At 39.2% G+C, this 61,535-nt stretch overlaps 3 protein-coding genes and 3 non-coding genes across 7 annotated transcripts in view; 4 read left to right on the forward strand and 2 right to left on the reverse strand.

Moving 5' to 3' along the window:
• Window positions 1–1,126, forward strand: part of LOC141911185 (N-acetyllactosaminide beta-1,6-N-acetylglucosaminyl-transferase-like) — a 4,217-nt gene extending 3,091 nt beyond the window's left edge. The window contains exons 2-3 of the mRNA XM_074802163.1: window positions 212–456; window positions 657–1,126. Coding sequence (XP_074658264.1) covers window positions 324–456; window positions 657–991 — 468 coding nt within the window. The 5' untranslated portion in view covers window positions 212–323 and the 3' untranslated portion in view covers window positions 992–1,126. The remainder of the gene's footprint in view (window positions 1–211; window positions 457–656) is intronic.
• A 384-nt stretch (window positions 1,127–1,510) lies between these two features.
• Window positions 1,511–1,582, forward strand: Trnac-gca (transfer RNA cysteine (anticodon GCA)). The gene has a single exon. It is a non-coding gene; the product is annotated as a tRNA-Cys (tRNA).
• A 1,587-nt stretch (window positions 1,583–3,169) lies between these two features.
• On the forward strand, window positions 3,170–3,241 carry Trnac-gca (transfer RNA cysteine (anticodon GCA)). Its single transcript has one exon. It is a non-coding gene; the product is annotated as a tRNA-Cys (tRNA).
• Window positions 3,242–8,696: 5,455 nt separating this feature from the next.
• On the reverse strand, window positions 8,697–8,768 carry Trnac-gca (transfer RNA cysteine (anticodon GCA)). Its single transcript has one exon. It is a non-coding gene; the product is annotated as a tRNA-Cys (tRNA).
• Window positions 8,769–15,119: 6,351 nt separating this feature from the next.
• LOC141911186 (uncharacterized) lies at window positions 15,120–17,070 on the forward strand. Of its 2 annotated transcripts, none has more exons than XM_074802165.1 (2): window positions 15,120–15,310; window positions 16,681–17,070. In XM_074802165.1, the coding sequence occupies exons 1-2, from the start codon at window positions 15,244–15,246 to the stop codon at window positions 17,049–17,051; spliced, it is 438 nt and encodes a 145-aa protein (XP_074658266.1). In that variant the 5' UTR covers window positions 15,120–15,243; the 3' UTR covers window positions 17,052–17,070. The 2 variants fall into 2 exon arrangements, with proteins under 2 accessions (XP_074658266.1, XP_074658265.1); XM_074802164.1 differs by lacking the exon at window positions 15,120–15,310 and adding an exon at window positions 16,500–16,610.
• A 4,862-nt stretch (window positions 17,071–21,932) lies between these two features.
• Window positions 21,933–45,111, reverse strand: LOC141911103 (protein timeless-like). Its single transcript, XM_074802062.1, has 15 exons — window positions 44,930–45,111; window positions 41,120–41,189; window positions 40,185–40,315; window positions 39,147–39,263; window positions 38,914–39,020; window positions 37,795–38,014; window positions 36,856–37,054; window positions 36,215–36,294; window positions 35,445–35,589; window positions 34,814–34,876; window positions 34,118–34,271; window positions 33,555–33,614; window positions 24,510–24,707; window positions 23,793–23,922; window positions 21,933–22,708 (listed from the first exon to the last, which is right to left on the reverse strand). Exons 1-15 carry the CDS (start codon window positions 45,106–45,108, stop codon window positions 22,600–22,602), a joined length of 1,962 nt encoding a protein of 653 aa, XP_074658163.1. The 5' UTR covers window positions 45,109–45,111; the 3' UTR covers window positions 21,933–22,599.
• Window positions 45,112–61,535: the final 16,424 nt, after the last annotated feature.

Here is a 61,535-nt window from a genome sequence, read left to right on the forward strand (position 1 = left end):
CTTAAAAAGTAACAATTTCACTTTAGTATATATTGGCGTTTAGAATATCTTTTAATCGATTGATTCTAATCAGGTTCATATTTTTTGCTTACTGAATTTACAAGTCCTATTATGAATATCAATGGCGTGAGTTGACGAGTACTACGTCATTGACATCGGGGCTAGACTGGTTGCCGGTCAGATTGTAAGTATATGTTTATATGTTCGATAGGAAATCACGATGGAAGATTCCAGTCAACAAAATCAATGAACGAAAAAAACCGGCTCCACGTAATATCACGACGAGGAAGGGCGAGGTTCACGTGACCGCTAGTCGAGAGTTCATGGAGTTCGCGTTGACTGACGATAAAGCGCGAGAGTTCTACTATTGGCTGCGCGATACGATGATGCCGGAAGAGCTGTTCTATACGACCTTGAACTTCGATAGCGCAATTTGCGCACCGGGTAGTTCCGCAGGTAGGCGCGCCGGGGATGGCAGTGGGACGAACTGGCAATGACATCGCTATATTGAGGTTTCGAAGAGGCGTTTAAGAGAAAAGTCGGTTTTAATTTGAAGGGTTAAAACGAATTCTCGAGTAACATAGCAAAGAAATTGGTTAAGGTATCATATTTTGTTCGTTAATATGGTTGAAAAGTCTTGAAAAATCATTTTTCAGGAAGTGTGAACGAATTGACTGATCATTACCAGGCCAGGTACAAGAACTGGGGACACGTGCAGCCTGAATATATGGGCGGCAAGGCCATTCGATGTCAAGGTCGATTCAGGAACGACATCTGCATTCCGGGAGTCGGCGACCTGTCGAAGTTGGCGCCGTCGACGAACAAGAAACTTTTTCTGAATAAACTCTATCAGGATTTCGAGTATTTGACTTACGATTGTTTGGAAGATGTTCAGCGGAATCTGACGATCCGGTCGAGTTCAGCCGACTTCGCGTTCGACGATTCTTTCTATCGCAATTTGATATTCGCGAAGAAGAAACGCGATTGTTAAACATCGATGAAACATTAGATCCGTGTTGTGACGATATCATATAGAATCCTGATACACTGTAATGATTTCATCAATTATTTATAAATTTTTCTTCAATGTATAGTTAAACTCAACACTTAATCTTAAGATACACAATATCCGTGTTCGATGAATATGTAAGACACTACGCCTGATGATGTATCAGTTTATAGCCGAAACATTGCTCGAAATATAAACTCATTTAAACTCAGGACCTTTCCTTCGTTGGCTGAAATTATTGTGGGATTTCATACACTAAACATGTCCTTCGAACCATTGTCTCCTTCATATTCACCTTGTTTAACCCCCTTCTCCTAGTCCTAGTTCGCTTTGCTTTAACCAGTTTCCGAACTACGGACACCCTGAGTGCGCCATCTGATCTGAACATCTGGCGACAATTTGCATGAATAGTTGAATGAATAGCTAACCATTTTAAATATCAGGATTATAATCGATTAAAACCGAGAATATTCGAACCGTTTATTCGAACCAGTTGTCAGAGGGGATATAGCTCAGTGGTAGAGCATTCGACTGCAGATCGAGAGGTCCCTGGTTCAAATCCGGGTGTCCCCTGAATTTTTTTGATACATTTCTTTATTTTAGCCGATGTTTCGCTAGGGCTGCTTCATCTAGAACTAGGTTTAGGTCAACAACACTTGAAGCCATTACTTGTGTGCCTTACACTCCCACTTCCCTGCTATGACCAAGAAACGAATCTTTGCGCACTTGAAGGAGTACTTAATCTAGTTCTTAAATTTAAGATTTAGATTTAGAAACGACCAAGCTGTTTTATTTCGAAAAGGACATATGATTAATTAAATACAAATCTTTATCTGCATGAAAGCAATGAGAGTTTTTAAAAATCTATTAACAGGGATTGACCCTGTTTTCTATTTGATTGCTAGATTTCGTTTGAACGTTCTGATTTGGTGTCCCTTACAAACCCACCGCACCTGCCGGAAACGAAACAGGGGTTCGATTTTGAAATCAGAAATCGAAGTTATACGGATTTAGTTGTGTGATCGGCGGTCGAGTTGACAGAATTTCTTGTTTTAATCGAAGAACATAATTCGGTTCCGGTTCATTCAAAAGAATGTTGGGAGTTCTAATGAAGGTACTACACACCAGTAACAAAATGTAGCTTTGTAGCACAACTTATAAAAAGGGCATTTTGAAACAAAAAGGGCATTTTGAATCAAAGGGCATTTTGAAATAAAAAGGGCATTTTGGTGCAAAAAGGGAATTTTGAAACAAAAAGGACATCTGAAATTTGGAGAATCTGCATTTTGCTGTTATTTCCAAGCAATTAAAGTCCTGCCGTGAAGTGCTTTCTAGCAAATTAACATTAATTTGCATTGAGATGTAGTTTCCAGGCAATAAAGACAAAATCTAGTGTTTTTTTGTTATAAAATCATCTACCTCGTTTTGTAAAAATGTTCCTTTTTCTACTTTGGGCATGAAAAGAAAAAAATTTAAAAAGCCACGAGATACTCACGACGTTTACCGTTGCTACGTTTGATAAGGTACACATAACACATGCTACGAGATAGAATGGTGTGAACATCCTCAGGGGCGGATCCAAGCTTTATTCCACTGTATTGCAGAATATAGTCGGGAAAATATGGATAACATATTTTCCAGAAGTACCTCATCTAATAGGTCCAGAATGCCTTTAAATATAAGGGAAAAGGGTCAAATTTCTCTAATGAGCTTCGCAGCTGGCGTATCATTGAGCAATAATTTATAAGAATATAGTCAATTTTACTGGCTGGATCCGCCCCAGATCCTTGTTGACTGGGTTGGCACGAGGCAGGGAAACACTCGCAAACAGGAGACAGAAACATCCGTACGTTTCCCTGTGTTGTGTGCGTTTAGATCAAACGGTTCGTCGAGATCAAACATGTCCGTGTTTCCCTGCGTCGTATATGCGTTTGCGAGAAACAATCTACAACTCTGGCTACCAATGGCTATTTTGACGGGCAGTATGAGCGACGCGTGAGAACAATGTACGTGACCCTGCATATAATGATCGTTTGCTATTCCTCTACCATGGACGCGTTGTAAACTAGTTTTAAACGCCTCGGAAATGTCTGTAGTGAGCGTACAAAAGACAGGACGGGAGTTATAGAAATTGTTGAACAAAATGGCCCGGTGTAAGAAGGGGATATAGCTCAGTGGTAGAGCATTCGACTGCAGATCGAGAGGTCCCTGGTTCAAACCCGGGTGTCCCCTTAACATTTTTTAACTGGTAAGAGTTATCGAGAGGTCCCTGGTTCAAACCCGGGTGTCCCCTTAACATTTTTTAACTGGTAAGAGTTATCAAAAATCCTACCCCTTAGTGATTTTTAACTACTAAGAGTTGAAAATCCCAACTACAACTACAACTCTTATGCGAGCCCCTGTGGGGACACTCAATCAAAAAATCAAACTAAATTGACCAACCAAATTAATAACAAGGACAATCCCTATTTTAAGATCAAAAGATTGCCTGATTTTTGCTTTGAAATATTTTATCGAATTCAAATCATTTTTGACGATGCAATAACGTAACCGATTTTGTATTCTGAGGTGATAATCAGACGATGTCGCGCTTTCCGCACATAGTCGGTAAATTCCGTCAAATCTCCGATATCCAGGAGGAGATTCTCGGCCACTATAATTATATTGAATATAAATGTCTATGGTTCAGATAATATCTGACCGGCATACACGAAATGGAGTATCATATTGATTAAATCAATCAATTTATATATCAGGGCAGATGTATATCGTGTTAGAATGTTTTAATTGACGCCGGGACCAGTTGGCAGCTGACATCTTGCAAACCAATAGCTTCCGAGGAGCTCAGCCGACATAACCTCATAAACGTATTCCCGTTCCCGCTAGATGGCGGCCGAGTCAATAATACCCTATCTTACAGCCGTCATCCTCCAATTCAATTCAATTCAATATTTATTTCACGGAAAAGCAGAACAATCGAATCATAAGAAAGCTAAACAAATTTTAAAAAAAGAACGAAAAAATAAAGAAAGCTCCCCGAGAGCTATGTCCCCTGGTGGCGATATAGAGTTCTTGCTATGACGGCGCTCCATAGTGATGGGCAGACATTTTTTTAATAGAGTAGATGTATTGCATTGGGCAGAAGTTGGCGGAGAGCTCTCCCCTTTTCTTCAAAAAATCCCTAATTCTTCAAAGTAGTTAAAAATCCCCCTCCTTTTGAATGGAGTGTGCGTAGATACAATCTTAAGGTCATTCAATTCATATTATTCATACATATACCCAATTTACTCACTGTGGAACACCGTGGTAAGCATATCATGAGCATACAAACTATAGTATAAACTATTTGCATTAAAACATACCTCAAATTAACAGTTCATTAATACTAAATTAGTACTTACAGTTATCGCAAAGCTTAATGAAAGGGTTCATCGCACATTTCAAATATATAACACTAGCGTGAATCTAAAAATCTTTCAAGTTCATTATTGTTTATAATTCATGGCATCGCACAGCTGAAATATGCCACAAGTTAACACGAGATCACAGTTCAAAAATATTCAAGTTCTTATTCTTATTAATTCTAACAGTTTATTTTATTCTAAGAGTTTACTTAAGAATCTATCGCAACGAAACATTTCATTGCACAGTTCAAATATATTTCAGTCTGAATGCAATATGAACGAAATTGGCGAATCATCTCACTTTGAAATGTTCTTGAAAATCACCGAGTGGGTATTTTACCTACTTTAGATATTTGGGGTTTTTTTACCAACAACCAGAGTCATCGTTAGTTTTCTGGTTTTATTTCGAAAAACAAGGGCATCTTTTTGCTCTGTATCGCCCGTATGACGTCACGCACAGCAGCGCCATACAATGATTCAATAAGTAGGCCTAAAATTAACCGTCGATATTTTTCACCAGTAATAAGTAAACTCATGAGATAATGAAAATCCCACAATGATAATGAAAGACTAAGTCCGAAAATATTTTCAAGAGCCAGTAGTTTATTCGATATTTCGACTTTATTCTAATAGTCATCTTCAAGAATACTGTATTCCTCGAGCTCATAGTTTATTCAACGTTTCGACTATATTCTAATAGTCATCTCCGGGGGATGAATGAGTTGCACCAGAAATTATGAAATATATATACAATCCAAGAATTATCAATATTATTATAACCATTATGAACGCTATTGTTATCATATTTGCGATTAGAATTATGATTATCTTGTTACTATTATGATTATTATTCATTACTATGAATTACTGCGTTCGTGTATTAATTAATCAATCATTTTTTTCTCATGGTTGTACGTAAAATACAAGCTCTGCTTCCTATGTTAACCAATCTGTGATATTGTAACATTTCATATCGTTTATAAATATTGAAATCACTCATTATGATGAATGATTTTCATATGTGTTTTGTTACAATTTTTCAGAAAAATAAAGCTATGTAATCTAAATTGATTTAAGATATACACAAGAAAGACGAAAAATGAAATTTACACAAGACACAAGAAGACGACGATAGTGTGGAAACGCCATCTTGAAATAAAAAATATCGACGTATTCTAAGTGGCCTTACTAAGCGCCGATTCACGTGTAAGCGCAAATCGCTTGTGTAAGCGCGGTATTCCGACAAATTCGGCATCGCACAAGTACAGTACTTCGTGTGAAAGCAACTATTTTCAATGGATATGATGCTTTTTCTAGTTAGAATGGTTCGAGAAATTTTGTAAATATATCATTCTAAATGAATCCTAAATTCTGAATTTTATCTGAAAAAAACTCGGAACGCTCTCGAATACCTAATCATTGACATATATTCTAAAATTTCGAATGACGATTTCTATTTCTATTTTGTAAGCCGCTTATTTTTTCACTCATAAGCGGTTTAACATGGTATTAAATCACATTCGAAAGTATCTAATAACCGTTAATTTCGGACTTTGACGTCAACTATTGGGAATCGCCTAAAACAGCCGAAAAAACCAGGCAAGTGACGTCATTTTCATAAAATCTTACTGAGTCTAGTTTTCTTGCTAAGTTCCTTACTACCTATAGTAATAATCAACTAAGTTAGACAAATTTTATGAATATGGCTGATGGGGAGAATTAACTCTATGCGGAGCTAGTTCATCGGCTGTTCGTTATTGAAATCGTCGATTCTGAATTCAAAGCCGATTGAAATTCGTTGTTTCAGAGCAACGTTTATGATACAAAATTCGTTTGATTCCAAGACAAATGCCGGAATTAATACATCGTTACACAGGTTATATACTTATAATATATCATTGTTCATTTGATTTAAAAGTTCTTTCTTTGATTTTCAGAATGTATAAAACACTGTTTATTGCCTTGGCCTTGTTTATGGCCATCGGAGCCATAGCCGCAGAAGGTAATTTCTAAACAAAAAATAATTCAGTTAACTCGACCGCCGATCACACAACTATATCTGTACTTCGATTTCCGATCTCCGATTTCAAAATCAAACTCCGTTTCCCGGCAGGTGTGGTGGGTTTGATAACAATTTTTGAGAGGATGTGCGCTACGTCATCAGTATATGCGGGTAAGACCGGTTGCCAGTCATTATACAATTATCGATATTCAAAATTAAAATAACTTTATTGATCTTTAAAATTTATATCAGATGATATATGAAATATCTATCATTTATCATTTTACTTCATTTCATTTGTGAAACTCTTTGTCTTAATACAAAGACAATTGGAGTGATATATACAGTACATAAAAATATACATTATATACGACGTATAGCAGGTACATACCTAATTAGATACTGGTTTACATGTGAGCTATCTTTAAGGAAAAGTGAAAAATCACACAATTTTGCCAATAAAAATACAAAGTTCGGCTCTGTCTTTGTCGACATCATTATGCAATGTGCTATCTTTCGAGGCGTCAATATATTTTCAAGTTATTTTCTTGTTTATCATCCGTTTTCAGGTTCGAATCGTCCGTAATAACGTCCGTTCGAATCGTCCGTAGCCCTGATAATTCAAAATTGTCTATGATGAAGGGGGCCCTTCCACAGCTGAGCCGTACTCAAAAACATACGTAAGTAGCACAGACATGTCTTTTGAGTAAAATAGCTGCGGAAGTTTATGAAGATTTGGGCTTTCTTGAAAATATTCTGAAATGCATAAAATAGTTTTCGGAGGTCTTCAAAGAAACTACGCTCTAAAACAATATGATACTCATCGCCGATTTTGTTTAGGCTACATTCGGTACAAATTCGTTCTTCTATATCGATGTATTTACGTATCTGCCTGTTTCTACCGGTAAACACTGGTTCGAGCATCGGAATTTCATCGTTTTTATATCTAGATCAGAGGTTATTGTCAATGTCTTTGATGATGAGTAAGAATGATAATTGCAACCGTCTTAAAAATTGCTAATAACGTCTAAAAAACCATTATGCAGTGTCATTATTGTAAATTATCATAACTGTTATTGCTGTAAATATTATGATGTGTATCATTATTATTTGCATAAATGATCTCATTTTACCTGATGTATTCACGAACTCGGAAATGGGCAACTCGGAATATAATAGCTAACATGAAAAAGATTTATCTATTATTTTGTTATCTTTTTCGATCCTGAACGCGGACTTTGCTTAACTCGACTAAACTTGCATGTTAAGGTTTAGGTCCAAAACGTTGTATACATTTTTCAATGATCCATAGGGAAGAGGTATTAACGAATAAAAACCCAAAGTTAGATCTGTAGGAAACTGTTTATTTCCACACGGTTTCGAGGTTAAAACTAAACCTAATCTTCAGAGGAACCAAAAATACAATAATAAGGGTTGAGGTGTGTTTATCAGTATAACTATAACGGACCCTCGATTGGCACAGTAGGATTACTTGATATTTCTCGTCGAATCTGAGAAATTGAAATTCATTCAAGCTCATCACCCGAATATATGTCACGCGAATTTTTTTGTCGTTTCTTTTTTCATCTTGTCTTTTAAAATCATGCTGTGAGTTGTTGAACGTTGAAACGACTGTAAGACGTCATCACATCGAGTGGGTTAAATCTGCAGGAAGAAGTTCCACGAGGTCGACGGCCAAAAATACATTGATCATTGGGTCCTGTCCCCGAAACAGGTGGTGCGACTGTTGCCATCAGTTGACTTCTTGCCTTCTAAATTGTATGTGCTGGTTATGATACTCGCATCTGAGGCGGAGAGACTAAACTGGTATCGTGCAATCAATTCAATTCAATTTTCAATTCAAATATATTTATCTGCATAAAATAGGCAAACATATATACAATCTACGCAGGCCTAGCAATGCCAGAAAGGCCGCTTAACGCTAGCACCCGTACGAAAAAACAAAACTAGGCACCGTAACAAATTATACAAATAGAATTAATAATATGACTCAGCAGGAATGTGGATGCGTAATTATTGCGTGATTTAATATTAATTACACAGTTTGGGGATTCAATAATCCTAAATGACAGTTACAACAGTTGATATTATCGCCTCATCCTCGTCTACGAAGTCGTAGACCGGGTACTTGCCCAGAAACAAAAACAGCATTGACCCTTAAAACTATACTACTCAGATGAACTCAGTTTATTCGTAAAGAAATAGTTCGCGCAACAGTTATAGAAATGAAACCGCTTAAATAAAATGAGGAACAAAATTTAGGGGACACCCGGACTTGAACCAGGGACCTCTCGATCTGCAGTCGAATGCTCTACCACTGAGATATATCCCCTTCGACACTGGTGAACCAACGGCTCGATTCTTCTGTGTTCTGATCTCAAATCGATTATAATCTAGATAATCAAATGGTAAAATTATAAGTAATATGGTATGTGTTGTTTCATACCAGAGGTCGAAAGGTCAAACTCGCAAAAAATGAAAATTAATTCTCGCACGCTCGAATTTATTTTTATTTTTCACTCACCCACCCCTTCAACTTCTGATTTGAAACAACACATACCCTATTACTATTCCATTCAACCATCAATTTAGAATGTCGCCAGATGTTCAGATCAGATGGCGCACTCGTGCAGTGCCCGTACTTCAGAAACTAATTAAGGTAAGGCAAACAAGAGGATTACAAATGAATGAAACGATAGATCGAAGGGAACGTGAAAGTGTAAGAAATCCCACAATAATTTCAGTCAAATATGGAAAGTTCTTGAGTTTAAATGAGTTTTTATATTTCAAGAAACGTTTCGGCTAAAAACTGATACCTATCATCAGGCGTAGCTAGCGTCTTACATATTCTTCAAACACGGATATTGTGTATCATCTCGACCTGACACAATAAATGCTGAGCTAAACGAAATTGTAGAGAAATTTAGAAATAATTGATGAAATCATCAGAGTGTATCAGGATTCTATATGATATCGTCACAACACGCATCTAATGTTTCATCGATGTTTAACAATCGCGTTTCTTCTTCGCGAATATCAAATTGCGATAACTAGAATCGTCGAACGCGAAGTCGGCTGAACTCGACCGGATCGTCAGATTCCGCTGAAGATATCTTCCAGACAATCGTAAGTTAAATACTCGAAATCCTGATAGAGTTTATTCAGAAAAAGTTTCTTGTTCGTCGACGGCACCAACTTCGACAGGTCACCGACTCCCGGAATGCAGATGTCGTTTCTGAATCGACCTTGACATTGAATGGCCTTCCCGCCCATATAATGACCGCCCATTAATATCTTAAATGAGTCAGCCAAATCGTTGATGATATATCATTTTCAAAGATAGATTTTGTTTCAGTTGTTTAATTCTGGATGGATTTACCGATCTTTACCGATTTACTTACTATTCAACTCGAGAATCCGTTTTAACCTTTTCAGTGCGTTTACACAACAGTTCGATAAATGAACAAGTGATGGGTTTTGCTAGTACACCGCACCGCGGTGTATTAGTATGATAAGTAATTAGTTTTTGTCCCTAATGAAAGATAGCAACACCTGCCAAACGCTTTTGGATATAAGTAACTAACGATACACCGTACCGCGGTGTAGACGCACTGAAGCGTTGTACGCACAACACTAGAGTAGAATATTTATAATTTTCGAACCTCCAGCACTTTAAGATTCAGCACCGAAAGAATGTTAACGTCACTTTAGAATCTATTTTTTGACGCCATGTTAAACCAACTTTTCGTTCTAACGCCATCGGATCGCTTGAAATATATTGCTAAGATTTGAACGTTCCATATTTTCCTAGTGGCGCTGCTATCGCTGACTTAGGCTTTAAATCCTGATAAGCAGGCCAGGTAGAATAGAAAAATGTCGTCATAGGAGGTTGACTGAAATTGTGTCTCCTCTCAGTAAAATTAAACAGACGAGACGAAAATGTGTGCGTTTTAGGATCTATGTTACATCTTTATTGTAACTACAATACTACGATTTTATTTTTTTCAAATTCAAAATTCCGACGAATAATCGCGAATTCGTCGTTAATTCCAGTTTCGAGTTGTTCTTTGTGCCATGTAAAAACCAACTTTCTGTTTCAACGCCACGATAGAACCACTTCAATACCTCATAGTCTAATCGTTAACCTGGTCTTATTCGTTCTTGAAAATAGGGATTAGCCCTGTTATATATCTTATTTGTCTTATTCGTTTTAGCGCCACGATATAACTATTTCATAACGCCTCGTCGAAACCAACCGTTACCTAATCAAAACGAAAACTAACTGTTTAAACGTGACAATAAAACGAAAACAGACTGTCGGAGATTATGTCTAATTTTTTTTCATATTGAATCAGCCACTTTTCGGAATTGTTTTGGAGTAATTTTGCGCAAACAACAATCTACTACTTTTACATTACGTTAAGTACGTTAAGTAATGAGTTTGGTGCTAACACATCGCAGGCGTGAGTGCAGGAAAACAGCGTTAGCGTGTTTACCATCGTCAGTAAACACCGTGATTACTTGATTAAGATGACCAGACGCAGGAAATTTCTGGTAATAGCTACATTAGCGGTACCTCATTATAGTAATGGCAAAAATTGTCATTGCCAGTTTATTCCACTACGAGAGCCGCCGCACCTACCTTCGGAACTACCCGGCATCGAAGTTCAAGGTCGTGTAGAACAACGCTTCCGGCATCATCGTATCGCGCAGCCAGTAGTAGAACTCTAATGTTATGGACTTTGACCGTATACTGTCCGATGTTCATTGTGCTATTTATTGTACTCTAGCCTCAGATTGTAATATTGAAAGGAATGAGTTTCTACCACCCAGAGAGAAGGGCAAAATCCGGTGGTCAAAAGATAAAGAGGGTCTCTTTAGGAATGCTATTGACCAACAGAAATTAAGTCAGTTAAATCTTGATCTAAACGATAACAAAATAAATTGTGAAACTGCGAATAATATTTCAACGGAGACATTGATTGGAGCTTCCGAACGTACAATGGGTAGAAAAAAGATTGTTTCAAAAAATAATCGTAAAAAGCCGTTTTTATCTGACCGTGAAGTTTTAAAACACCGAAAATGTTATAGGCGAGCAAGAAAGAGCTGTAAAAGACACCCAACACCACAACGAAGAACACACATGAATTTGGCTTATAGGAAATACAATTTGGCTATTAAAAAAGCGAAACAAAAATACCTTTTGGATCAAATAACCTTTTGAAAAAACTGTCGAAAACCGATCCAAGAGCTTATTGGAAGTTTTTTTCTAAAGCCAAACAAAATGTTTGTAAAGCCTCCCTATCTGACCTTTTTCATCATTTTTCAAAACTAAATCAAATACCAACAGACGACGACGATGATAGTAATTATTTTGATGTAAATAACTTTATCGATGTTGACAATGACGACGCCCTCAATCGAGTCATTACGGAATCGGAAATTTCTAAATGTATAAAGAAACTTAAGAATAACAAGGCACCTGGATGTGACGAGATACTGAACGAATTCCTTAAAACCTCTGAAGATATAATAATGCCCACTTTAGTCAATCTCTTTAATAAGGTCCTGGAAACTGGGATTATCCCTGAGAACTGGACAATTGGTAAAGTTACACCTATTTTTAAGAACAAAGGCGAGCCACGTGATCCGGACAATTATCGGGGAATCACATTACTGAGTTGTATTAGTAAGTTATTCACAAGTATATTAAACGATCGTCTCCATGAATTTCTTGAATCAAATGAACTCCTGAATAGAAATCAAGCCGGATTTCGAAAAAATCATAGCATTTTGGATCACATTTTCACCCTTCACTCAGTAATTGACACCCTTTTTAGTAAGAAGCGAAAGCTCTATTGTATTTTTATTGACTACCAAAAGGCATTTGATACAATATGGCGAAAGGCACTGTGGCACAAACTTATCTCAACAGGTATCACCGGAAATATCCTAAACGTAATTCATAATATGTATAAACATATCAAATCCATGGTTCACGTGCAGGGTCAATCCTCAGGTTGTTTTCTTAGTAACATAGGATTGAGACAAGGGGAAAATTTATCGCCAGTGCTTTTTTCTATATTTGTCAATGACCTTGAGGCTTCATTAATTGAAAGTGGTTGTCAAGGGATTTCATCTCCCTTCGAAAACGAAGATCTATGGGTTCAGCTACTAGTTCTGCTGTACGCAGATGATACGATCTTATTGGCCGATAGTGCAAGTGCACTTCAGAAAAACCTCGATATGTTGGTCGCTTATTGTAAAAGGTGGAAATTAGTAATCAATATTAGTAAAACTAAAGCCATTGTATTCGAAAAAAGGAAGTCTATTAGACAACCCGTATTTAATATCGATGGAGTATTAATCGAAACTGTATCTGAATTTAAATATTTAGGTGTGCTTTTTAATTATACAGGAAACTTTGCAAAATGTAAAAAGCTGATTTGTGAACACGCAAAGAAGGCGCTTATATTTGTTCTTAAGAAAGTTCAACATTTTTCTCTTGACTTTGATACTGCTTTCCAAGTCTTTGACTCAATGGTTGGATCGATTTTAACATTTGGTTGTGAGGTGTGGGGCTTTGGAAATTTTGATGTTATTGAAAAAATTCATTTAACATTTTGTAAATATCTGCTAAGCCTCAAGAGGTCAACACCAAATTTGATGATATACGGTGAGACAGGAAGGTTTCCATTTGAAATTCGTATCAAAGTTCGTATGGTAAAATTTTGGGGACACTTGATCCTGCATGAAGAGACATACTCTGGTAAAATGTACCGCATTCTTTATAATAGTCATTTAAATGGTTCGCAAAGTAAATGGATATCCTGTATCAAATCAATCTTACAGAATTGTGGTCTTGGTAATATATGGTTGGAACAAACTTTTCCGAATATTCCCTACCTTGGGGAACTCGTAAAACTTAGATTAGAAGATCAATTTAAACAGACATGGCATGGATCGATGGTACTATCCTCTAAATTAGATACGTATAGAATATTTAAAACTGATTGGGGACAAGAAAAATATCTTTCATCACTACCACGAAGTTTAAGAATCTCACTATGTAGATTTAGATGTTCCAACCATAAATTACCAATAGAGACTGGTAGATATGAAAACAAACCACGGAACGAACGAGTTTGTAATAAATGTAACGAGAATACTATTGGGGACGAATATCATTTCATACTGAAGTGCGAATTTTTCAACGCTTTTAGAATTTTGTATATACCTAACAGATATAGAATTGGCGCAAATCATTATAAATTCAAGCAATTGCTCAGTAATGAAAACCTGTATTACAGTCTATCTAAATACATTACGACTGCTACACGGTTGTTATAGCTAGGGCTATTAATATGTATAAATTTGCCAGCTTTTATATTTATACTATTCATACTATTTTGTTATGCTCGGAAAAATTGTATATCTTTTTTGGAGCAATAAACTAAACTAACTAAACTCTCGCGCTTTATCGTAAGTCAACGCGAACTCCATAAACTCTCGTCGTGATATTACGCGGAGCCGGGTTTTTCGTTCGTTGATTTTGTTGAAAGGAATCTCCCATCGTTATTTCCTATCGAACATATAAACATACTTACAACCTGACCGGCAACCAGTCTAGCCCCGAAATTAATGCCGTCAACTCATGCCACTGATATTCATCTATGACCAACGCCGATTTTGATCGACCTTCACTGGCTACCGGGATCGGGGTTTGTTCTAGCTCAGATATATGAAATAACTACAAACTAGTGCAGTACATGATATGATAGATCCAGATGAAAATAGAGAGTGAGAAAATGAGGACATGATTTAGACACTGATATGACAGTGGCCAGTCCGGCATTCAAAAAAGGTCAAGCACCTAATGCAGACTGTCCAGTATATATAGCATAACATATAGATAATATTCTTAATTTATCTCAAATATGTTTAGTAAGTTATCGAAATTAATTGCTAATAATACAATTGGCCGGTACGAATAAAATCAATCACTTAGGCAGAAAACCCGTTATCCATTACAATCCAATGTATACAGCATTACGGTTCATTCATTACTAAAGACAATGCTGGTTCAGCAAAGCCTAAAGGCTGCATAACGCTGGTGTCTTGCAGAAGGAAAATGCAAGAAAATGTAGTAGGCTACAGACGGAAGTACTTGAAAATTTCTGTATTGAGATTAGAAATCTATCAAAAGAAGAAAATTGAGATTAACCATCATCATTAAGTCATCTAAGGTGCTTTACCGAATCATAGCAACGGAATGCGTGTACAATTTAATACGATTAGAATGTAGTACGAGATAAAATTGGGCAGCAGTACAAAACAAGCAATATAGCTTAGGTAAGAAAAACCTTCTAAAAATATCAGTCGCCATGCTCAAGCGTTTCAATAAACTGGCCTGTTTACTTCAACAAAAAAATCAGTCTACTTTCGATATTCAAACTCAAACAGATAAATCAAACTCAAACTGTATAACTGGGAAACCGGTATGGTCGAATACTTCTGACAAAATGCCAGCTAGGCAAAAACCGGTTTTTCAATAATTAACGATGTTCCCGACAGCCTCGTTACTATTGAACGCTAAACTTAAGTCGCGTACAAGACTGTGACATTTCTAGAACGCAAGCCGTATTCAAATAGAAAATATATCATACCCACTAGCCTAGTTATATATCATTCTTACATATTGGACCTTTCCGGATTTCATATATACGAAATATACAAAATATTGCACACCGCATCGATAACCGCTTGGACTTTGTGTGAAGAAGGTGTCGTCTGGTTTTCAAATCAATATGACGCAATCGAACCATGGAACAATCAGATACATTAACCACAGAGAAATGGAACGGCGACTGATCGGTAAAAATTCCTATACTTTTTTTTGTAAACGTCATTCAGATCAAGGTATCTTCACGATTAATATCACGCAGTTCTGGAAGTTGTATTTCCACAGTGCCCAACCTTAGTGCGTGGTATAACTTCACTGACACTAAGGTTCTCGGTGAACGATTCATAGAAATTACGATGGTAAAGATAAGTTTAAATAGTTTAAGTATAATACCATTAAAGTAAATGATTAAAACGTTTGACAGGTTCGGAGTTAAGCTAAACTACATCCTAGGAGAAACAAAAATATAAAAATGATCATAAGATTACAAGATAAAAACCCACAATGTACAAATTAAAAGAAATTTAAAATCAAGAATTAGATCCACCCCTGAGCCATTATTTAAATTGGTACTAATATCTGAGTGACGAGTAATTAGGGCAGAATCAACTATGTGGCATTTAGTGATCATGATCATAAAGATATACGGTAAATTAACATTGAAAAATATGGGTTTTACTAAGGAATGTTAGGGACAGGAACTAATAAGAGATTTCTCGCCTAAAATACAGACACATTAGACAAAAGATTATGTAGCAGATGTTCATACCAGAAGATATGTATTTAGATACGAGTTTGTTATGGGAGAGAAGATTATTTAATATCCGTCTACCAGCTACATATTTCATATTCGTAATAAGCAAAAGGAGGAATTTAAAAAAAAGATTCGCAATTTTAGTTGTTAGTCCAAAAAACACACGAACGCGTCAATTACAAGCAAAGTAAATTGCCGATGACACGACTGAGGAATGCGACACTTCCGGCCCATCTTAGGGAAAGGGTTTTTTAAGGATGTGAAATGGTCGAATTAATCAGTCTGGAAATAAAGAAATAGACGTATCACTCTCGACGGAGGCCATGCATGTTGCACAGGGGGCTGATCCATAGTTCGATACTCAAGTCCAAAAATAATCTTTAGACTGGTTTTAAGTTGTTAGATTGGCCATACAACAAAGATGGCGATGGACTGGTTTTAAAACAACTCGACTGCGCAATCGGGGGTTAGTTAGATTCAAAGTTCGTTTACGACGTAAAGTAACTTGTTGGTGACATAAATCGCATTGTCATGTTGGCATTCATCCATGGTTAACGTTAAGCACCTCCTGGCTTCACCTACTTGAGCAAGTTCCGTAAAAATGATATCGATAGATGTAATATAGACATACCTTAGAAAGGCCTGCTCGTACATGTTAGGCAGTGAATTGACGAGGTGTCCCGACACAGCCACGGAGGCTGTACAATCACTGTGGACATTCAGACCCCATGAACCAGGTAAAAGTTTTATCTACTACTGAGTCATTGAATTAAGTTGATTCTATCGTTTCCTCTTCTCGAATTTCAGCGAGCGCGGCATCGACGATCGGTCAACAGGGGGCACCACGTTATCTCGATTCGTACCTACACGATTGGACAAGTTACCGCACGAATCTGAACCACGACGTCATAGACCAAATGTTCGGCCGTTACAAAGACGCTTCCGCGAGACTTCTCGAATTCATGCGCATGAATTTGACAGGTCGCGACGCCGTTTATTCGCCGTCTGCGTTCGACGACGACACGGGTATCGATTTACCGGACTGGTCGTCGTCGTCGTCACCGGAACTATCGATGACGCAGTCTCAGCAGCCGCGTTCCGGTTCGGAGGCGACGAACTTGTGGCGCGTTAGAGTCGAAATACCCAGAGTTTATCTCGACCGCGTTTGTTATAAATGAAAAGCGTAATGTGAACAAAAGCCATAAAATCTTGATCTAGATAATCAACCATATTTCTTCGCAGTTTTAGATTCTTTCCTGTTCATAACCACCTCTAATATATGTCGCCTTTTAGAACATTTTTGGTCCAGGTGCAACCACTTAAATCCGCCCTGCGAGCTTCAAGGGGCCTAATTCTTATTCTACGGCTTACTTTTGGGGAGTTCAGCCCGCTTGAGACCTGACGCCTTCGACCCCAAGTGGGCCGAGTTCTCTTCCAGGATCCTTCGTTGCAAAAAACATCGGTCAGGTCAGCAGCCACGTCATTTCCGCAAACTCCACTTCAAATCTATCAAACATCTGGACAACATCAACGAACAACGAAATATCTCCATATTTATTTCAATATTTATTATTTTATTTATCTCCATAAAATCTATCACAATATTACGATAAAAGTCCACAAAATTTATACACAATGATTGATAACAACAGCGAGATCACTATGAAACGGCGTATCAAACATAGATTTTCTGTATTAACTCGAGGAGTTTGATTATAACAAAAAACGAAAAAAACCAGTAACACCGTCTGACCAAGAGCTTATTGTCGCATCGACCAAAGAAATCGCCGAATTGAATGCAGAATTTGACCCATCAGACCAACAGAATGAAGGCATCTGTTGTTTAAGGCAGACTAGGGGTCCAGGGACACCATGCCCACTTGGGGAGTGGTTTCCAATGCTCAACAATCTAACAATTTCAATATTCAACGCCCCCTGGTGACCATATACAAAAACCAATGACCTTGAAACTCACTACAATCATAGAACATGTCAGCGGCTACGATTTTCTTATTTATTGTGATAACAAAATATGCCTCGTTACCAATTTCATATGGAAATACAAGGTAATTCTACTATTCAACGCCCCCTGGTGACCATATGCAATACCTATTGACCTTGAAACTCACCACAATAATAGAACATGTCATAAACTACAACTTTGCAATTGATCATGGTAACAAAATATGCCTAGGTTCCAATCTAATAAGGAAATACTAAGTTATTCTACTATTCAACACCCCCTGGTGACCATATAGAATAACTAATGTCCTTAAAACTCACCACAATCATAGACAATGTCATGAGCTACAACTTTGCAATTGATCGTGGTAACAAAATATGCTTAGGTATCAATATAATGTGGAAAACCTTTTTCCCACCTACGAATGAGTACTGATGATACCAAGATGGCCGCCAACTGCGTCATTATTGGCCGATCAAAAATACCTGGCTCAGGTATAAAACATGCTTTTCCAAAGAATACCCATCACAAATTGCAATGAGAAATGGCAAACCAATAGGAAGCTACAGGACTCGGAATTCGGGGCAAAATTGACAATTTTGGGCATTTAAAAGGTCATAGGACAGCCATCTTGAGTTCGATCACTCCAATTTATCTTATGGTGATGGGCCCTTGGGGGATTTAAATATATATGAAAGATCAAGGTAATTGATTTAAGCGTCTTCAAAATTTCCCCCAAAAAGCTCAAAAAGTGCTGATTTTGACAAACAACAATGGCTGCCAGTCGGCCATCTTGATTCTGGCAGGGCCAGTTTTTGGACTGAAAATGTGTCTAGGGTAGATACATGTATAAACCAAATATAAACCAAACGGACGACGGATGAAAAGTTAACGCAATAGCCCGCTGGGACTAAAGTCCCAAGTCGGCTAAAAACGCTGCCAGTCACTTCGCAAGATGATTGGAGCTTCATTCAGTGATCTGAATGGCCAAGATGTAATTTGAAAACCCTCTGTAATTTGATTGGTCTCGCAGATTTATTCCAAATCTGATTGGTCAAAGAGCTAAATCCTGCAATGTGATTGGTTGAGGAGATTCATTCTGCAATGTGATTGGTGGAGATCTATCCAGCAATATGATTGGCGGAGGAGGTTCATTCTACTAATTGATTGGTAAGAACTTCATCCAGCAATCCGATTGGTCGAATTGATCATACCAGCAATCCGATTGGTCGAGGACAATTCCCTCAGAGATAATACATGTATCACAAATTACTTACCACCTCTCAGGGTACGATTTTAATATAAAGAGTATTTTCAGATAACACGTGGCGGGCAGGTATCACTTTTGTGCTTCAGTGAATATAATTTCAAAACTGTTCCTCTTTTTCAAACAGATCGTGACATATTGAGCATTTTACAGATCGAAGATTGTGCCACCGTTAAGCAGCTATCAACCTGCTGACTGTACACATCCCTTGATATGTTCGACAAACATTCACCATTTTCCCAAAACACTTCCGTCCAGGTGACGCCGACCCAGTAACAGTACCGCAGAGACTTTTCTTTGAAATGAACTAGGATATCATGTCTGAACCATCAGTTTTAGACAGAGACATTCACTATATTCGAAAAATGGCGTCCCTTCAGAATTTTCCATTCAAAGGCGATCGTCTGAGGGGGTTGGGTACATATAGCAGATTGAAAGCTGCATGAATACATTAAAAACTTTACCCTGTTGTTGGGATTCACGAATATGATAAAAAAGGCGAACACATTTCCCTGATCAACAAAACTGTAACACCAGCTATCCCGCCAGATGGCATGACGAGCGCTTAGGCTAAAATATAATGTGATACACCTTGCTTCTTCTTATCGGCTGACCCATTTTGTAAATCGAAATTATAATTTAACTTCATAATTAGTTCATTTCTATACTGCCGGGTCTGTTATGGTTATCACGATCGTGATTTTTCAAAAAGAAAAGAAAATATTCAACAAGGTAGGGTAGGCCTAGTGGGTCGTCTTACGAGCACAGCAGAAATGAGAAACGAGGTATCAATTTCTTTAGCCTTGTTTTCATAATCTGCTCATTATGTGGGACGGATCCAGGGGCCAGTCGCACGGTCGTGACCTAAGTCCAAAAGTGGTCTTAAATCTCAAGACTGGTCTTAAGTTGGTAGATTGGCTATGTAGAACTAAGTTGGTCTCAGACTGGTCTTAAGTCTAAGTCATGACTATGCAACCGACCCGGGAGGCCTAAGTAGCCTGGGTTACTCGATACTTACAAATTGGCATAAGCAGTTCCACATACTGCAGAACCTCGTTAGAACCACCTCTAATACACCGATTTATCGATTATTACGAACCTAGAATTTCGTCCAAAAACGGACAATATGAACTACCTTGGTACTTTCATACCGAATATAACGAACTATCGGTTATAACGAACGGATTTTCTGGTCCGAGTGAAGTTCGCTGTAACGAGGTTCCGCTGTTATAACTTTCATGACATTCAACAAAATACAAAACGACGTATTCGGAAAATTCCCGAATGGACGAAATCAACTGCGTATTAGAAAACCAGTTGGACGGATAGACAAAAAATTTTGCGACAGGGTTTTTAATGGGAATCGAAGAAGAAAAAGAAGCCTTTGTTCTCCTTCGTCTAGAATACACGGATATAGTTCAACCGCTGAATTGCTGTTTTGTCAGCAATGTACATCATTAATACGGAATGAAACCAGCATGATTTTATTCGACGACGTAAAATAACTATGATATTGAAATGTAACGAATTGACAAGTTTCGCCTGCATAAAATAACATTATCGGTAGCTCGGCGCGGTAAGATGAGATGCCGAGCCATGCTGGCAGCAATTCGAACCTGATGGACTCGAGACTCGCCACGGTACAAAGCCCCTCCACACTAGACCGAGTGCATGGGTTTAAGCGCAGTTTAGACGCTGTCATTATTAGCCAATCAGAAATCCTATTTCATTCCAGCTCGGGTTTTTCCATTTGTAGTTCTTCCGTGAAATACGCCTCAGCATACAACGAGCAATCTGATTGGAGCCGCAAGTTTTTGTGCGGTTTAACCTGCACGTCTGGGGTTTCGTGCCGGGGTTTCGTGCCGTGGCTGAATGCAGCAATCAGGTTCGAATTCTGCCGGGAGGATGACTGCGTACGGACAGCACTTCAAAGGCGATGGTCCCGTCGTGAGACCAAATAGGGTTAGTCGGCCACGATCGGGAAAATTTCGCCCGGGTCAAGGCGGCCCCGACCAAATACAAATCGCATTTTGCCCGTGCTTAACTAGAGAGCGAGGTCACACGTAAATCACTGACTCGACACTAGATATAATTTCAAAATGACGCAGTGGCAAGTTAGGCAAGTCACTCCCCAAACCAGTAAGCATTCACGCGCAACATTTCGAGGTGCGCTTTGGCATCGGCCCGGCCCGATATTACCTTTGACCCGCGTCAAAAAAACTCGAGTCGAGATCCAAACCAGGTGAGAGCAAGATAAACAAACAAATAAATACGAGAACCGTACATCAATCGGTTAATAACATTAGACGAAACAGAAATTTGCCATTTCTTAATTGCTTTTTGCATACGTTTTCTCGACTACCTTTCTTTATAGCTTTTCGCACACCAGAAAATGGCTTGATCTGCGATATCACATACACTGCACCTTCAGACAGCACACGACACTGATGATAACAACAGAATTTATGTAAAACTTGAAGTCGACTTACAAAGTCAACTCGGAAAGTGAAAAAAAAAATGTTTTTACATTTAAATGCATTATCATATGTCATTTTCAACGTTATAATCCTATCGTTATCAAACTCTTTCAACACTGACTAATCGATAAGCACTGGAGATAATTTTCAAAAGTTCAAAAAATTCCACCTCCGCGTGTTGAATGACAGGCACACTGCTTAAGTGCGTCTACACCGTGGTGCGGAGTATCGATAGTTACTAATATTTCACTATGTTTGACAGGTGCTGCCATCTTTTGACACGGATAACAACAAAATCACCAATGACCTCAATACGATTTACACCACGACGTGGTGGGCATCAATTCAGGGCATCTAAGTTTTTTCCTTACATAATTCAAAAATATTCTAAAGCCTTCGTGCAAAAAACAACAACATTGTATCACAGTAAGAGACATTACACAGGACGTGGATATTTCATTTCTTTCATTTGCTCGGAGGAGTGCTTTACTCACTCGTGCGGGGAATTTGCACCTGATGGCATTAGCAGCCTAAGTCACAGTGCGAACCCCGCCCCATTACCCCCGGTGCACAGCTTTTTAAAACCCCTTTAAGGTTTTTGGCGTTGATTTACGAATTGAATTGAAATGTTAAAGATATCGAAGGGCCATCTTCCAGTAACCACCAGCGAACCTGGCGGATCGACAAGGAATCCTCGCTCGCCACAGCAGCATTGCCCGGGTACCCCGTTGACGCTTGGAGTAGACGGGAGCAATTGAAATCAAATGTTACAAAAAGAAGAGGTAAACTTAGAGGTAGCAGAATATTTTGACTTGAACTATGACCTCAGAACTAGGTCGACAGCACGCCGGCTTTCATGTCGAACATAGAAAACATGAAAATCATTACGCTTAATCTAACGAAACGAATAACGTACGAGATGAAAAATGCGTATTTCATACAAACGCGACATTTCACTTTTTCTCCAGTTCGAACCCAACGCGTACGCAGACACACGGACACGCACGCGGGCGTGCGCGCTACGTAGACGCGACCGGCGATCGCTGTTGCGAGTTGGTCGTCTTTTGGCTGACAACATTGTTTATACGACCGATACTCATAGCCCACAAACTGGATGGCATCGCGGGTCTGAAAAATCAAAGGATAACGAGACATTAGGTTTAATTACGGGGACGAGTCAAATGGCAGCAAGGACAAGCTCTTAGTTTTTGACGCGATCTGATTGGTCCTTATACCAAGTACATCTAGGCCAAACCATCAATAGGAAGGATGAGTACTGAATTCATAGTTTTATAGTTCGTTTTTGAAGCGATGTGATAGGCTTATATATCGAAGTTACCGACTCAATTGACCAATGAAGAGGAAGAACATTAAAATGATAGAAAGTTTTAGAAACAATCCGAATGGCCCATATAATCTAAGTCAGTTGATGAGGAAGAACATTAGAGTTTTCAGTTATTGAAGCAATCTGATAGGCCCAAATGTTAAGTTATAGTGTCAAATGACCAATGAAGAAGAAGAACATTAAATCCATAGTTGTAGATGCAATCTGATTGGCCAATATTTTAAGTATCTAAGTCAATTGACCAATAAGGGAGAACATTTGAGTTCTTCAATTTTGATGCAATCTGATAGGCCAATACTAAATTGAATACCGTGCATGTTTCCAAGTCGACTGACCAAAACGATGTAGCAAAATTCAAATTAAATCTTAGCAGCAATTTCATTGGCCGATATACTAAGTATCTACATACGTCAATTGACCAATAGGAAGGAACAAGATTCTCATCAGAAGTTGTGAAAAAATCATCAGGGTAACAAATTTTGTGAACTTGTTTGAGTACTACGTATCTGTATGTCTGTAGCGATTGTTTAGACTAGGATCATGTTTCATGTGTTTACGTGTTTGGCAGTGGATAGATGACTTTTTTGTATATAAAATGTTGTTAGTGTGACTTTTTATCCAAGGCGGTAGTTTCTTATTTTATTTTAAGATATCAAAAAAAAACTCCAGGCGGGCGCTGATGAGAATCAAGTGATTTATTTTATATGGCCTTAGATCAATAAACCAACAAGTTTTCAATAAGTATTAAGCATCTGATTGGCCTGCCAGAGCCGGCTTCCAGCAAATAAAACAATAAGACCAGATAAATACTTGGATCGAATGAGGCAATCCTATAAAACATTTCGAAGATTTTTTCATTAAACTTACGGCGAATGTGGAGTTGACCTGTTGAAAGATTCAGCTGCATCGTGCATGATTTCGTCGAAATCTTTAGAATAGTTTGTAGATTTAGCAGATGACTCCGCCAGTAAATCATCCATCGTGAATTTCAAACGGCCTGAAAAATTTCGAGAAAAGATTTCCTGTTTATTATCGATTCGAAATATGAAAATCAAGAGACTGAACGGTACGAACCCCGGCCCTAGTAGACACAACCTCAGTTGGCAGGGATTCAAACCTGATGACATAAGACTCTGTCCTAGTAGACACATTCCCCTCAGCATGGATTCGAACCTGATGACATCGTGAGACCCTGTCCCAGTACAAACCCCTGCCCCTAATAGACACACCCTCAGTTGGCAAGGATTCAAACCTGATGACAAGACTCTGTCATGGTACTAACCCCTGTCCTAGTAGACACACCCTCCTTCAGCAGGGATTCGAACCTGATGACATCGTGAGACCCTGTCCCAGTACAAACCCCTGCCCCTAATAGACACACCCTCAGTTGGCAAGGATTCAAACCTGATGACAAGACTCTGTCATGGTACTAACCCCTGTCCTAGTACACACCCTCCCTTGGCAGGGATTCAAAATCGATGACATCATTAGACTGTCATGGTACAAACCTGTCCTAGTAGACACATCCTCCCTCAAAGAGAAGAGCCAGCGTACAAGAATAAACTCGAATAAAATCAAACTTACTGGCATCGATTTCGGGCGTCAAAAGTTTCGCCTTTTCGTAGAGTTGATTCGCCGTGAACGCGTGCGGAATGCGCGGGAACTCGCCGCGTTCGCCGAGGTCGAATCCGAACGACACGAGAATGTGTCGGAAGAACTTGTTGGACAACACGTTCTCCTGCGCGTCGGTGTACGGCAACAACGGGATGCAGCGGCCGAATTCTGCGAAAGGAAAAAATACCACACAATTAGAATTCCATTGGAATTCAACGAGGAGAACACGCTCATCTATTATCACCATTATCATTATCATTAGGGCAGCTTATTCCACGAGCGTGCAGCCAGGCGTGTTGGAAGCAATCTTTGATTGCCGCAGCCAATTGCGAAAAACGATGGGTCCAGGGACACCATGCCCGCTGGGAAAGTGGTATGAAATACTCAACAAACAAGCAATTTCAATATTCAACAACCCCTGGTGAACATATTAAGAAAGCAATGACCTAAATGAAATGTAATGTAATGTAATTTATTTCATCATCAATAAATTACGAATAAAATTTATAGTAAATAAGTAGATTGATGATGAGGGTCTGAACAGAGCCTTAAAGGCTGTACAATCACTAGGATGTTCAGGCCCCCTAGAGAAAAAAAAGAAGATTAATGGTAATGATAACAATAGTTATAATTATAATAATAATAATAATAATAACAAAAATTATGGTAATAATTATAATGACAATAACAATGATTATTATTATTATCATAATAATTGCAACCGTAATTATAATTATAATTTACTGTAAAAAGCCTCTTATTGACATTTGAGCAGATGGAAGATAGATGAATCGAAAAAAATTGCTTTATGTTGGAATGTATTTCATTATCATCAATATGTACTAAGTGTTTGCTTTTTAAACCTGCTTTTCAATGAAATAATTGATGGGGTGGATTTTATAACGTGCGATTGAGCCTGCCACAATGACGGTGCTTTGCGAAGAAAAGATGAATTCAGTATATGCAGGGATGAGAACGCCGACCTGTAAAATCCGCGGGTTATTTTTCTTGAGTGACATACGCGAACCAGCTGACGGCGTAGCCGTCAGCACTAGCGAGCGCCGAAGGCGCGAAGCTATTTCGGGGGGGGGGGGTTTGGGGGCCCTCCCCCAAGAAAATTTTAGAAATTAAATACGTTTTCCGAGCACTTAGAGCGATCTCGAACCCATGAACGACTATTATATTTTGGAAGGTAATGGCTAGTTCCAATGTGGTACATCCTCATTTGATGACATTCAGCATCTCATGCATTACGAGTCGAGCCCTGAATTATTGCATTAAAAATGCGCCGATGAATGCTCACTAAAAATCATCACCAAGTAGTGTATAATATCCGAAAGCGTTCGCCACACACACGCAGCAACAGTAAGTAGACCTATATACGTTACTACTGTTGCTGTGCGTGCGTGTCTGCAACCGATCGATAAAATACATACAAACTCATCGTAGTACAAATGTACATACAAAATCACTGTGTTGCAATGAATATGCATTGAAATGCGATACTTTTACGTGACGATAAGTAAAACAGGCACTGAACGCTTTTACGGTTCACCTGATTACCGATCGCGCCGGACCAATTGAGTGAGATCATCACCCCCCCCCCCATACTTTTACATCATTTTTGGACTATTTGGAAAATTGATATTTTTCAATACTGAAATCCGCGGGAAACCGCGGATCCGCGGGGAATTCTCATCTCTGGTATATGGGATTTATGTAATTGTATTCTGGGAAAATTCCGTGATCTAGTATTGTATTGATGATTAAATGAATTTTGATCAAATAAATTCATTATCAGCTGTGGAAGAGCATTGTTAATAACTCCGTGGACCAGTTTGAGAAATTCTAAGGTGATCATATCTTCGAATTTTAGTATTCTATATTTCTGGAAAATGGGAGATGTAGGTGTATTAAACTTTGCACCATCTAATGCTCGGATAGCTTTCTTTTGCAGTTTATGAATTGTTTTCAAATGTTTTATGGATATAAGTGGTCCCCATAAGGAAAGGCAATAGGTTACGTGTGTATTTATATAGCTGAAATATAAAGAAGACGTTTACACCAATTCGGCAATAAATTTTTAACACTTCTCAGTAAAAAAATATTCTTATTCAGTTTAGAGCATAATGCTTTGATGTGTTCGTCAAATGTGAATCTATTATCAACAATGAGACCTAAAAATTTATGTGACCGAAAAAAAGCAATGTTGGTGTTACCAAAAGTTAGTAAGGGATCGTCTTCATTTTACCTTTGGGTGTAATAAAAAGTCTGGCCGTTTTTGAAATATTTAATTTTATTATGGAGTCATTCTTCATAAAAATTGAGATAGAATTCAAATTTTTTCCAGTTAAACCAAGTGTTGTGTTGTTGGCAAAAGTATTCCCTTACAAAATTCTGGATTTTGACAAATATCATTTGAACATATCAAAAACAAAAGTGGTCCTAGGACAGAACCTTGAGGAACTCCATATTCTATGGAATCGATTTCAGAACAAGTATTGTTATAAATGACAAAAATTTTGCGGTTTTTCAAATAAGATTTGAACCAGTCAAAACCGACCCCACGAATCCCGTAATATTGAAGTTTGTACAGCAGAATGTCTATATTCAATGAATCGAATGCCTTTGATAAATCCAGAAACTGTCCAATGGTTTTGTCTTTGTTATCTAATCCTTTGATACAATTTCCCAGAAATTCCATTATTGCGTGGCAAGTTGAATAAGAGTGTCGAAATCCGTATTGACTTAAATAGAGAAGATTGTATTTAGTGAGAAAATTGTAAAGTCTGTCATGGATGATCTTTTCTAAAATCTTAGATATCGTTGGCAATAATGAAATAGAAATCACCAGAACATAATTCTTCTATATCTTCACTTGATAATCTATGAAATCTGGTAAATATGTTCTGAATTTATATTTATTTCCTTTTAATCCTTCATATTCCAAGTGAATAACTAATTTATTACCATATCTATTAGTAATTGTTTCAATATTTGTAATTAAATATTTCTTATGTAATGTTAATTCTGTTAACTTTTTGAATTTATAATCTACAGATTTAACACTTGTAGTATCTTTGATTCTATTTAAGAATTCACTGTCTATTTTTTTACTCTCCATTTATTATTCATATTTTTTTATTAAAATTGATTTCATTTATATGATATTCATATAATTGATTTTCATTAATATGTTATTATGCTAACACTTTTATGTTTGAAATTGATTTTATTCTAACAACTCATTAAATTCTCGTTACTTTTTCAAAATATGAATTATTTCACTCACATCTTAATATTCTTATTAAAATTGATTTTCATATATATGATATTCATATAAATAATGTTCATTTATATGATTTTCATATATTTGGAATTGTTAGAGTAATTGTATAAGTGTTGTTTCAGATCGAAGGTTGAAAGGTTGAGTGAGCGAAAAATAAATAAATTCGAGCGTGCGAGAATTTATTTCATTTTTTTTATGAGCTCGACCTTTTGACCTTTGATCTGAAACAACACTTATACAATTACTGACGTCATTTCGTTGTTTTGTTAGGAGAGAGTCCCAGGTTAGTAAACGATAGGTCAGGTGTGGGTAGATGAGGGTATGATGAAGTGTTAAGAGTGATTGTGTATCAAGAAAGTGTGGAATTTGTCGGGATTAGACCTATAATTTGTGATATTTTCTTGGGTATTCTATAAATATGCGGTGTCCAATTGAAATTTTTGTGAATGGTAAGACCAATGAAATTTATTTCAGAAACTCGCTCTAGCAGGGAATTACCAACTTTCATTTGAAAATTTGGATTTAAGAAAAGGTTAACGTGTGGTGATGATGGGAAATTGTGCATTTTGTTTTTGCGAGTTACTTTACCGGCCATGCATGAAATTGAGGTCGGAATGTTTTGTCAAGATGTATTGTACTAGAGTTTTTAAATTTTTGTGAGATGCTAAGCAGTTTGTATCATCTGCAAATAGTATATCATTTAAGTGATGAGAGCATTTTTGAATATCATCTATGTAAATTAAAAAGGGGAGAGGCCGAGAATCGAGCCTATGTTAGAGAAAAGTGGAGAAAAACAGTGTTATTGAAGGAGTCTATATAAATGTTGACGGTTAGATAGATAGGAAAAGACCCAATCTGTCCTAATCCGCTTATTTCATAGTGTTCGAGTTTAGAAAGTAAAATATTGTGGTTGAGAGTCTCGAATGCCTTAGAGAGATCAAGAAATGTGCCAATTGTCCATTCGTGATTTTCGAGAGATTTTAAGATACTATCAGTAGTTCTAGAATGACGAGTTCAGTGGAATGACCTTTTCGAAAGCCTGAAATGAAGTTAAGCGTAATCGTGAACTAGTTTTTCGCAGATCTTAGAAATGGAACTTAGTAGAGAAATTGGTCGATAGTTTTCAATTTGATCGTCATCATTTTTGTGCAGATGTATAATTTTTTTTCAATTTTGATATTATCTGGAAAAATACCTAACGTTTAAATGAATTAAGACATTTATCTAAGTCTGATGCCTTGATCCAAGTTTAAGCTGATTTATGACTTCGGGCTCGGTAATTGGACCATCAATAAGGCCGTTTAAATAAGAAACGATTATGTCATGGAAACACAATCTTGAAATCACTCCCAATGTCGGTATAACATAAGCGGAGTTAGTAAGCTCTGTAAGCCCGGTATTCAGCATATTCGGCGCCACACAAGTACGATATTTTGTAAGCCCTGATCTCGTGTGAACGCTGCTGTAAACATCGTCAATCATGTCGACATCCTAATTTTCATCAATCATCGTCTTGTTTAGCCACTACACCACTGAGTTCTTGTTTAGAAATTTGTGACCATTGTTGTAACGTCGGGTGTTGTGACACTATTGACTTACAATAATTTGTGACACTATTGACTTACAATAAATATCCTACCATTCTCTGATACAAGAGTTGCTTATCAGACCCATCACAGTGATTTCCAAGGATTGTTCCTTCCAAAATAAGGTCAACATCTCAGAAAGTCACTTTATTTTTGAAAACAAAACTGACAATCAACGATTATTTGACTGAATTTCTACAGCGTATTTTTGTACAGAAATATTCACGAATTTCCTGTCCCAGTAAAAGATAGATGTAAAAATTAACCGCAAAGTTACACATTTCAATCTGAACGCAAATATCAAATATGTGTTCTCTCCGTTCCTCGGATATTGGTAAAAATGTTGTAGTAGTGGATGGAAGTGAACACATCGCAAATGCGACTGAAACTGTTACTAGCATTATTGTTGTACGTTTTGATTTTGAAGTTTTCTGATCAGACGAAACTATTTTTGAACCTCTAAATAACTGGATTATTATTACAGAATTTGATATAATTATCAAAGCTAAGGGTAAAAGGTTAGCGTGGATGACAATTACGGTGAACAGTCTTAATTGATCAATTAATTTATAGTAACATCCGAACCAAGGGTCGGAAAAATGAATCGACAAAGCAGGGGTGAGAAATATGACCAGCGCATTCACTACAGTAATTATCAATACTGCGATTCTAGCAAATCTCGGTGTACATATCAAACGAGCCGTGAACGGGAAGAGCACAACTGCCATACGTTCCAGAGATATAACTACTATTAACCACGAACTATTGCAGGCTGCAAACACGGCTGCAAATTCATAGATTTGACAACTAATCAGCGAATTCATTATGATTATTGGACCAAAGTTTACGTGCAAGAGAACAAACTGTAAAAGAGGCATCAAAGTTAGAACTATACAATACAGAGAATCGCTGAGAGACAAAACGATCAAATAGTTAGCGTAAGGTAAACTGCGGAATCTGCGACTTATCATTATCAGGAAAGTAGCTAAATTTCCGAAGGCTCCAAATAGAAACACGATAGGCAGAATGACCAATGACACAATGCGGTGTCTGCCAGACTTGTTTTCCAAAGCCATGATGAGGAAATAACTGTGATAAGTTCGACCAATTTGCATCTGCGTTGAATTCATGGTTCAGAGGACCAAAAGGAGAGTCTATACTGACTGAGAGTGTCTGTCTGTGAATGTACTGGAACGGAGTGTATATTGCCGCATATTGGAAAATTGATATAACTTTAATATAACGAAGTCTTTATTGCAGCTACATTTCGTTTGTATATATTTGTATGGAATAAAATTTTAAATCAATTCTCAGAATACAACACAATACACATTGACGAGAGTTTAATGAATGTATATTTAATATAATTCGCGAACATCGTTTAAACGGAGAATTGTGTTATGTATATGATATTATATTAAGTTATATATTTTCACGCGTTTTTTAATGTATCCTGATATAGTCAACCTTGGTTAATCCGTCTCCGGTTAAACCGTATAAGTGCGAAATTCCGTATAAATAAATTGGTCCCGTTTTTCAGTAACGTTATTCCCTTTAAAATTCTGTGTCTAATTCGTACTCCACAACCCGTATTTTCACTTATTCCGTAGACAAATGCGCGGTCCCCGTTGTCCAATTTATATGTAAATCCTTATGTATAATCTGTATCAGCTGTTGGGAACATACACAATTCTCATGAAAAAAAATATATTGTTATTGTGGAGGTAAATATTTATGATCACATAAATCAAAGCATTATCAAACCAATAAACATATCAAATATGAAAGGAATAATAATTACTAGATTTGATATTGAGTTTATTGAATTATGGAATAATGAACCAAATAATGAACAATACGTTGAGTATTAAGCGGTTAAGTGAATTGATATGTTTAAGTACTTCGTCAGCTTTTGTTGGAGCTAAAAAAATTGAATTTTGATTACGAGTCCCTAGATATGATTCAAAGGATTTGTTTGGAGGCGGTATTTTGCCTGCATAATTTTAACCACTGTACTAAAGAAAGTATTAAAGGAATTAGCTATATGAGCGTTGTCAGAAGCTGTTTTCCCATGAAAAATAATAGAATCACTAGTTATTGAACTTTTATCATTGAATTTGCCCATTGATGATTTTAGGATATTCCAAAGTTTCCTGCTGTCACATTTAAATGACTCAATTTGTTTTGCATAGTAGGTTTTTTTAGCAGCATGTTTTATCTGATTATATTTATTTCGGTTAAAAACATAGTACCGATATTTAATAGAGGTTTTATCAAGTCCTATAGAAGCTCTATACAATCTATCATATATATATATATATCCCTCTAGTCATCCAGGGTTCAGTAATTTTGATTTTTCTTGTCTATTTTAATTGTTTGGGTGAAATTTCATTAATGGTATGGTGTAATCTATCGATAAATGAATTATACGCGCTCTCAGAGTTCATAGTATGAAGGTTATTCCAATCAATCTGACTAAGCCTTTGGCGTATCAGGTTAACATTATCTTCGATGAAATTTCTATCGTGTATATTGCCTAACTCCATATTTCTACAAGTAGCTTTAGTGATAGAAAAAAAACATGGGTAATGATCTGAGAGATAGGAAAGGCCTATAGCAGATTTAACAGGCATGATGTCTTGACTGATATATGTTGTCAATTAAGGTTGCTGTAGTGGGTGTTACTCTTGCTGGTTTTATCATTGTTGGCCAAAGACCGTGATTTGTATTCAGTTCGAAAAAGTTATTAGTGTTATAATGCTTGTTAATGTTTATAAAATCTAAATTCTGATCCATGCCTATTAATATTGATTTATTCTCAGTAGAGATTTTATCTAATAACAGTGAATAATCTTCTAGAAATGTTATTAGTCACTAGTGCCTGGCACACGATATATTTCACCAATTATTAAATTCTTAGAATTTTGGCAGTTAATCTCAATGAAGCAGCTCTCGAAATAAGCTTCTTTAAATATACTAATATCGTCCCTAATATTCTGGTTGATATAGATATACGCCACCGCGAGTTTTGGATTGTCTATGTTTTTCTACTATAACGTAGCCAGGAATTTCACACAACGATACCACTTTGTCCGTAATAAAGGTTTCACACAAAAGTATTATATCAATGTTGAAATTTTGATCTTTACAACTCTGAATAAGAATCTTCAAATCGTCTAATTTATCATAGACACTGTGAATGTTGTATTGAATAACATTAAGTTTGGATTTGTTGTTAAAAGTTAGGCCAATTTCATCAATATCTATGTATGGACAGCTGGAATCTATTATTTGGTGTCCATCGTCTATCAAGTTGTTAAGATTGTAGCTTCTAGAAGACTCTATATCAGTAATCTGCTTGTTTAGAACGTTTTTTAAACACATTATTGCAGGTCTAAGTGAACATTGAAAATTATGAATTTAGACTTCAATTAGAGCAATTTATCTTTAAATCCACTAAAATTAAGGGTGGTAGCACAGGCAAGTTTGTTTGATTACTAATAGAATTCAACTATAAGTGTAAACAAACAAGGAAGTAAACAGGTTCGTGGCTGAGGCAAATTCTAGATGAAATAGAAAAATGAATGAATAAGAAAGTAAAAAAAGAACACAGACTAAAAAAGTCTTAAGTAAACACCGATTGGGAATCGGTGGTGATGCAACATGATTACAGTTTAAAGCTTTTTTTTTAAAGAGAAAGAAAGGGGGATATCATACCTAAACCAAATGGGACGTTGAATGTAATGACCCACTAGCTACAATTTTGCAATTGATAGTGGTTACAAAATATGCCCAAAGACCAATACAATATGAACATACTAAGTTATTCAGCTTTTTAACGCCAATGACCTTGAAAGTCACCATAATCATGGACAATGTCACAAGCTACAATTTTGCAATTCACTGTGGCTACAAAATACATTACCAATACATTATGAAAATAGTAAGTTATTTGGCTATTCAATGCCCCCTGGTGGCCTTATACAACAAACAATGACCTGGAATTACTTCACAATCATAGAAAAATAAAGCCTCTCTGAACAGACGGACAGCGGACGAAAAGTAAACGCGATAGCCCGCTGGGACTTAACGTAAGTCGCAAGCGGGCGAAACATGTTGAAAATAACTCGTAAGACTTACTTGTGTAATACAAGGTCACCGGCTCTTCTTGAGGTGAATTGCGCGTCAATCTCGAACCACCTAGAAATTACCGGAGAAAAAAAAGAGAAATAAAACCTCGGTCGCCGAAGAAAGAAAAAAATTGTTCGCGTTTTAATAAGTTCTTCGATCAAAATTCTCTACTTTTCTCCGTTTCTAAAGAACTAAATCAATCATCAATGTAAACAATACGAATCACTGAGTAGAAAATGAAAGACCCGCGCATGTAAACTGAAATTAGGAATTTCGTTCGCCAGAAATAATATATGGCTGAAATTTTTACAGGGGTTAGAGTATGTTTTGGGGTGTACGAATCAGATAATTTTTTGGTAGGTCCTGCGATAATCTATCGAATCGGAAGCCGAAATATTTCAGTGATGAAAGTTGATCGATAATGAACTAATTCTGACGACGTATGACCGAGCGCTCGAAACGCCATCTGGCGGCATTTATAACCGCAGCCATGCGCAGTTCCCATAGGGCGGTAGACAATCATGGGTCAGCTGTGTAAGGTACCGCGCATTGTGGGTAGGAGGTCGACTTACCTAGCTTTATGTAGCACGCTTCTAACAGCGTATTCTGCAACCATTCGACGTGTTCGGAGCGCTTTTCTTTGTGTAGTTTTTGAACGCAGAACGAAATGTAGTCGTTAATGTCGCCACGTTCGCGATCGAATTCGCCCACAGATGCATCGTTCAGCTGCAAGATTAAAATTTGAAAGCGCCTTTCAACGACCTGTTTGATGCGAAAAAACATCTAGTACGGCAATGGAGGATTCGACTTGTGGCAAGTGAGGATCCACCAGGTGTCGCTAGTTTGCAGTAGAACATCAACTACTGCAGCAATTGAGGGTTCTACCTGTGGCAAGTGAGGATTTACCAGGTGTCGCTAGTGTGCAGTAGAACATCAACTACTGCGGCAATAGAGGATTCAACTTGTGGCAAGTGAGTATCCACCAGGTGTCGCTAGTGTGCAGTAGGACATCAAGTACTGCGGTGATAGAGGATTCTACTTGTGGCAAGTGAGTATCCGCCAGGTGCCTTTAGCATGCATAAGACATGAACTACCGAGGAGATTGCGGATTCCAGTTTGGGTAAGTGAGGATCCACAATGTGTCGCTTGTGTGCAGTTGGACCGAGAATGTGTAACTGTTTGGCGCACCATCCGGTGGGATAACTAGTTCCATGGGATCCTCATTGTATTCGTGTATCTGGGCCGTGCGGAAGATATTATGAACGTACCATGGAATGAGTGAGCTCATCAGAGAAATGAACTAAGCCTAGTTCCGTCAGTCTCGCCAGCACCTACGACAGAGAAAGAGAACATTTAAATGAAATATATCTATACCTACACAGAATCGAGGCTTTTGAACAACCGAACTACCGCCTAAATAATCACAAATATACAGCTTGATTTTCTAAACGAGAATAACTGTTCTGTTGGCGAAAATAGGATACTGACTGTTTAAGTCAAGGATTCCACTTATGGCAAGAGAGGATCTGCCACCGGTTCTAGCCGCTATATACTGGGTATAGCGCTCAACCTAAACCCAATCCTAATTCATCTTGCAATCGTTAAATCTCACCCTTAACCCAATTCCAACTCTAATGCTAACGAAATTGAAATATTATTTGAACCTCTCCCTGGGGAGAAGTAACATCTGAGCTACTACTAGGTGCTCAGGAATCATCGGGCCAGGTACCCATTTACTCCTGGGTGAAGAGAGGCAATGAGGAGAAGTGTCCAAGGACACTATGGTAATATACAGGGTTCGAACCAATGACCAGGGTCACCAGAGTTAAACGCCCTAGCCACTCGCCCACACTACCTACTCAACTGGCTATTGCCATATATTATCTTACCGATACTTACGGCATTTTTCGTTTTGTGCGTTTTATCCAAGTTCAAACCGGACCAAACCATCGTCAGCATGTCCGGTTTATCCATGTACCGTAGGTAATACATGCTGAGCTTCTCCGTCTCCTCGAGCGTCCAATCAGACGACTCGGTCGCATCGCTGGAAATAAAAGAAAGACATTTCTCGTCAGGACTGTCCAATGTCAATGACTGATCATTTATATTAACCCTTTCAGTGCTGACTAATCAATACCCTATAGTGCTGGAGATAATTTGTAAATTTTGAAAAATTCCACCCTAGTGTGTTGAATAACGGTAATACCACTATAGTGCGTATACACCGCGGCGCGGTGTATCGTTAGTTACTAATATTTCACTATGTTTGACAGGTGCTGCCATCTTTCAATAGAGATAAAAACTAATTACTAGTTACATCAATACACCGCAGTGCGGTGTACCAGCAAAATCCATCACCGATTCATACACCCATTGCGGTGTAGGCGCACTGAAAGGGTTAAGCGAACTGATAATAACTTGATAGTCTCAAGATTTAAGACCACTGGATCCAGTTCCACAGTTGTGAGTTAAATTTGACACGATAGACCTAAAACAAAACATTGAAAAATGAACCGAGTAAACTCTAACTCACAACTGTGCAACCGGGCCCTGGACTTAACTCCTCGACTGTGGACCCCCAAGTAAAACCATCAGGAAGTTACTGAACCTGACAAATGGACTACCCCGAATAGCTCAACAATCGAGATTCTTGAGGTCATTTCTTTTACCTGTGAATAGCTTCGTCGAACCCGGTCTTCGCGACGACGAGGAATTTCGAGAACGTGTAGTCGATCAAGTCGTCGTAGTTCTGAAGTAAATAGAGTAAATCAAAAATAAAACAGAATGAAACCGCGTCGAATTTTGAACTTCAAAATTGTACATATATGAAATGGTTTTAAATGGAAGTTTCTGTAGAGGTCTGGCCGTAATGTGGTTTTGTCATTACGCTATATTGAACTGATTTACATCATGGCAAACACCCAGTACGTAGCTTCTACAGGCTCTTTATTGTGTCTATATCTATTTGCGTGACACACCCCAAAAGATTCCGACAATTACTTTCGAAAGACCTTCCCCGATTTATCAAATTGGAGAATTATCTACATGCACATGCATACATAAATACATGCGCTACCGAGTTCCCTGATTGTTAACTCAGTGAAATATTTACAGCAGTCTCAACGCTACCGAGTACCCTGATTGTCAATTCGGTGAAATATTTACAGCAGTCTCAACGCTACCGGGTTCCCTGATTCTCAACTCTTGTGAAATATTTACAGCAGTCTCAACGTTACCGAGTTCCCTGATTGTCAACTCTGTGAAATATTAAGACAACGAATACCAAACGACGTATACGAAACACACGTACCTCTTGCAGTTTATGATTTTCATCGCAGATCGCCGTGAACGTCTCGATGATCGGAATTTGCAGAAGCATGTTGGGTTGCTGACAGTCGCCGGCCACGTGGTGCATCATGGTCAACAAACAGTCGTTCAGAAAATCGGTGTTCTGTCGAAATCGCGTCAGCAATTTGCCGTACTGGGCCATCATACTCTCCGTCGCGAAACTATGAAATAAACGACAACAAGAAATAAGTTAAACAGAGTTGTCGAACAGCCCGGTACACTCAGACGTCGAAAAAAAGATAATAAGGTTAGAACCGGCTCGACGCAAATTTAAAAGATCAAAAACTGAAATCTATTTATCGACAACGTAAAATATCAAAAATTCGCAGATAAGATATGAACATCATTAAATCAATGTTTCTTTCCAGTTAAATCAAATTCCCTGCATTACGGCCCGAGACCCTCACGCAGCTAACTGTCTGGAAACTTTTTCATTTCTCGAAGAAAGTTTTAAAAGGAGAAAAATTTCATCCAAATAGATCCCGAAAAGCCCATCCAAATTTTCAGTGGGAGGGCCACATACAAGAGCCAACACCAATTACCATGCTTGTAGCACTCGCATTGCCGAACAAGCCCTTAACGGTCCATTCTTATTTTCAGGTCCACCCCTGTCGAAGAATCATAAATCCTAGAAGTTTCACAATAAACACATCAAAGTATAAAACAACGCAAACCTTATCGAGGCGACGCAGGCTTGGAGTCATGCCATATTTTCCAGGGGCCAGTTGCAGAGTCGTGAATTAAGTCCGGTTTAAACAACTGAAGATCGGTCTTAAGTTGTTAGATTGGCTATATAATCAAGTTGGTCTTAGACTGGTCATAAGTCTTAGCCATTATTATGCAACCGACCCCCCGAAGTGCAGTCACCAGAATGCCGTACGATGCGTACGGATGAACTTACTTTTTAACATGAGCCAGCATGTTGAACGTCAGCGTAGTCGCGGCCGCCGCGTTGTTTTGGCTGTTTACGACGTTCTCCATCATCAGCAGCAAACGATGGTTCGTCATGATCGCTTTCGACAGAAAATCCAACGTCTGTTCGTCGTCGTTGCTGTTGTTCTTATGCAGACGGATTAACAGAACGTAGAGCATTCGAATGTCGTACGACGCCGTCAGTCGAACTGTCGAAAATAAATCGAAGTAGCTATTTGTTTATTATTACCACTCATTTTGCTTTCTTTTCCCCTGAATATTCCCTGACATGCGCTTTGGTTTTCCCTGACTTGATCTGCTAAGAATCTGATCCATTAATTAACACAGCCGAATACGTACATAAAGAGATAAATGGAAACTGTTTGATTTTACATGCGATAAGGCTGTCTCAAATTTCCCTCACTTTTTCCGGATGATATTTAGCTTCTTTTTTTCCTTTTTTTCTTATATAAAATTCTCAAACTTTTTCTAAGACAATTTCCTGACTTTTCTTGATGCCCAGGTAAGTGAAGAAAATTCAAAATCAGTCTCATTCTTAACATAATGAATGCTTTCGATGATATCTGGGGTGGGAAAAGACAGGAGAAATTACCTAAGGTGATGGGGGATACAATGAGCAGGTTTTCCATGGGGGTGGGTACAGACAGCAGATTGTCTGAGGGGGTGCAGGGTCCAGACAGCAGAATATCTGACGGGGTGTAGGGTCCAGACAGTAGATTGTCTGAGGGGGTGTAGGGTACAGATATAAGATTTTCTGAAGGGGTGCAGGGTACAGACCGCAGATTGTCTGAGGGGGTGTAGGGTACAGATATTAGATTTTCTGAAGGGGTGTAGGGCATAGACAGTAAATTGTCTGAGCGGGTGTAGGGTACAGATATTAGATTTTCTGAAGGGGTGTAGGGCATAGACAGCAAATTGTCTGAGGGGGTGTAGGGTACAGATATTAGATTTTCTGAAGGGGTGTAGGGCATAGACAGCAAATTGTCTGAGCGGGTGTAGGGTACAGATATTAGATTTTCTGAGGGGGTGCAGGGTACAGACCGCGGATTGTCTGAAGGGTCGGGGTGAATGTGGTGTAGACTCGTACCTTGAAGACTTGTGATGAAATTTTTGTTTCCGTTCAAACCTTCTTCCATCATGAACGTGTCGAGCACGGCCAGGAGTTCATACATCGCCATTAAAACATTGTGTAGCCTGAAATACCACGATAAGAAACGCAGATCAATAACAGCGTATCCGACCCTACATCGCGAAATTCCGAGTGATAATGGGTGATTATATCACTCGATGTTTACGGAAACCGATTTCAGACACACTTACTGTTTCCAGTAGACACGAGCGGCCGATTCGTCGATTTTCAACGACACTAAATACCGTTCGCTATAGTCGACCGCTAAATACGTCAGATAGCTGAAGATCTCCGCCGAGTACGCCGGCCTACGAAAAATAAAAACGAACAAATAAATGAAAAGAACGGCGCGAACAGTCAAAATAGCGCTCGAAGGTAACTAGGAGTCCTAGTTGAAATGCCTGACTACGTATCTGAAAATATCGCTATTCAACACCCTGGGCGAACTTCAATTATCAGGGTTAGTCGACTATAGTCGAACTAAGTGAAACCGAATGTAAATTAGTTGAAACTATATCGCGAAAATTGTAGTTCGGACCTAATCCCAAGATGGCTGACATTGTGAAATACGTTAAAACCGAACTATAGTGCGTTCGGTTATTAGTCCTGATGATAGTCCAGTATAGCGTGAGTACCTGTATAGTGGCATAGTATAGTAGGCCTATTGGACGGGGAGTACATACGTACAAGCCCAAGATTTTATTCATATTCGAAAATTCATTTTTCAAATCAGGACCTTCTTTGGATTTGGGTGGTCTGTCGTAACTAACCCATTTAACCCCCAATCACTACGGGCCTGAACATTGCATACCGTAAGTCTGACTCCTGTTTGTAGTTTGTTCAATTGACTTCACACGCTGATAGGCTTTTGTAAATTGAGGATGATTTTTAGGCCTATCCATCATTGATAAAATCTTAAATTTCAGCATCCATATCCTACAACACACTAGCGACATCTGGTGGATACGGTAAGTGGAGTCCTCTATTACCACAGTAGTTGACGTCCTACTGCACACTATTGACACCTGATCCTCCTTGCCACAAATGGAATCCTTTAAGGCAACAGTATATGTCCTACTGCACATTAGTGACACCTGGTGGATCATCAAGTGTCACAAGTGAAACCCCCAAATGCAGCGGAAGTCGATATCGAAATGCGCGCTAGTGACAAATGGTGGAACCTCACTTGCCGATGAAACGTTAAAAAAATAATAAATCTTGCCACTTACTCGACAGGATCCCAGCCGACTTCTTCCATGACGGCGAATTTCGAGAAGAACATCAGCGTCCACAGAAAATACGACTCGGCCTGTTCGTACGATATCCCGTTGTAGTTGTAGTTCGACCGCAGCAGACTGGCCTGAATACAGAATGGAAACATGTCAATATGATACGAACCGTAAGCTATTCCGTGAGACCTCTAACGGGCAAAACCAGCTATCCCACCAGATGGCGTGACGAGCAGTAGGTCATCAGTAGGTCAATTTTCGAGCAGTAGGTCAATTTTCGCTCGATCTTTCTTCATCTATAATCTCTAATACATATTGTATATTCATCCATTATCAAAATTAATACATTTTCAATGAACTTTGAACTGGATTTTTAGACTCCATAATCCATATATTATCACAGCACCCGCCAAGTATACTTTCAACGTCAATAGTAGAGAGGCATCGAAATGTATATTAAGAGCTGGGTTTTCGTTACATGATCTAAAAGCAATTTCATTCGTAAGCAAGTGGAGTGGGCGAATGATAAGAGCGTTCCACTCAAGGAACCTAGGTTGTGGGTTTGAACCTCGTGCATTACTGTAATGTCCCCGTCCAAGACACTAAACTTCATCGCCTCTCTCCGCCCAGGAGTGAGTGGGTACTTGGCCTGATAGACGACTCCTAGCAACTGCTCGGATGTTACTTCTCCGCAGGGAGAGATGTTTGATTCATCGTTAGGCCAGGCGTAATAAAACCTGTTTAATGGAAAGCGCCTTTGAACACTGTATCCCACTGAAAAGGGTGCTATAGAAACTAAATTACTATAGCTCAATTACGATCTAAGACAAAAGACATGAAAAGAACATAATAACAACCCCCCTGGTTTTGCAAATAAACCCAGCCAAACACTATCTTCAAGGTGTAAATAGAACCTAAGGCGTCGATAAACATACCTGCAAGTTGTTGACCAATTGCGCGAAGCCGTGCTTTAAGAACTGTACGGTAAAAATGCAGAGCAAATCGCTGAAAAAAAAAACGGAAATAAACACGCTTAACAAAATGCAACAATCGGAACGAAAAAAAAAACACACCTGGAACTGGACCATGGGAACATTCATAATGAGTCATCATCTAATTTTTGTTTGTTAGTTTGTCTTTTATCTTTAGGTTGTATAATTGTTTTATGTAATAAGCAGTGAGGGCTTTTAGAAAACAGCACTGCATAAAAGCATATTTCATCATCATCTTGATCATCATATTATAATGATATCAATAATAATAATTATCATTATCATAATCATCACTTTCATTGGTTGAAAATTGATTCTTCCTCTAAAGATTAGAGATTATAACAATAATAATAATAATGATAATAATAATAATCATCATTAAGGTCGAAAAATATAGTGTTCCTCTGAAAATTGGGGATTATCATAATAACAATAATAGTAAAATTAACGCACATAGAGAATAGATAATAAAAATATTCCATATATACATAAATGCATAAAAAATTTAGAAGAGACTCAAAACCCAAAATCGACCGTGAACAAATTCATAAGATTAGAATGAAATATTCCATAATCCAAAATAAAATTCTCAACTCTAAAACAAAATGTCCTTTAAACATAAAATCGTACTCGGTTTGAATCTTTTATTAATCGTTGCTAAATTTGTTTATAGGGGGTTTCGATCTAAACTCGTTCTAAAGACGTTACCCTCTTGCCTAAGCCCTGTTCACCCCACCGCGACTACTCCCAAATCCAGGCGACGACCGCGACCGACAAATAACGTTGTAAAGCGATGAACGAACAATGTCTGCTTCTACTGCTTCTAATTGGCAAGAGCCAGCAGCGGTTGATTTCGTGAATTCATTTGAAACACATACCCGCACTCCCATAATTCAAACTGTAGTCCGTACGTCATCTCGCGCTGTAGAAATAATTCATTAACCCTTTCAGTACACTACCCCTTCCAGGAAGCCAGTAAAACATAATTATCCTGATACAACACTCTCTTTGAATCATCAAGGATTGATAAATAAAACAGTCCAATTTACCTGATATCTCTAAATGTAGTTGTTTCACCAAAAATTAAGAGTAATTTGACATAAAAAATAATAGTTAATAATTTAAAATGAACTATAAATTATTTCAAGAGTATTTCGATATTTTTGGGAGTAGAAACTCATCTCAAATACTCACAGGCAGGTCTGATAAGAGGGTTTTTATGAGAGGAGAGGGAGAGAGAGATTTTTCCCCTTTATTTCTAATCTATCTAACCCCACCGCCCTGAGTTTTGCAGGTAAGTGGTGGTCACCCCGTAACTGGTGCGTGTGCTCTTTAAACACGCGTTCATGGATGCCCCATTACGAACACGCGGAAACAATCGCTCCAATAAAAAGAATCAACGTCATTCGATCGACGACGCCTTTATTTTGTTATGTTCGTTCTATTTCCGTTCTAGCGCGCATACGTGTCCCCGGCGGTCGGCGATTAATTGGCTCGCCGCCAGAAAACGAACGGCAGGAAGAGAGAGGGATGGTCTCTCGCGCGGGGAGCGGCAATTTCTGATCGCATTTTCTGATTAATGACAATATATATATATCTTTATATAAACATATTGAAAAAAAAAGAAGATTTCCTGATTAGATGAAAATTGCGTCGTGTTAATTCGCGTTTTTCCGGGGGGCAATTATCGAAATTGGAAATTACGCCGCAAAAAACACTCGCCGCAACGACGTCGGTCCATTTCCAGTCGAATATAGAACTTCCCGAAGGTTAGGAAATCAAATCACTTGTGTAAGTGATAAATACAGCAAAAACAAAGCAGCGTTATTTCTAGAAAAGTCAAGGCGCGTATACCCGACCTTATTAAGTTTTCACTGCCTATTCTATAGAAAACCCTTATGTTGTTCCCTTGATAATTATTTGAGCGTTTCGCAAATCCTTTTGTCTTCACTAATAAGGCTGTCTGCTATTTACCAGAAAACCCTATTATTATTCCCTTGATTATCATCAGGGTTTTTCGCTACTTCGAAAATCTCTTCGCTATACTCTTGGTTTTTATCATTTTCTTTCTTTTCACATTATTAGGGTTTTATGCCATTTCCAAGAAAACCCTTTTGTTATTCCCGTGATTATCATTGGGTTTTCATTCCTTCTCATAGTTCCCACAGTTATATGAATTCAAAATTCCCAAGTTTTTCCCAAGTATTTCATGGGTGATTTTTCAATTTTCTCAAATGCAAATGAACACATCGTCATGCTATAGTCAACATTTTAGCGGTGACTGGTTGATGAAGGTGATTTTCAAGGGAAATTACTGAAGAAAGTTGCCCTTGGCAAATGCAATATGTGAAATGTAATGAATTTCCCAAATATTTCGGAAAACCAGGAATTATTATTTCAAAATTTTTTCCAATTTCCCTGTTCTGTGGGAACTATGCCTTCTAGTAAATATTTTTTGTATACCTTTTGTTTTCATTAGAGCTATATTGCTATTCTGTAAATTATCATTTGAGATTTCTGCTTCTGTCCAGAAAGCCTATTGTTGTAGCTACTTTCTAGAAAATCATTTTGCTATCCTCTTGGTCTTCAATAATGATCCTAATGTAACTATCTCTAACTGTCATTAGGGTTATCCGCTACTTTTCAAGAAAACCCGATCGATTTTTTGCGCATTTCTTGAAAATCTCTTTTCTATCATCGGTATGATCATTCTCTTTTTTGTTAAAGTTTTCTGCTATTTTCCATAAAAGCCCTATCACTTCCTTGATTATCACAAGGGACTTCGTATCTTTCTAGAGATTCTATTTTTCTATCCTCTAGATTTTAATTGCTTTCTTCGCTATTAGGATAATTTTTTGCCATTTTTCAGAGAAGCACGTTGTTATACCCTCGATTATCATCAGGTTTTTTCGTATCTTACAAGAAAATCTTTTTCATCCTCTCGGGTTTCATCGTTCTCTTCATTATTAGCATTTTCTGCCACTTTTGAGAAATACGTATTATTATTCCCTTGATTACACCTAAACACGGCACAACCCCAGTCAAGAAAGGGTCAACCCATCAGAACTCAAGCCACCCCTATCTGCCCTGCCCTGTCAGTTTTAGTGGGATTTCGAACCCGATAGCTTATCATAAACCAGACATGCAAGTCCTCCAAATACCTCACCAAAGTCAACATCTTCCTATTCTGGGGGCCAAAAGGACATGATTTTGGTTGCCTACCTCGTCAAATCTTACATCATATGAAAGCCTATTTACTACAAAATAACCAAAATTTGTAGTACATGGGAATAAACAGGGAATGAGCTATTCGGCATCGTGATAAACTTGGATTTTGCCAAATGAATTTTCTGAGGAGTAATCGACACTACATAGTGACGATTCAGTTAAGAATCACAATATCTGTGACAAGTAACGAGACGAGTAGTACTGTGTAGGTTAACTGTTTATTGTTAACTGTTTTAGCTCGTGCCTCAAATAAACAGTTAACCTATACAGTACTACGTGGTACTCGTCTCGTTACTTATTTTAAACCTCGTTAACACGGCTACTCTACGAATAATATCTGTGACAAGACTCGATGAGTATAAAATCTCACAATGTGTGAACGAATCTAAAAAGTTTATCTAAAATAATTAGTAACATTTCAGGTGGTAACTATACCACCCTTCATCAGTCTGAAATGACTCGCAAATAATTGCCTAATTCTAATGATTGCTAATGGGTTAACGTGATGAAAGTGATGAAACCTACCCCAGTTCGTTCTCGAGTGGATTCGATTCAATCGACGAGTCGAGTCTCAGCGAGTTCTCGCCGCCGGCGCACGTATCCATAACGCTTAACGCGTCTTCGCGTCGCGAGGCCTCCTCATCGTCGTCGTCATCATCATCGCGGTCATCCTCATCGTCGTCATCGACGTCCATCGATTTCATCGACAGACCTGAATCCGAGCAGATGTGATCGCTGCCGACGTAATCGAGCGGCGATTTTTTCTTGCCGGCACCACCTTGAGGCTCATCGTCGTAGCTGCTGTACGAACAGTCCCGCGACTTGATGCGGGTGGAGCCGTCCTCCGGCTTGTCTCTGGCGCCGCCGCCTGCCGCGATGTCTTTCCGCGACGACCAATAACGTGGCAGCATTTTTGCCGTGAAAAGATGGTCGTTCTGAAAAATCCGAAAACGATGATATTCTTATATAAAACTCATATAAAAAGGCGGTGCTGCCATCTTTCAACAGAGATGAAAACTAATTATTGATAACATCAATACACCGCAATACGGTGTACTAGCAGAATCCATCACTTATACACCGCACTGAGGTGAAGACGCACGGAAAGGGTTAATGAGAGTTTATTTCAGCGACGATAGATACCTGATGTTTGTAAATGACATTGAGTAGTTGCGCGATCGCGACGACTAGTCGGTTGACGGACGGTGAATGCAGCAGCATCAGCAACTCGTTTCCCAAACCTGCACGTAGTAAATTCCTGCAAAAGTTTCCAAGGAGTTAGAAGAGTGGCGAACAAGAAGCAAACCGAAGGGAAAAATGAGAACAGTTCCAGCTGAAATCCGCGGTTTATTTCGAGAGGTGTCGGTTATATGCCGATAATACCCAGGGTCCAGTTCCACAGTTCTGAGTTTAGATTTAACTCATTGAAAATGAATTAGCTTTAACTCAGAGTTAACACTAACTCACAACTGTGGAACTGGATCCAGGACACAGTTCCACAGTTCTATGTTTAGGATCTGACTCTGAGTTAACTCGTTGAAAATGAACTAATTTTAAGCTCGGAGTTAACTCAAACTTACATCTGTGGAACCCGGTCCAGATATATTTTGTCAGCAAGAGCTGGCTCTCAGTTTTCCCCTTTCACTAACGCTAACGTTCTATATCAGTTATATGTAAAGTCTGAGATATTTCATGTAACAGACTGTAAACACATAAATAATAATGATAATAATAATCTATTTTCTTATACGGCGATGCACAATTACTAAGTGCAAATCATTTTCCAAAATATCAATTTAATTATCATTATTATTGTCATAACCATTATTTTCGGTGCTTTTAATATTGTTAATATTATCGATAACATCATTATTTTTATCATTAATAATATCATTATTACTGTACATACCTGAGAAGTCCTCGTGACCGCTCGGCGTGTAGTGGGTTCGACGAAGTGGGAACCTTCAGTAGATTCGCCAGCAGATGTAAACTGAGAACGGTTAAATCGAGGGCTTCGTCGTCGAGCGGATACTTGCCAGCCTGCGGTGTAGAAAATATATCACGTTTAAACGACATATCGAATATTCATTCGAACGATTAAATTTGACGGGAAGCTGAAAGTGACGAGAGGATGAGTGATGAGGTGGCCTAGGAGGAGTGGTAAGGTTTATGAGATGAGAGACATGGGAAGAAAAAAAGTGGAAGGGACGGATAGGAGTTTAAGTTCAGGTTTATTGTGTAAAAGCTCAAGACCAAGGAGAGAAGGAAGGAAAGGAAAGGCTAAGAAGGGGCAGAGAAAGGCTAAGGGAAAGAGATAGGTGCTAAGAAGGGGCAGTGCAAGGGTAAGAAAGGGAAGGGAAAGCGTAAGGAGGGAAAGAGAAGGGCAAGAAGGGACAGGGAAAGGCTTAGAAGGGACAGAGAGAGGGAAAGGCTTAGAAGGGACAGAGAGGGGGAAAGAAGGAGCAGAAAAAGGCTAAAAGGGCAGGGAAAGAGTAAGAAGGGACAGAGTAAGGATAAGAAGGGAAAGAGAAAAAGACAAAGGGCAGAATCATTAGGTTCATAAAACAATGTAGTCATCAATCAGCGCTATAAATACCACCACGAGCACGCGGCGCCGCCGGATTATATTTCACGTTCGTTTATAAAAAGAATTGCGTCGGCAATGAATATGGCGATATAGCTGATTGACTAGGAGTGTCAGCGCTGCCGCGAAACAACTGACAAATGCTATTTATTTCTTCTTCCATCAACTAAATTATTTTTCGCGATGATGTTGATTCATTTAATAAGAGCTCGCTCGCTCGCACCTGCGCGCCCATTCACTTTACCGCAGCGTCGATATCGCGCGGATCCGGATATTAACCAGCGACAATGGACTGGAGAATTGTCTGAAACTCAACGGTATCAACGAGGATGACTAATAGGATATAGTCAAAACGTCAAATAAACTACGTAGCTGAAGGTGCATTTTCGTTTCCTTCAGGGACGGATCCATGGCAATTCCTTGGCTACAGCACGGTGAAATAAAAAGGGCACAAACTTAAAGAACAGCCAGTATCCCTGCCCAGCGAGATCCAAGTTCATCACTATCCCGAATAGCTCATTTGATGTTTATTTCCATGACCACAAGTTCGTGGTTTTTTGAAGTAAATAGGAAGGCTTTCATATGATATAAGATTTGATGAGGTTGGCCACCAAAATCATGTCCTTTTGCCCCCCGCCCCGAAATTCATCCAAACATACTTGGATTTGAAATGAGCGCTCAGATCTGTCATGTTCTAACTCCCAAATACTGGAGAATTTCAAATAGGAAGGTGTTGATTTCGGCACGGTTTTTCAACGTCTCAGACGTTGGTCATGTCTCGTCTTTACATTAGCCACTCAGTGTTCCTTATGGACAACCAGCTCTAGCACCAATTCAGCGTGTCCAAAACATTGCTGCTCGTTTAATTTCTAGAGGCCGTGAATATGACAGGATTTCTCCTAATTTAAAGCGGCTTCACTGACCTACCTATCATAGCCAGGATTGATTTCAAGATCCTGTGTAATTAATGTACATCGGTGCATCGGCCCAAACAGACTCTGTCCCATTTGGCACCCGTGTGAACAGTTGTGCTCGTGTGATCACAGCTTTACTGCATGTCACTGAAGGATGCACCAGATATTGTTCTGCGGATTCACTGCAGATTCATCGCACCCGTACATAATATGGCGATGGCGCCTTCTCATCGGCTGGACGACAATTATTATTATTATTATTATTATTATTATTATGACTATCATTACTATTATTATTATTATTTCGAGGACTTAAGTACATAGTTTATCATAAGCTATTGGGTTCGAATCCCACTATAACCGTTTTTGCGCAACAGACAACGCCGCTTTACCACTGTTCAATTCGAATCAATGACCGCGGCTAAATCTCGATCGGTAAACACGCTGCTCTCTTATTCCGTTTGCCGTCAATGTCCAATGTGAATCAAGCGACTAAATCAACAGATACAGATATATACGGATACAGTCTTCTGAGACTTCTGCATCTTCAGGTGTCACTAATTATCACCTTTGTTTCCACGTATGCTGAAACGTATTTTCATGTTTCCATGTATGCTGTTTTTGCCAAGTATTTCATGGGTAATTTTTCAATTTTCGCAAATGGAAAAATTGGGCCTTCATAAAAATGAACAGATACCTTTATACTACAGTCAACATTTCAGTGGTGACTGGTTCCATAACAAGGTGATTTTCAAGGGAAATGGCAAAGAAAATTGCCCTACGCAAATAAATGCAATACATGAAATGAAAATGAATTTCCCAAATATTTCCCTGATTTGAGGTATATTTCTTAAATTCCCAAATATTTCCAAACTGGGAATTATCATTTCAAAATTCCCGAGTTTTTCCCAATGTCCCTGTTCTGTGGGAACTATGGGTCCTGAAGTGCCCTTTTTGATTTAAAAAATTGCCTTTCCCCAAGAAGCGCCCGATAATTCCCCGCAAGAGCACCTTCTGATTTCTGTCACATTCTCTAAATAGACAATACGACAAAAAGCTATTTCCGTCGATAACACGCGACATTTCATCCAGTCCACGCGTGTCCCGAGGCTTTATTAATCACGCCACATCAAAGTCATCTGGTAATTTGTAGAAAAAACTTCCCCACACAGATAACGGCTCCCGTAAACGCCTCAGTCACGTCTTAATCTCCCCGAATTGTCTACGCCTCCAAACTAAAGTGATCGATCGCGCGAACGATGCATCACGGGCGGAGGATACCGACCGGAGGATACCACCGACTGACCGACCGACTGAACGTCGAAAGGTGACGGATTCGTTAACAATGCCGGACAACGCGTGACGCGTCAATTACAACCGACTTACCACCAGATGATGCACAACCTGAGAGGCATAAACTGAGAGGCACGACCTGAGAGGCATAACCTGAGAGGCATGACATCTCCTTTTCTCGCTGCCCCCTATTTTTATATTAACATTAGTTATCCAACGAAGTCATTTACGCAAAAGTCATAAGTTATTTAAAGAAAAAACGCGTACAGCAGCCATCCTCAGCACTTATTCAACGTGCAAGCACGCAACACAATACAATTAGACCGGGTTTAGCATAAAAAACAGACATTTAACGTCCGAAATGCAGAACTGGTTAACCGACAACCGCCATGATGTGAGGAGATGAAAATAAAATTTTCTTTTTGTATACCTAGTAGAATCGGACAAATTTAGCAATGGATCCGTTATCCAACTAACAATAAAAAAAAAAGACTTTATCCGTTAACGCGATAGACCGCAGCACGTGCGTTGACGTATGACTTGTATCTCCACAGAACATCCGCTGTACTTTATACCGCCACCTATATGCCTCGACCTTTGAGGGGGTCAAAGGTCAAACTTTTGACCTTTGATTGATCGAATCTATTCAGCAACAAAAAGCCTGTATAACTATCTTCAAAATAATTGTAAAGCAGCATTTTCAGTAGTTTTCACACTGCATCTCTACTAAACTTTTTTTTCGTGCGCAAATTTCATATATAATCGGCTAATACTTCTTTTCAGATGATTTCAATGTTAGCCACCGCCGTTAGCGGCGCTAGTGTTCGGTCACCTACCTGCAAAATGCATTGAAATGTGGGCAACTTTTGATAGTTTATGAAACTAGTCACAATTTTGATTTTGATAATGCCGCTATAATCTTTCCCTGTCCCGATAAAACCAAACGCCACATTACGGAATCTGCCCTTATTATCGAAAAGTAAAAGTGGTTATCGCCATCATCGTCGCTGTACACGAGTCACGAGGCGAAATCGGATCAACTCGTTTGCAGCGTTTGTCGATTGTCGACGGTTACCACGGCGATGAACAAACGTGCAGAGAGCACGTGGACGGAGATCGCATGTTTTCGCGTTAGTCTTAAAGCGAAAAACCCGTGCGTCGCGGGTCTTCGCCGGCATTGTCACGCAGCTCTCGCCTCGTGCGTAAAAATAACGACGACGCGGAAAGAAAAAAACTATCAAATGCTCTTGACAATGATAGAAGATTGATGATCGAGACTGCCGGTTTTTTTTTCTTTTCGCGGTTAACACGCACTCCGCCTCGCTGCTGAGCGCGTTAGAAATAAAAACCTTTTTAGCGGCCTCGGGCAAAATGGTGCACCAAATAAATATAAGCTAACTTCGAAATTGGATGAATGCGTATCAATTCCAGATATTTAATTTCAAACTGGATCACAGTTGTGTGAGTTTGATTTTTATTCTAGACCCAGTTCCACAGTTGTGTGGGTTTAATTGTACTCTGGATCTAGTTTCAAAGATGTGCACGTTTGATTAGATTCTAGACCCAGTTCCACAGTTGTGTGGGTTTAATTTGATTCAAGACCCAGTTCCAACAGTTGCGTGGATTTATTTTGACTCAGGATCCAGTTCCACAGTTGTGCAAATTAATATGCCTCTAGATCCAGTTCGACAGTTGTGTGAATTTAATTTGACTCTGAATCCAGTTCCACAGTTATGTGGTTTTAATTAAGACTCTAAACCGAGTTCAATCACAGAAATTTCTACGTTTAAAATGTAACAATTCATTCAAATTACAATTGCATCACGTACCGATAACGAAACACGCGCGGTCAAAAGCATCAATCCAAATCCCGAAAGCGCGAGAAAACTGAGAGCGTAATACCAACCTAACAGTATGAAAGTACGTAAGCCCTAACTATTTGAGGCAATTCACAGAGAGCCATCGACCAAGACGCCGAAAAAAGCTACGAAGTAAATAAATAATCGGATGTCTGGACATTTATCTAGACATTACAGTGGCCCCTTTTTGACTTTTCGCCAACTATTCCCTGACATGCACACATTGTTTTCCCTGACTTGAACTGCTGAGAATCCGATCAATTAACACAGTCGAATACTTAAGACATAGACGGAAACTGTTTGACAAGTAAAGTTCCCACGGCATCCCTCCGATTTCTAGTTGTTTTTTTTCTTTATTGAAGAAAAGAAAATAGGGGATCAAGAAATTTTTGTTCGCACTACTTACTAACGGTTACGGATACAGGGTCCCCATGGATCAGTCATTCCCAGATATAAGCAGTTTTCAAGGGGTTTTAAAGTTGAAAATTTCGCGTTTCGAAGAAGCATCCACATCACTTTCGTATCCCAAATTACTGTAGACTCCTCCTAAATTCGTACCGTTTATCTCGGTTAACCGGTAATTCGGTGGTTTTATACGAGCAAATTTGTATCCTGACACTAACTAAATTCGGTTGCTAATTCGGTAACCACCTAATTGGGTATTAACAAAAACATTGCCGTTTAGAAACCGTACCGATTTATTCGTAGTCAATACAACTTCAAAAGGCGCCTAATCTCGAAATTTCTGACATTTCGCTCGAACTTAAGTAGTACCGAGCATCTTCAAAAGGATTTACCGCTTCGAAGGAGGTTTCGACGTTTAAATAAGTTGTAGGGAACCTGTAAGACGAAAAAAGGAATAAAAACGAATCGTACGAACCTCGCCGGTGACGGTCTGCAGTATTTCGACGATTCGCGCGCCGATCTCCATTTTGCAGACGGCGTCCTGAATTTGCTGCAGCATTTGCGTCAGGTCCTTCACCAGGCGCGCGTGCGCTTTACTGCGCGACTTCACGATCGCCGGCGACAAAAGAACATTCACCGGTCGCGTCATGTTCTCAAGCAGCCTGAAAATTAAGACGACGGATGAAAATTAAGACGACGGGGAAAACTAATTACGTGTCAATAGGTTGTCCCTCGATAACGGCCCCTTAACTGATCGGTCATTCCCAATTTTCAAGGAGAAAATTTCACATTTCTCGGAAGCGTCGACATCGTCTACATTTCCTAATTACAGTAGGCTCCTCCTAAATCGGTTATACCGCTTGTCTCGCCAAACCGTTTTACTGCATTCGCGCATCTTTCGAATAGAGATGACCCGGGCCGCAATATCACCGCGTAATTCGACGGTTTCGTAACCGAATCCGTCATCCTTTGATTCGATTGATTTGGCATAAATAATTCGTACAGAGATTATTAACAGAACGGTAATCACGTCCCATGTAGTCATCGGTGTAGCAATAGTTTACGCGAGGAATCGAAGAAAAGCCAAAAAGGGTTAATACCAGTCTAAAAACCCCCACACTACACACACTCCAGTCTTGCTTTCCTAAGCACACATGTGCGCATACATTACTGAAGACGTTCAAAAGTGTAAATACAAATTAGACACGTTTATATTTAGATTGGTAAAGCCTAGCCTACATTGACACTGCGATTGGAGACAACTAGTTGCCGGGCAGTTTTCGGCGCATAAGAGTAACTGGCTGGGTGCAATCAGTTGCGCGAACGTGTTGATGTGAGCTAGCTTACGACTGGTTAGCGTCTATCTCCAGTTCCAGCCAGTTGCCCATGTTCTACTTTTGAGCAACTAGTTGTACTCAGTTACTGTCATATCCATCGATGTGAGTGCTCCATAATCAACAACACGTGGTTGCAACTGACCAAAAAAACCAATTTGTCAGGTGACTTGAGATGCCCTCAAGAATATTTGCTCGATAACACATCTCAGTTGCTGTCGATGTGTGCGCTATGGACCTAGCGACCGACATGAGCCACGCAGTTGCTGGTTTTCATTAGATTTTCAATGTGTGCGCTTACTCGCTCACTAGCAACTAGTTGTCTCCAGTCGTTTAATGAAAAGATCATCGATTCAGTGCGTGTTGCGCCAATTTGGTTTAGAATGCCAATAAATGAAGAATTCGACAATTACCAAACACAGTTTACGATTCGGTAAATACCTAACTGGGGCAAAAAAAATCCAGATCCCGACTATATCGATTTAGGGGTAGTTTACTGTACAACTACAAACATTCCGAATAATCTGTTCCTCAAAATTGAAGTTTTAAAGAAGTTTTGGGCATTTTGTTCAAATCAAAGGAGTTTCGAACACCTTCATGAGCGTTTTTCCGTTTTGAAGGAGTTTTCAGGGAATCAAGGAGTCGTAGGGCTCCCGTAAAAACGAAATTATAGCATCACAGTACATAGGCCCTACTTTTCTTTAAATCAAATGGTATTTCTACAAGTTATCATGATTATCGTCATCGTAACCTTTTTATGTAAGACTCTATCGTTTATAATAATAGTATAGCTAGCGCTGGTGGAATAGGATCGGTATCTGCACTTACTTGATAGAGGCTTGCAGCATAGCTGGATCATCTTTCACAGACAGAATCAAAGGTAGAATTTGCTGCAATAATAAAATGTCGATGACAAGTTTTATTTGAGTCTGGATTCAATTCCACTGTTGTGTGGGTTTAATTTGACTCTGGATCCAGTTCGGCAGTTGTGCAGTTTAGTTTGACTTTGGACTCAGTTCTGCAGTTGTTATGTGGGTTTAATTTGAGTCTGGATTCAATTCCACAGCTGTTGTGTGGGTTTAATTTGACTTGCATTTAACGTGTATCTTGTATGAACACGTATTTAGATTTGGCAAACAAAAAATCTACCAGACGCTTCAAAATACGACAGAAATGATGGCGTCGTTATCTTAATAACAATCGCGGCCGTTGACTTACCAGCTGAACGACCTTACTGAGCCCGAGTTGAACGCGAGCCGATCGCGTGGTAACGTCCTCGTCTTGTAGCAGCTTTAGCAACGTTTCCAACAATTCTGCGAAATAAGAAGTAAATGACAGCTCATCGAAAAGAAGAACAACATCAGTAAATGGGATGAGGACAACGCTAATGTGGCAAGCGAGTCAACCTCTTTCATTAGTAAATGAAACTTCAGTTCAATCCTGTGAACGAGAGGAACCGGCAATCGCAGGGACGAACTTAGGGAGTGATCTCAACGGTCCAGATCAGCATTCCTAATGAGGTTGCCCTCAGTGATCGAGACAAGGATCTTTAAAACATCCTCTCGGGAATTTTAAACTTGTAAGATCTACGCACGTACTTCTTTGAAAATATCTCAATACCAAGGGTGGGACCATGACACTACTGACTAAAACAAAGCGAAATGATGCTCAAAGATGCCCTCAAGAATATTTGCTAGATAACACATCTCAGTCGCTGTCGATATACGCGCTGTGGACCTAGAGACTGCTATGCAGTCGCTGGTCGCTGCATATTATCAGCTGCTATTTCGATGTACACTATAGCCTTCATAGCCTATCTATTCAATCACTCAGATAATTTTTCGGAACTTTCAGCATTTTTAGAACTTCCAGTTCTAACCAATGGACTTTCCGATACCCAGGAGGTCCCACTGTATATAGAACTATCAGTTTTAACGAACAGATTTTCTGGTCTCCTGAAGTTCGCTGTAACGAGGTACCGTTGTATATAGAACTATCAGTTACAACAAACAGATTTTCGGATGCCCTGAAGTTAGTTCTAATAAGGGTTCCGCTATCTATGAACTCAGATGCCTCCAAATTCTACCATTTCAAATTTTGAGGAAGTGTCTATGTCGCTTACATATCCCAATTACTCCTCTTCATACTGTTAATTCAGTGACTACGACCTAGACTTGGTTTTAAATTAGATTTAAAAAACCTGCTCCTCAACTGTACAGATTTAGGCATAGTCTACTGAACAACTACAAACTAAACAAAAATCTCTAATGGCCTAGATTTCTCGAATTCGAAACCATCTTAGTAGTTTTAAGCATTTTGCTCAAACCAAAGGATTCTCAAGCACCTGTAGGCCTAAAAGCACTTTCCGTAAAAGAGTTTTTGAGGAATCAGGGAGCCATAAGAACCCAGTTCATGGTCACTATTATTTGATTCGTTTTTTCCCTGACTTGCCCATGACATGTACACGTTGTTTTTGAAGACCTTGCCCGCCGAAATTCCAAACGATTAACACCACAGTCAAATATACGAGAAAAAACATACACAGAGACTATAAGATTATACACACGATTCAATCTCAACTAATTTCCAAGACCTTTCCCGGATTTTAAAATATTTCACAAAAATTCATTTTTATTTCACTTGCTCCCCCCTGACTATTCCCCGACACGCACGTTGTTACCCTCCTGACTTGATCCGCTAAGAACCCAATTAATTAACGCGCAACGCATAGATGGAAACTGTTTGATTACGTGCATGATCTCGAAATTCTAACGTATTTACATCACTTCACCACGGAATCGTGGCTGTTCTTGATCAGGCAATCTCAACCAGTTCTCAAGACTCCCCTCCCCCTGATTTCTAACTATTTTAGAAATCCATTTTCTTTTTATTCAAAGAAAGAAACATTCCCCCCCCCCCCGATGTTTCCCCGATTTCCTGCGGTAAGCGTACGCCCTACAATATGCTCGAATAAAAGAAAAATGAGAATTAAGACAGTAAGAACATCGATAGGTACCTAATTTAGACGAGGCGGTCACTATGGGCATCTTCCAGATGGCGGTTAACGAATTCCACATTCTCGTACGGCGCGGAAAAACAATATCAGATATACGATATACTGGGTGAAACAATGCCCGATAAAACAATGCCGTTGTCGAAAAACAATGCCGGATAAAACAATGTTCGATGAAACAATGCCGGATAAAGCAATGTCGTTCTCGGGGAAAAAAATGTCCGATAAAACGATACCAGTTAGAACGAAATTGCTCAGTGGTAAGTGAACAAAAAATGTTGCAGCAGCAGCAGCAGCAGTTAGCACCGTGCGGACCACGCGGACTGGATCGAAGTGTTCGCCGCGACGCGGGTTACCCCGAAAAATACCCAGTGCCCGCCCGCGCGTAGAATCGCGTGATTGGCTCGTGTACGCGCGCGGCGTTTGATTGGTCGGCTGCCGCCGTCGCTGAATGACGCAAAGTGGTTTCGTTCATTAAATTCGGTTTATCGTCTTAATTCACGTATAGGTGCGTAGGGTGTGATCTATTTACAGTCGGATATTGACGGCGTTATTTAATGGAAGCCTCCGCTCGTTTACGTACACTCAGCGACGATGACATCAGACGCCGGATGCGACTTTGAAGCGTTGCGTTCGATCGTGTGGGCAAAAAAAAAAGAGAGATCTATCGCTAGATTACGCGACGATCAGCTGAATTGAATGAAATGCGACTAAAAAAAGAATCCCCTTTCCCCTCCGCGGAAGTTTATTGGCGGAGTGTTTACCACAATTGGAAGCTTAGCTCTCCATTTAAGCCAGAGGACCCATTGACGGCTAACCTCGAACGTGCGCTACGCTAGCTAGCAGCCCTCATTCTCGGACCACGGGCAGCTGCTAGCTCCCTGACGAAAGCCAATTGTTTAAAAAACCCAGAATTCTTAATCTTTCCTTGAAGGACAGAGAGAGTGAGGAGATGAGAGAGAACAAGGGAAGAGGAAGAGAGAGTGAGGGGGTGAGAGATGGAGGGAGGGGAAGGGAGAGGGGAGGGGGAATGAGGGGGAGGGGGATGGAGAGGGGGAGAGGAGAGGGAAAGGGAGATAGGGAGAGGGAGGAAGGGAGGGAAAGGGAGAAAGGGAGAGAAGTCCCGTGTCAAGTGCGCAAAAACGTCGTGACATTTTAATACCGACGCTGAGATATTTTTAACCTCTCTGGTCGGGCGATGAGAATCACGTGCAGGGAGCGAACGTATATTTAGATCTGTCGACACGAGAGCACCTGCCCGGCTTCTCGATATATTAGATAATAAACAAGTGCCTCATCGCCTTTCGATCTGCCATACCGGCAAAATCTTTGGAAAAGGAGTAGAGTAGGCCTGCTTTTTAGTTTTGAGCACAAAAATCGATGGACGTGCAGTTAGCCTTTCAGGATGAAATTTAGGCGTAGTACCACGCTCAATTTTGATGATATACATGGTAATGGGTTTCCCCAAGACTCACTAGCAAATGGCGGGCCAATCAATACTATGTTCGATATGTATTGATTTAATGAAGTGACTGGGGAAGCCCCGACGGCATCTATCAGTGAATTTGCAAACTGAAGGGCTTTTCCAGTGATGTCATTATCAAAAACAAGGTCAGGTCAAAATTGGTCGAATGGGGAAACGTGTATTGAAATTTTGTACATTTTCTGCCAACACTACCATACCGCTTTGAGCTGATGGACGAAACTTGCCATATCAATTCCAATACCTATATAACTCCTGATGACAAAATATCAGCTGTGTTTATCCAGTGGTTACAATTTGTGTGCCACCAAGAGCTAACAGAAAGTTACTCATATCAACACTGTTGATCGTAAAAATGCGTTTTCAAGGCAAAAACCAAATAGGCCTATAAAGACAATCCGAAACTTCCCAAAATAACTGGATTCCGTCTACGGAAACCCCTCTAAGGTTAGGCCTATATCGCGATCATAGAATTGGATGAATCCGAGATGGATTTTAATTGAATGTGATTAGAAATCTGGGAGTTATTGGTGCATTAGCAACACCTGGTGGATCCTCACCACAATTAAATCGTCAATTTCTTCAGCAATTGACAGCCTACTACACACTAGTGACGCCTGGTGGATCCTCACCATGGTTAGAATCGTCAATTTCCTCGGTAATTGATGTCCTATTGCACGCTAGCGACGCCTGGTGGATCCTCACCACGGTTAGAATCGTCAATTTCCTTAGTAATTGATGTCCTATTGCACACTAGTGACACCTGGTGGATCCTCACCACGGTTTGAATCATCAATTTCCTTAGTAATTGATGTCCTATTGCACACTAGTGACACCTGGTGGATCCTCACCACAGTTAGAATCGTCAATTTCCTTCGTAATTGATGTCCTATTGCACGCTAGTGACACCTGGTGGATGTTCACCGCGGTTAGAATCATCTATTGCCGCAGTAATTCATATAGTCAAGACCCTGGAGCCCACTAGCGTCACCTGGTGCACAAGCGGAGTCAAACAGAGAGTCCTAAATCCGATCATCTCTGACAAACTAATGGAATATCGGCAGCCGCGCGTGTGATGTCATTTATTAAGTCATCATTTATGAAACCCATCTGGTAGACGTGCGTCAATTTCTATACGCGATGACGTACCACAATTTCCTCTTAAATTGCTAGGCTACAAAGTCATTATTTCTCTCCCCGTTTTGAAAGTTTAGCAGCAGTAGACAGAGCACGTGGCAGGTGATTAATTGACACAACGTGACCGTGCTGACGTCCCTACGGATCAATTATCTTGGATATCGGGGCCCGGTTTCATACTATGCGGAAGAAAAATATTACCTGGAAATATTATGAAAATTCGTCAGTTATAACCGCGGTTTCTCGCTGTTACCACAATGGTTATCAACCGGATTAAGGATTTACCCCTAGGGATAACTTTGATACTCAGTCTACCGCGACCAGTAGTTCCGAATAAGAACCTCGCCTATTACTCCTCACGCAGCCCGTATCCGCCCTATCACTCCTCAAGCCACCCGTATCCACCCTGACTATTACTCCTCAAGTCACCCGTATCCGCCCTGACGATCACTCCTAAAGCCACCCGTATCCACCCTGACTATCACTCCTCAAGCAGCCCGTATCCGCCCTGACTATCATACTTCAAGCCACCCGTATCCACCCTGACTATCACTCCTAAAGCTGCCCGTATCCACCCTGACTATCACACCTCAAGCTGCCCGTATCCACCCTGACTATTACTCCTCAAGCCACCCGTATCCACCCTGAATATCACTCCTAAAGCTGCCTGTATCCACCCTGCCTATCACACCTCAAGCTGCCCGTATCCACCCTGACTATTACTCCTCGAAAGCCGCCCGAATCCACCCTGACTATTACTCCTCGAAAGCCGCCCGTATCCACCCTGACTATTACTCCTCAAGGCGCTCATAACGGACGTAAATGCTTTTACTTTCATGACACCAACTTTATGGAATGTCTTACCACAGGAAATTCGTGAAAGTCTAACTGTCTCATGTTTTAAATCACGTTTAAAAACTTTTTATTTTAGAAATCTGTACAATTAGTGTTTAATCTGCTTTTGTTTTATCTGTTTTTTTAATAATGTGAAGTGCAATGATTATGTTTTATAGAAATGCGCTTTATAAGTAAATAAATTATTATTATTATCATTATTATCATATCCGCCCTGCTCATTAATCCTCAAGCCACCGGAATTCACCCTGACACCTTTTTCCTATGCTGCACAAAAATGCTTAGGCCCTATAGGCCTAGGCCTAATGGGATTCGAACCCGATAGCTTTTGATAAACTATAATAATGATAATAATAAAATCTATTTTTATATAGCGCTAAATCTCATAATGACTCAAAGCGCTTTACAGATAGAATATTCAACATAACAGATAATTTGAAATACAGTATTCACTTGAGCTAAAAAATTTCAGTTGTAAGTTCCATTGTAGTCGAACTAAGCAAAACCGAATGTCAGTCAGTAGGAACTAGAGTCCCGAAATAGTTCGGAAATCAAGCGCAATCGGTTATCAGATCCGACCACTAGTCGACTAGCTACGAAAACCGAATTTGGCCTAGGCTACAAATGCGAATTTTGGCGTTCATATTGTAAATGAATAATACATTTCGTGGCTCTAATTTCTATCGGAAAAATCTGTTTTCAATAATGATTAGTCAGGATTATTATCGACAGCTGTACATTAATTTTTCTTCGAGGTGTAAAAATAATCTAAACTCGAAATCATCGAGCTTTTTTTTTTGGTTTTTTTTTTAACCCCGCAACCAGTCTCTCATTAGTGAACATTTCAAATAACCTACCGATATCCGGTAATTCGTAAGCCACTGATTTCAATCCGGCCGGGTTCATTAACATCCATTCCATGGCGAACGATCGAATGCGTCCTCAGCCCGGCTGAAGAATATATATATATATAAGTGCGCGTGGTAGAACTCCAAGTAATATCTCAACACGAATTCAACTGAAAATATGAATGGGAAATCATTAATATTCAATTCAATTCAATTCCATTTTTATTTGCTGAGAATCTGTAATCAGCTATCTTACTAGGCCTAGTACAACACAACGGTAAATCGGTTCTTGAAAGCGAAATTAATTCAGATTAATCGATGCGGTTTTTCCGAGCGAAAGCTGGGTTAGTGCCGTACGGCAACGAAGCAAAGACATCAAAGCGGATAAAAATAGGCCTTAAAGCTTCAATGGATCCGTCGATTGATGATGATGATGATGATGATGATGAATTCAATTTTTGATAATAATCATTAGCCTAATAATCGTTGATAATCTATTCATCGATGAACACGCGTTTCTAAGTTAGGATTTCATTCACCAAGAACCGTAGCGTCTGATGTACCGCAGACACGACTAAGACACGAACGACATTTTCTCGATACTTTTCAATCACTGTGACTTTAAACCACCAGTAATTCAGTTTCGCTAAACTGATTGTGAACAATGAACTATCATTACAAACCTCACACATTCAGTTTTCTTTATAAGTAATGCATTCGGATACCCGACTTATCACGTCGAATTTCGACTTAATTACTCAAAATTGTGAACAAAATCAGACAGGTGATATTTTGCCGATGCGGCATTATTCCTGTAAATGCTATTTTGCCAATGGCGCGTTCTGATTGGCTTATTGACGCCGCGTATGTGCACTGAGGTACGCGACTTAGAAAATTCAAGGAAAGTGTGGAGAACGGAGTTAGAGGAAATAGAACGGATCGAGCGAGACTCGAACCCGGGCCAGTAAATTACTAGCGCAGCGTCGTACCACTAGACCACCGAGCTCGCTGACAGCCGGTCGAATGTTTTAACTATCTATAGTACTTCAACTTACCCTAATCCTATCCCTAGGGGTAAAAACGGAACCCGCTGGACCCTCTTCTCTCCCTCACGACACTAACCCTATTGAAACCCTAACCCAAAACCCAATAAATTGATTTTATTGTTACTTTATTTTATTAGTTAATACTATATAATGTACGGTAAAATAGTGGAAGTAAATACTTTGCCGTATACCGTTAAATATCCACTTCGTATTATATATAGCCATTGGCAAAATAGCATAATTCTAAAATAATGCCGCATTGGCAAAATATCCACTTCCAAAAAATCATCTCGTGCGTCACCTTTTTTACTCTTAGAAGAGGGGATTCCGTAGGTTAGTCATTGTCATTGATAACGGTTT

This window comes from Tubulanus polymorphus, chromosome 9, assembly GCF_964204645.1.
Source record: "Tubulanus polymorphus chromosome 9, tnTubPoly1.2, whole genome shotgun sequence".
NCBI classification, from domain to species: Eukaryota; Metazoa; Nemertea; class Palaeonemertea; order Tubulaniformes; family Tubulanidae; genus Tubulanus; species Tubulanus polymorphus.

Excerpts from the sequence above, each read along its gene's own strand:
- LOC141911186 (XM_074802164.1), top strand. The coding sequence starts at position 16,526 with ATGTTAGGCAGTGAATTGACGAGGTGTCCCGACACAGCCACGGAGGCT. Across the intron at positions 16,611-16,680 it reads ATTCAGACCCCATGAACCAG|CGAGCGCGGCATCGACGATC; the intron begins GTAAAAGTTTTA and ends CTCGAATTTCAG.
- LOC141911103 (XM_074802062.1), bottom strand. The coding sequence starts at position 45,108 with ATGAAATCGATGGACGTCGATGACGACGATGAGGATGACCGCGATGAT. Across the intron at positions 39,264-40,184 it reads GTCGGCTGGGATCCTGTCGA|GCCGGCGTACTCGGCGGAGA; the intron begins GTAAGTGGCAAG and ends TATTTTTCGTAG. Across the intron at positions 23,923-24,509 it reads GACGCCCGAAATCGATGCCA|GCCGTTTGAAATTCACGATG; the intron begins GTAAGTTTGATT and ends GAAATTTTTCAG.